Genomic DNA, 72089 nt, shown 5'->3' with positions numbered 1-72089 from the left:
ATATTTGGAGGGATTTTGCTGATGATTAACAATTCCATGGAGGACAATGGATGGGTACAGCTCTATGGTAATGAAAGTCAGGGGATAGGAAGTTCTGGGAGTCAGGGTTCTTGCGCTAGAGGCAGGGTTAAATAGCAGTCAGGATTAGATCCGGTGACCCCCGGGCAGGTGTGGTGCTGAGGCTTTCAGTGTGCTGGAAGGAAAATGCAGGGTTGAGGTCTTTCCAAGCCATGCAGCTATCTGGAAGCCCTCTTCTCTCCTGCCAGGGGTGCTGTGGAGTTTGAAGGGAGGAAGGCTCATTCAGAACATGAGGTGTTCCAGGCTTTCTCCTCAGTTCTGTTATATACAGTCCAGGGTGGGAGTGGTCTCACCCATGCATCCCATCTTCCTCCTCTCATTGAAGGATACCTAAAAGAAAATAACCTCACCAAGTTTCTAAGCTGACTGGTTTGAATCAATGTGCAGCCCTATCTAATCTTTCTTAGTATTAACAGGCAAAATATTTGCTTTTAGAAGAGGAAAATGGTAAGCATGAGCAAGGTTCCTATCACAACTCTATTTATATTATGTATTTGAATATTCATGACACTCCTATCCATTTTACAGGGACCGTAAACAATGAGTTGCCCTTAATCACATACTTTACATGTGGAAGAGTCAGAGTTGAAATCTATAACAGTGTTTTTGCCTGTCTACATTTCTGAGATTGGTTAACCTACCATTAGTCAATTATTTTGCTGTAGTTCTGTATACTGACTTAGTCTCTAAATAGACAAAAAGCTGGTTTCATGAGCTCCATTGTCAAAAAAAGGCATGAAAATATTCTGGAGATCCTTCAGCTACGTTAGCTACTTGATGGACAGCGGGCTGCTGTATATGAAAACTATTACTGACTCTCTTCCTTCACAAACATGGCAGTGATAAATGACTTGATGTTTTTTAAACCAGAAAATATTTTAAAGAGAACGATCAAAAGGAGAAAATGATTGGAGGTCATAATGAGGTTTCCTGAAACACTTTAATATGTTACCAACTTTTACAGAATGACCAAAAATGATACCTAGGAAATATTTGTTGCAGGAAGCATTGATTTGTCAACTACTACTCGGTGCCCTGAGGACAGAAAGGTCCTTTGGTAAGTTATCTTGCATAGTTGTCTTTGAAGATTTACATTTTACAGTATCATGGGAAAGTTAAAGTTTTAACTTTAAAACTGAACTTAAGTGTTTCAGCTGAAATAACCTTTGTTGCACTTCACATTTTCCTTTAGAACCTAAACCCTGATTCCACTCTCTCTCTATTTTTTTTCCTTAACATTTTTTTTGAGAAGCACTATGGAAATCTCAAATTAAGAACTACTTTAAAGCACAATCCTGCCTCAAAAACACTCTCAGCTATTTTAATGTCTGACCTTTAGCACGGACTCTTTCAGTTCTCATCACTGACTCACCGTTAACCATGGCGCTATGACTTGGTCACAGGATAGGGACCCAAGGGACAAAGGACTTCGGGAAGAGGAATAATTTGCATTAAAAATACAGTTTTAATCATTGTTTAAAATCAAAACAATATATAGGGCCACTGACATTTACAATGTTAACTCAAGGTTTGAATAATCGGTCGAATAAGGATACATTTCAGATGAATTAGGAATACATTTTTTCACAGGTTTATCTTATATGCTTTAGTAGCAGTGTAGATAATATATCTGTACATGGCACAGGTGCAGCAAATTCTGTGTATTAAACTTAATGTTTCATGTGCTCTCTTGGTAACGCAGGAGATACGGGATTCCTAGATTGTGATTGCCTTGGTTGTCTTTATTACACAATGCATTACACCAAAGATTGATGGCTTAAAATATCCCCCAACCATTATCTCACATTTCTGTGGGTTGGGAATCCAAATATGATTTAGCTGGATGCCCTACCTTAGAATCTCTCACAAGGCTGAGATTGAGGTGTTGGCGGGAGCTGTGGTCTCATCTGAAGGCTTGATTAGGGAAGAGGCCCCTTCCAAGATGACTCACGTGATGTGTTTAGGTGGCATTGCAACTAAAGGTAATGCATATCAATACAAACTACTCACAATTCTCAGAGAAAGAACAGTATTTGTTAGTAAGAAATTCTTTGATAAGTCACTAGGCATAGAAGATGTGTCCATCAAAGCCAGTGTCTAACATGGATGTTTACAACTGGTGCAAAAAGAATTTCTGATTCATATATGCATGTCTTCCCTAAAGTGGGGGAAATCCATGGCTTTAATATAAGGAAAGAAAGAAAAAAACATACGCTGCTCGTGTAAAATAGAACCTGTAATATCACTGTGTTTGGACTTGACATTGAATTACTCGTTGATAGACTGACTACTGAAATTCATTTCACTATTGGTTCCCATGACTGTATCAGCTGTGCTCTAGTTAACTGGAAATTCTATAGCATTTATAAGCAGGTCAGAATTGGTGAGAAGAGTTAGTTTGATATTCTGAGATGTCCTATAGTTAATCCTTTGAGGCTTACCTCAAAGGATTAATGGATAAAAGCTTCCATTATTATCCCAATGGGGATGCCTCTGTGGGGCTAGTCACCCTAGAAGAAAAAAATTTACCTCCACTAAGAAAACAAAGTATTGAGACGTTAATATACATATCTTTAAGAGTTTCTTTTGTGCTTTACGAGAGAATACTTTATTATTGTTTCTTTTGATATTATTATGCCAAATTGTATTATGTGTGACTAATGCAAGATCATAAAAATATAACTTGAGGTAAAGTAAACATAGAGTTCCTCCGTATGTCCTCAATCAATCATAAAAACTAATATAAGGTTGATTATATAAATTGTTAAATGAACAAGTCAGTTCAGAGGAAACAAGTTTTGGGCAGAGAAAATCATTGTAAATATTAACGTTTGTTATTGCCATATTGAAAAGTCTTATGTTAACATATGGTCTCTTCTTACATTTTAATGCAAAATATACTTACATTAGTTTTTGTTTTTGACTGTTATGACACATTTCATTTCTGTCTCAATCACTGATACCTCTCCTCCTTTGAAAGTGTCATCACAGAATGCAGATTTTTTTTAAAAAATACAGAAGCTGAAGGGCAAAATGATTTCCCTGTTTTTCCCCCCAATACAAAATTTTATGACATGTATAAATTAATGTCCCAGAAGCCTTTAATATTATTAGAATAGGTTTGGAGGAACAGCAGTGACATTTTTTTCCTAGCATCTTGCAACATTTCTAAATATAACTTGATAAAATTGCCATAATAGGCAAAATGGTAGCATTTTTAGTCTTTTTATTCTTAAATGCAAGTTGACTTACACGCAAAAGCACTTCTAGTGATAGAGGTTTATCCACGCTCCGGTAACCTCAGGCACAGCAGACTGATGTCATCAAGATGAGCGGCGTAGTGTAATGTTTTGGTCAGTGATGTTGAGACTCGTTTGCTTTCTTTTCCTTCCCTTTTTTCTTCTCCCCCTCCTTCTCTTCGTCCTCCTGCTTCTTCTCCTTCTTTCTCCATCTTCTTCCTTCCTGTTCCTTCCTCTCCTTTCCTCTTCCTTCTTCCTGATTCTGATTCTGCCTTTAACTCTGTCTTTAGAGCAGTATTAGGTTCACGGCAAAATTGGGAGGAAGGTACAGAGATTTCCGATGTCTTCCCTGCTCCTAGTCATAGATAGACTTCCTCATTATGACTGTCCCACCAGTGGTTCATTTGTTACAGTGACCTACACTGACACCTCATGATCACCCAGAGCCCACAGGTTACATCAGGGTCACTTGGTGGTGTACGTTGTATGGGTTTGGGCAAATGTCTAATTATGTGTATCTGTCATTGCAGTATTACACAGAGCGTTTTCACATCCTTGACATTTTGTTTGCTTTCTTAATGTGAATTAGAAGAAATTCTGAAAGAGAGATCTATTTCTTCCTTTTTAAGGGATTTAATTTATTTTGTATTTATGAGAATATTCAGTATAATGCTTTCAAAGTTATTAGGGAAAAAAAAGACAACGTTGCTTTGTGTTCATCCTCCACTCGGCTTTATATTTAAACTTTTAGGACATTGTCTTCTCACTTTTTTTTTAACCAATATTTGCAATTAATTACAACAGTATGTTATCCTTTGCTGTATACAAATATCCTGTCTTATTTGGAAGAACCGAGGGCACTCTTAAATCACTATAGCCTCTCCACTCTTAGTGTCCTATTTTTTGTAGTTTAGTGTAAAGATACAGATGTGCCCGAGGGTTTAATAAAAAGTGAATGAGTTTATCCATTAAAAAAAAAAAAAAAGAATTTTTTGTTCTCTTTGAAAGAAGAGAATATACAAATATCGACTGAGCTGGGTGAGGTACTTTACATTAAAACCCAAGGAAATACTCCAAAAGGAAATTAGAAAGAGGACCAATGGCACCTGCTAATTGGACAAAGCTTGGACCAGATGGTATGCTCACAATCTATGTCAGATAGATCTAAGATTTACATTGTCAGAGTTTAAAAACCAATCCAGACTTAGAGCAGAAGAGACTTTATTCAGAAGTAAGACTGTTGTTCTAAGGAGCATGCTCTGATTTTAGAAATATGCCACTGTCTCAGAATCAAACAGAAACAGGCCTTTAAAAGCAAAACAAAATGAATAAGAAGGAATAAGCTTAGATTAACACATATTTTTCAGGGGAAGCAGGCCAGCCGGGGGTGATGATCAGTGACCTCTGAAAGGAAATGCATCTTCCTGTGGAAATGCATCAGCTGCTGTTCAGGAGAAGCTGATCAGTGGGTGGGCTCCACATTTTAGGTTTAGAGATAGAGTCAGGGACCCTGAGGTAGGAGAGAAATCTTGCTAAAGTTTGCTCAAGACCAAGTGAGGGCAAGGAATACACAATTGTGAGCAAATTCTTGGTCAATACTACTTAATTGCTTTAACAGAATCATTGATTTTGAGAAGGGAAGATAAACAATAATATGAATTGAAGAGCTGTCACTGCTCTGGCACCGTCACACCGTCCCTACCCTTAGCTACCTGTCTAGGCCTTTTCATGTCTAGGCCCCAGGAAGGAGACTGTGGTTCTGAGTCTCTTTGGAAATATTTTACATACTACAATTATGGTGTGTTCATCTACTCTTTCTTTTCTGATTGTGGTTTGATACATAATCTAATCTTTAAAAATAACCACACATCATGTGTTTTTTAGAGGAAAGTATTAAAAAATAATTTGAGCCATGTTTTTATATTTATAATAAGGGCTGGCAGTGGAATTCGACAGCACAGGACTATACAGCGCCACAGAGCTACCGCGACACACAGCTCAGGGGACACATTAATATGAAAGTGCCCCAAAGTATTGGTTACACACCTTTAGCTCTAACCATAGTAACATTAGACAGAGCCTGTGTTTAAAGCAACAAAAGTAGTTTCAGATCTAGGTAAATGGAGCTTAAATGGTTTTTAGTATCATTACTGATATGCTTATATCACAATTTACATAGATTATTGATATCTGTATCCAGATTTATTTTCTATCTGATAATTTAGTAAAGAGGATCATTTGAAAGCAAACCACCTGAGTCTTTTCCGGTCACTCTTGCCTACTCATGTACATTTGCAGCTCCTTAACTGCCCTCTACATAATCTCCAAAGGTAGTAGATTAAGATTACAAGTACTGGTATCGTACTTCCTAAGCTTGAATTTGGATTCTGTCGTTCACTCTCTGTGAACTTTGAGGAGATTACTTGGCCTCTCTAACCTGCAGTCTTCTCATCCCAAACATGGGAAATATATCTACCGAATGGGGCTTTTGTGAGAATTAATTAAAATAATTACAGAGAAAGAATGTATAAGAGTAGCTGAGGTGAAATAATTATTCGTTTGTGTCTTCTCTATCCATAGGTTTATATCATTAATACAAAGATATAGGCAGGTTTCAAGCGTCAGGCTTCTAATCTAAGGTTAATTTAAATTTAATCCAAGATTAAATGGTTGGGCAAAATATTCTGCAAATAACAATTATAAATTCTAAAATTAGAATATACATAGAATATAAAACTATAATAAATGTATATGTCTAATTTGTTATTATTTATGCATTAGCTATTTAAATCATATGAGTGTGAGTGTGTATGTGTATATTGATTTAAAGCTTTAAACATTATTAAGACATTGCATACAACATATTAGAAAATATTTTGGAAGAAACTTATCCAAATGTGTGTGAAACACCTAAAGCAGAGCTTACAGAAAATTTTTATAGTTTTAAATGTTCATTCATGGTGAAAACTCTCAGCACACTAGAAACTGAAGGGAGCATTTTCAAGGTAACCATGAAAACTGAATGTTTTCCTCTTAGACAGTATCATGACAAGAATACCCAGTTTCAAAATTTGTATTACACATTGTACTGAATGTCTGACCCAGCACAATAAGGTATATAAAGGAAATAAAGTATTCAAAGATTTGAAAGGAAAAAAATCAAAATTCTCTTTACTTACAAATTAATCATTTACATAGAAAAACCTAAGAAACCTACAAAAAAAAAAACTATTATGTCTAATAAACGAACTTAAAAGCTTCCAAGATACAATGTCAGGACTATGTAACCATTATAGGTACTTTTAACATAGTGTAATCAAGACCAAATTACAAAACATTGCTGATATAAATTAGAAAGAAGTACAAATAAATGGAGACTGTATCGTGTTCCCAGATTGGAAAAATCAATGGTGTTTTATTTTCAATTACTCCCATATTGATTATAAATTCAATGACATCAATTCCTTAAAACATTATTCCCTTCCCTCCCTGTCTCTTCTATTCTGTTTTTCTTTTTTTCCTTTCTCTCCATACTCAAACCAGATTACCCCTAACTCCTCCACTTCATTCCATTTCCTTTGTCTTTTCTCACATTTGGCCAATCTAGAAACCCGTAGAAAAAACATTCTACTTCTCCCTCTCATTTACCTACAATTAGCAAGTCTTGAAGAGCCTAAATAATAATATCCTGACAATTCATTTTCTTCTCATTTTCATCACCTTTGTGTTTTATTCATTTTGTGTGAGATTTACTAAAATAGACTCATTTGGATATGTTACGTTTGCTGTTGAACCTCACTCTTTCTTACCATTGCCAAAATTACTTTCCACAAATTCAGCTCTAGTCCAATTATCCTTTCCCCAGATATTTCAATGTATTCAGAACTAGGTCAGACACCTCCATATGTATTCTTGTTCTGCTTACATTGTCGTGCTGAACTCCTAACATTTCTTTACATCCACCTAAAATCCAAGAGTGCCAATTTGGGGCATGGCATTAAGATGCCTTCTTTATTGTGGTCCTGAACATACGCTGACCTTTCTTGACGTAAGTAGATCTGCTATTCAGCAAGCACAACGTGAGAGCCATCTCTTTTGGGACTGCTTTCCGGTCTGTCTTTTACACCTTCCATGTGCAAAACATCGATAGAGGAAGCCACATCCTCCTATGTTCTTGGAGTACCCTGTGCCAAATATATCATAACACTTATCAGAGTATAAAAAGAGCAGGGCCCTTTAACTAATAGCAGGCTTCATTCTTGTGGGGAAAGGCCACAGTGGGATTGTTTGATTTGTTTGTTTTTTTATCTACTTATAGCACAGGGCACCGCACAGAGCAACACTCAATAAACTCTCTTTGAAAAAATGGATATTGTACATTCCCTTGCACTCCTAAACATAACACAGCCTGATAGAGTGGAAACTGTATCATACCTGGCATGATATTGACAGAAACTTGAAATCTGGCTGCAGAACATCCGAATTGCATGACATTCTCTGAGTTTTAGTTCCCCTGTGCCTTCTATGAGGATGAAAATAATTGCAACCAACGTATATCCTGATGCCTGACAATGTGGTATCACTTAAAAGGGTCACAGCATCCTTTATCCTACTGCTGCTGGAAGGGATGCCCTGGAGAATTACCACTTACTGCATACAGCACCCTGTACTCCGTTTGTTACGGAAAATTGGACAAGAGATGTGATTCCAAAAGCTAGTGATTATAGGATCATGGCTTATGTACATAAATGCTTTGTCCCTTTAGAAATTTTAACAGGAAAATAAGAAGAGAATAAGCATTGCTTAGTAGAAGTTGAAAATCTGTGACAAAGAATTTGTAGGTGTAACAATCAGACATAAATAAGGTAAATTATGCATAAGCAAAAACTCTGAGGGAAAGAAACGCCATACAGAGAAAGAGGAAAGAAATGACAAAATTTTGTATTAAGTGGAAAAGGAACAGAGAGAGAGAGAGAGAGAAAGGGAGAGAGAGAGAAGCCAAATCACTTCTGGAAGCCTAAAGCGAGAACTGTGAACCCCCACCACAGATATCACTATTCTAACCCCGCATGGCTCTTCCTTTATTTCCACGAAACTCTGTTTAAGCATAACTACAATGAAAGCTCTTGGATTTCCGTGTAACCCAAATTTCCTGACAGATCAATACCTGCTTCATAAATTTGCTGAAATCAAAAAGATGGATGTTGATTTTTACAGGAGCTGTTACCATGTTTTACCCCTTTTGCCATCATGGCCACTGGCATTCTAATCTTAAGACACAAGCTGGGTCGGTTGTTTATAATGTAAGTTAGATCGCATCTACCTTTCTTTAAAACTCCCCAACAGCTTTCCACCTCACTCCCTGTAAAGGCCAAATGACCTCCAGCAAGGCCTGATGAAATTTGTCCCAGTGTGCATAAGTGAGTGCACACACACAGGCATGCACACGCACACCCCTCGTCTGGCTCGCTCCACCCCGTCATAGTGGCCTCCTTGATGTTTCTTGAACGTTTTTGGCTAATGGTTTCATGTGTCCTGAGCTGTTCTTCGGCTAGAGAACTTCAGAGCACGCGCCCCCATCTCATGAATGTTTCTACTCACTATCTCCTCAGTTGAACCTTTCCATATAAAATTCCGTGCTTCCTACCCCATGACAATACTAACTATCCCTCTCTAACGTGTTATTTTTTTCTCTAATGGGTTATTTTGTTTATCAAGTATACTGTATATTTAGCTACTTTGTCTCACCCTTTCTCTGTGCCCCTTCCCTAGAACATGCACTCTGTTTAGATGGGGGCTTTCGTCGGTAGTACCCAGGAGTGTACCTCCAGCACGAAGACAGGTGCCTGGAAAATAGGAGATACTCAAGAATTTCTTGGGAAGGACAAAAAAGGAAACCAGGGAAGGAAGGAAAGGCCTTAGCGTAAGGATTTATATACTTGGTTTTATTGCTTTATGAGTGGTGATTACTGTAATGCTACTACATTAAATTGGTGATTATGTTTTTTAAAGATTGTTTCTTTAACAAATTGTAAGTTTTCTTCAGTAAAGTGGGGAGGGTGTTAGAATGAGTACAACATGGATTTTGGCATAAAAATGTCCCACTGATTATTCAAGAACTGCTGTACTATTTGTCTCTTATTTACTCAAATGTAAAGTGGGTGTCAACAGTTGTTGGAAGAAATGTTGAAGGATTAAATAAGATTATGTAGGTATAACTTATATCCTAGTCCAGTCATTCCATATGTACTATAAAAAGGAATAACTGAAGATTTCCTTTTTTTTTTTTTTTTTTTGCAAAGCAAACCACTCTTAACCTGCCACAACACTCTCTAGTTCACGACCACACATTTGCTGTAAACCATGCAAATATATGCCTCCCAAGAGCAAGCTATGCTGCAACACTATCTATGCCGGGATTCCTTATTATTGAAAATATGGATTTACACAATATAACAAATGAAATATGTCTGAAAGGATAAGCTGTTATTATTTTTTTTTAACAAAACCTAGATTAATTTTCTAGAAATGCTATTTGAAAGCAAGGAGTTTAAACGCTGTTGGATAGTACAAATGAAAACACTTTAAAAAATAGACATTTAAAAAATCCTTAAAACCAAATAGGAAAAGTTTGTGTCCACACAAAAACCTGAACCACTTTATTCGTAATTGCTAAAGCTACAGCAGTTAGAATTTAAATGATAAATCTTCCAAGACTATACAAACTGTTGGCATATTCAGTAGAATGTTTCTTTGCAGGGAACCAAGTTTGACAAAATAGGACTTGGCATTGTTTGAAGTATATGGATTAGCTAGTGTTTTGCTTATTGTTGTTTTTGTTATCAGTATTCATTTTATTTTCTCCTCTTTATCGTTGTGAAGCAGGCTCACTCTTAAAGGAATAAAAGAAAATACCACAAATTGGACTAATAGAAAAGAAAAACATCTAAAGATTATCCATTGAGAAAATCATTTCTATTTTCAGCTTTTTTAAAAGCTATTTTATACATGTTGTTAGTAAATACTGTTGGTTGACAAGTTGATCCAACTACCTCACCCTGATTTGAAGAAATTAGTCTGTTTTTTCACCAAGTAGTTCTTACTCCCAGGTGCAGGAATAGCTTAATGGTTCTTAGTTTTTCTCTTTGGTATAATTTGTTCATATGTGGGATTCTGGCTTGAAGGCTTCTGACTCTTCAAGTTCTCTTTTTTAGCCTGCTGGCAGATGACATTTGCAGAATTCCCCCAGATTGCATGTGAAAGCCAACATTTGTTTACCAGAATGTTTCTGTGTAGTTATGAAACAGCATCTGTGTCTCAGTAACTGTCCGCCCTCCCACACATTAATCTGTGGTATGGTGACTCTCGTGTAGATAGCAGTGTAGTTCATTCTGAACTCTCCATTCATGTACAGTCATGTTCCACGCACTATTCAAAATTTCTTTCTCCTCCTATACTTGGAAAAGACTTCATGGACTTTTCATCCAATAGGATGAAAATGCAATAAAAGTAATCCCTAAGCTTATTTGCTACCTAGACCCATCAGTGCCGTGAAGTCTATGTTTTTGGCTGTGACTTAGGTGGAGAGACATGCTGGCGTCCAGGCTTTCCGTGGTTAGTCACCTCTCATCCTCCAGGGAAGAGAAACATGTTTTAAGTTATGAAGTACTTTGTGCCTGTCTTAAAATCAAACCTAGTCAGTCACTTTACGTAGGTGTTTTATAACAGACCTTCCATTAAATGAAATCACAAATTGCTGTTAATGGTATTCTACATAAAGTTCCCAACTGTACCTTATTTAGAAAATATAATCCTGTCTCACTGTAGTTTTTACAATCCTGATTATCCTTTTAGTAGTATTATAACAGTCAGCATAGCAAACGCTGACCCAGGCTTGCTCCCTTAGGCCCTAACATAAAACCTCAGGACATCAGGTTAAACATACACTCTCAGGTTGGAAAAGTATGATTGCCATCCGAAGTGGGCTGCAGAGTGTGTCTAAGCAGGAAGCAATTTCCCATAAAATGTTAGATTCTTACATAAACACCAGAACATGGATGCATCTTGAGGGCATTGTGCTAAGTGAAATAAATCAGTCACAGAAGGACAAATGCTTCATGATTCGACTTATCTGAGGCATCTCAATGAGTCAGTTTCATAGAAGCAGAGAGTGGAATGGTGGGTGCAGCACTGGGGGCAGGGGACCAATGGGGAGTCACTTTTCAATGGGTACAAAGTTTCACTTACGCAAGATGAGTAAGTCCTAGATATCTGCTGTACAGCCTTGTACCTATAATTAACAATTCTGTATTATACATTTTAAAATGTGTGAAGAAGTTAGATAGCATGTTTAGTGTTCTTACCAAAATTAAAAAAATAAAAAAGCTTATAGGACAAAGCTTATTTTTGTTCGGGTTGCTGCATGTTCCAGAAACATCTAACATTTATTTAGCAAATGGGAACCAGTAAAATTTGTTTTTTATGAATTAAAAAATGAAGTAAGCATAACTCTGGCATCACATGATCTCTTTAGTTCTCACAGCATTAGTTATAATCTTTTTCCTACTCTCCTTCCCTTACTATGATAGAAAAGCAATGAACATGCATATAGTTCCGATATTGAAGGACTTAAGTATATTTCTGAAATTTGAGGGTGTCTTCTTATAATAATTACATGTGTAACCCTTAACAGATTAAATTTTATAGACATCAATTATAGTTTTAAACATTGTTCATATTTATCAACATCTCTCTGATTTGGTTCAAAATTTATTTTTAATGAAAAATAGCTTTAAAAAGCATAGAACTTAATATTGTGTATTTCACAGTAAATAACAAGTATTTATAATAAAATCTAATTATAAATTTAATAAAATAAGTATATTTAGGTAGCAAATAAACCCAGGAAAAGAGGAGGATTCCAATTTAGACCTTGCCTTTTCTTTCTGTCTTTGCCTTGACTCCTGAGCAGAAAGACTGAATTGAAGCAGCCAGAAGGCATAGACACACCACGGAAAAGCCCTTCTCTTTTTAGTAACTTTTGTGCCTACTTTAAATTGATCATTTGTTTCATCAGCTAATCCCCGAGCAGAGGGCATGTCCTTGCCACTTGTAGAATTCTCTTACATAAGTTGAATTCCCTCCTTATCACCTCAAGCCAATAAGTACTTTATTTTCTTTTTGCTTGTTGTTAGGAAAAGGGGGAAAAAAATAATCAGCCCATGCTGTTTGCTGGTGCTTGTGTGCATTTTAATCCCAGACTATGCGCGGACATCAGAGTGACCTTATGATATTTTGCACAAAAGGCTCAGTGTTCACAGCTTTAGTCAGAGAACCCAAAATAGCAGTCAGTAAGCAGTGACATACTGAGTGTCGTGGTACTGAGAGCAGAAGCGTCTGTGACTGGGACGCATGTGGCTCCTGGAGGTCTGAGGAGAAGCCGGTGAAGCAAAATAGGAACACTCTCTCCTACTATCTACTATCCCTCAGGTGTTTAGTGCAAATTTTGAATTTCAGAACTAGAACTGGAAGATACACAGGTAAGAATGTGAGAATCAAGCATATGTTAAATTAGATAAATGATCTTTTAATGAATATAGGGCCAACAAGTACTTGAGGAGCTCTTTGCTAGTTCAAAAGGACAAAAAAAATCCTAAAAGTTTTATAGCGATGACATGTATATTGAATTTTTTCTAAAACAAATATTTGTGAGAACAAATCGCCATCTGTACAATTCAGGTTGAGGAAAACAAAAGTTGCTCATAACTAGACATTTAAAATGTTAATTTTGTTGGTAGGACTGTATCACTACTGCGTCTTTTTCTGTCTCCAGAATTTTGTTTTTTTGATTTACTATACATTTACTTCGGTATTATCAGATGCTAGGAACAATGAAGTCATCAACCTTAAAGATATGAGAAAATTGTTTATTTATAGGGTAAATATTTTCATATAGCAAATAATTTATGTTTTAGAAAATGATATTCAGTGTGGAGCTTTCCGCATATCTGGATAAAACTAAATGTTTCTTTGAGGCACAATCTATTATCAAAGCTGATATATAATTACTTTATTTTCTACCTCTTTTGTCTATCAAATTTTCTATCGATATTCAAAAATTCTTCAAACAAAAAAGTTTAATTCCTTAATTAATAATTAAGTGTTAATAATTAATAATTAGTGTTATAATAATAACACTAATAAAAGTAAATTATTGAACATGTTATGAACACAAACACATTCATATTCAAACATGTACACACATGAATGTATAATATATCTATTACATGTAATAGATCAACTATGAAAGACATAAAAGTGTAGGTTAAGAAAATGCAAAATGTGAAGGACATTTAATATTGTTTCAATTTAAATTCATTACAAATAATTTAGGTTACTAATTTTAATGAAATATTTCAATGTAATTTTGCCATAGGTATTTAGTAAATCTGTAACTACCATATAAAAATGCATATACATGAAGATGTGAACAAAAATATCTAAATTGATGGCAAATGTTTTCTTTAGATTATGTAAATTTATACTTAGCTCTATTAATGCATTTTTTGAATTAATATATCTATAGAGAAGACATTATTTATATAGACATTTGCAAATTTAGTAATGTATATTTTGAATGTATTTGCAATAACAAATAATAAAATAATATACATCCGTATAATATTTTTTATTAAAATTTCTAAGTACTTTAGATGTTTAAGTGTGATAAGTATGCAAATATACATGCTGAAAAATTTTTATTTGAAAAAGCTGAAAGGGATTAAGAAGTACAAACTTTCACAAACAACATAAGTCACAAGGATGTAATGTACAGCATACAGAATACAGTCAATAATATAGTAAGTTACTAATATAATATTATGTCAACCATAATTTAAAAAATAAATTGAAAAAAGATTTAAATAAATAAAATATTAAATTTCAATGTAATGTGAATATTTCTGATTCCCAAATTTTGCAACTAATAGAAGTATTTTGAAAAATGAATAAATATCACTGAATTAAGTCTAGAATTATTCCATTTTAAAAATAACCAACCTATGAAATCTAGAAATCGTCAGATTTCTGATTCTTTAAATCTGTTTCCTACTTTACTGAGTCTTTAACAATGGTTGAAATGTATCAGTTTATTATTTAAATTATATCTGCATTTTATAGTCTCAATTTTAGTAAAGTCATTTACTTGTGTCTTAATGAAATATTGATACTTTTCACTCTGTCTCTCCATCTCTCTCTCTCTCTGTCTCTCTCTCTCAGACACACACACACACACAGACACACACACACACACACACACACAATTTGTAAGTCTTAAAACATGTATTATCTATTTATATTCTTTGTTTTGTTTTGCTTTCCCCTTTGGAATGTTTCCAAAGTACTTATCTCCAGGGTATATCTTTTTTATTAATTCAATTAAATCACTGTAATTTGAAGATGCTTTAAAATGCTGTGCACAAATGCATTCTTAAGAATTGTTAATATTATTTTAGAAATTTGTCATAATATATCTACATATAATTTGATAATGGCATACTATAATTATTTATAAATGGATATTGAATTTTTTGCCACTCATGGTCTTAACTTGTACCACTTAAATATTATGTTATATTTCAAGTATAATAGAGCAGTACTTAACATGCTATTGAGCAGTAATACAATAATAATACATGTGTTTTTATATGGTTTATAAGGACCTATTGTTTTTTCCACATATCTTTCTTTAGATTGCTGCTGACAGCTCACAGATTTGAGAAATGATTTACTTTTACCAAAGTGACCTGAAAGATGTTTGACACATTTTTAAAAAAATCAAAACTGTTAGAGTTTGTTACCAACTCACATCAAGACTCATTGAGAAAATCCAGCTGAAATCTAAAGCCTGACTTTTCACAACTCAGAACAAATCAATTTCTTTTTCAAATGATGCATGCCCTCTTGCAGATTCTGATATGATCTAGTAAGAGAATTCTTAACTCACTTTCAAAACTGCTCTAGATTTAGTAAAACAAATGTTTTGTCAGAAATTTGTTGAATTAGTTAATGACATTCAGAATCATCAAAGAATGCCTTAATATTAATTAAATCAAAGTGTATCAGTTTTTATAGACTCTGCTTTGGCATGCAAAGTCAAACAAAAACAAACCCACAAAGGCAGACAACTAGTTGGGGGTTACCGGAAAGGGAGGGGGGCGGGAGGTGGACAAAACAGGCCACGGGGCTCCACTGTATGGCGATGGATGAAAACTACACTTTTGGTTTTGAGCACAATGTAGTGTATACAGATGTTGCATTAGAATGCTGCACACCTCAAACTTACATAATGTTATAAACCAACGTTACCTCAATAAAATCAAAATTAGAAATGTCATTTAGGACAGTGCCTTATCAACGTATAGGATCAGTACATCCACACTTTTTCTATTCATTCTAAGAACTTATATGGTAAATGAACTTTGATAATTTGCAAGGTAGTATATTAAAGTGGAAATAATTTTGGCACATCAGTTATGGCTTAAAATAACCTAGGTAATTTTCTGTAAGTGCAAAATTTAGAACTGTCATTCCTACGGAAATGAGCAAATTATACATAAATCATAGGAAAGAGAAACACCACTATTTTTCTGACTTTAAGTTGGGTTATAGCTAAATTGTATCCAAGAGTTTGCCATCTATTTTATTCTTAAAAATCTCTGGTGGAGAGTCTAAGAGTCCTTTGATAAAGAGATAGTAGAACCAAATTCAGAGACAAATATGAGATGATACTAGAACATTAAAATACATAGAAAATAACATAGACGCATCTTTTTTTTTTAATTTTTAATGGTATTGTTGTTTGTCATTAAGCACATTTTTCTTGATGATGCTTGGAATTGCTCTTGAATTAGTAAAGCGAAATATAACCCATTTCCCATAGGGTTAGACAAAACATAAAGAGGCCATAACATCACTTTTCAGTTGGGCATAAATCCCCTCCTTGTAAATAAGATGATTTTTCTTAGGGGTTGTATGAGATACTGGTTTCTCTTTGCTTATCTATTTTCTCTCTTTCGTCAAATGTCTATAGAATATGCCAGTTCTATAGGCATTTCAGAATTTTATTACAAATGTATTGGTTATTAATAAATAAGCAAATGCCTTTGCATAAACACATACATGCATACACATATTTGTGTCTGTATATTTTGTCTATTGACAAATTACAAATTTATATGTATGCTCATTTGATAATTTTATGACAACACAAATTATTTGTTAAAATGCTGTGCCATTTTATCACGCGTGTATTTAATGAAGTCATTTATATGAAATTTAATGTAAACTATTTAAAAGATATGAAGTAATATTGTCATTTTTTTTGTGTGTGTTTAAACTAATGTTTAAAGCACACAGCTCTTAACTCATGAGTTTAATTTTTGTGAGATTATGTGAAATTGTATTATAAAGGTACCATTGAGACTTTGTTTTATAGGGGAAAAAAGAATAAGCAGAACATGTTTAAAGCTATACAAGTATATGTATGTATGTTAGTTAAATATTACAAATCTCAGTAAGATATTAATTAACTGATTTCTGCATATTATGGGGGAAAAATGGTGTTAGGGTTGCCAGATTTAAAAAAAACAAAATGTTATGTGAGGAATTCATATAAGGACATCATTCCTTTCTACAGAATATAGTAACTCTCCCTATCCTTCAACAAATTGAAGTCGTTCATAGTTCATATAACTAAAATTTTTAAGAAAAAAGAGACATTTATTTGCTCAATAATTTCTTCATTCATGCATCCAGATTATACTGAATACTGCTACATTTAAGTACTTTTAAAAAAGGCATATTTACCCTCTCTGGCATCAATTACAAAGGAATCAAAAACTTATAGGAGATATCCTATCTTTTAAAATCCATTTTGTATCTCAAGTTAACTATATTCATGATAGTTTTCCTTCCTTCAATTTGTATGCATTTTTAACCCACCCTGTCTCTTGGACATATGCTTTTACTGTTTTCTAGATTTAAAAACATACCTGTTTTAATTTTTTTCTATATGCATTTTATTTGGAATTTTAATGATACTCAAACTTCTTAATTTGGGAATTATACTATAGGAATTTATTTACTATATAAGCATGCCATTCATCTTAAAGGGATTTAAAGTGTTCATAGATTTGTGCACTTAATATACTTTATTCAGACTATTAGACCTGCTACTAATACGTTATGCTGTGTGAATGTAGACTCACCGTCAGTTGTAGATCTCTCTTTGTATTTACTGTTCTTAACTGCCTTTCATCTTTATAATCACATATAAAATAAAACACTTTTTATTTACTCTAAAAATTTAACATCTGCTTTTCTTATTTTTAAATATTAGCTGATATTATTGTTAATTAACGTCACAAACTACAGCTAATAAAAAAAAATTATTTGTTGCCTGTCACCTCATGGGTATGCTACTTGGACTAATGTCTGTACATCTATCCATCTGTCTATCTATCTATCTATCTATCTATCTATCTATCTATCTATGTCTCTATCAAGTACAAGTCCAAAATAATGTAATAATAATAATACCTCTACTAATTACCTAAGAAAGAAAACCAATAAGCTGTGCACCTCAAGGGAAAAATATCTAAAATTGGTTATTTTGCAAAAAATGTATTTTCCTTATATCTAACAAATCTTGATTTAAAAGTTGTACATTATAACTCTAAAGATGTGAAGATTTTTTTCAAGTTTTAGTTTTTTTTTTAATGGCATGCCCAAAATTGATTTTAATATTTCATATATTGTGGGCATGCATGTAAATTATGCTGGTAATAAATGCTTAAGGAATGCCTCTGAATCTGTATGCTCCAGACACATGGTGAAATCGCACCAAAAATACAGCTCAAGATAAAAAAAATTGTGTGCGTTTACTTTAAACATAGTGAAGAAATGGCAGAAGAATTCCTTTGCTACCTAAAATTGAGGATAAAAATATCCTTGACCAAAACAGGACTCAGTTGAAGTAGAGAAACCAAGACTTGACATGTACACAAGGACTTCGCTGAATTTTCCAGGCTGTACAGATTTGTAGCCTATTTAAGTACCCTTAATATGTTACCTTGGAAATGGCTTCACTTGGGCTGCTGTCTGATCATGTTTTTGAAATTAATATGCAAATGTACCTGTCCCTGGGCACAGCATATTTCTTCCTTACTCTGACCCTATTCACCTTCTCAAATTCTTTCAGCTTAGGCATTTTTATCTCTTCTCTTAGTTTGACAAGTCTTTATTCCAGCTATTATCTGTAGCTGGTCTCTGTCACTCCCTTTCTCTCATTAGTTTATATAAGCTCACTTTGATCTTCTTTCTTCTCTCTTTAAATGGAGGTTAATAATTAATAGCTCATTGAGTTACAAGAAAGAGTAACATGAGAATGTAGGAAGTCCATATTTTGGTGCCAGGTATATAGTTGGTGATTTTAATAGGGTGCCAAGCTGTGTAATCAAGTAGCTGCCAAATTCTCAGCAACGACATACTACAACTATTTACTCAGAGGCAGTGAGAGGGCAGCGCTCGTGTCCACACAGTCATTCAGTGACCCAAGCTTGATCGAGGCTCCACCGTCTCATAACTACAGCCTCTGGCTGCCAAAGAAGGGAGAGAGAAAACAAAATAATTACTCAACTCTAAAGTGATAGACATCACTCTTACTTCTAATACTTATAATTCATTAGCAAAACTAGTTATGCAAGTCTGCCCAAATGTAAAAGCGATGTTGATAAACAATAGTACGTCTACCACAGTTACAAAAATATGTTATTTTATTTTTTTATTATTTTTTTAATTCTCTTATTTCACATCCTAGTTTCATTCATTTATGCTTACCAATCATCCAAAGTTTAGGGTTAGCTTATGAAATCGTACAGAATTAAAGCCAAGCTTTCCTTAGAGCATTGGGGTGGAAAGGTATAATTGTGATAACAATTACAGGTCCCTCTGAGTTTGGAACGACAGAAATGCCCACTTAGAATCTTTGCCTATAATTTTTACAGGTATCTTAACTTCAGTATTTCTAAACCTACCTTTGATACTCCCTACGCAGGCAATCTCACTTGAAATCCAATTGGTCATATAGTTTTGTGAATTCTGTTTCCATGCTATTCATTGAGTTTCTTACTTGCATTACCCTTTTTGGGGGCCATGATTAGCTGAGTGTTGGGATGCATTTGCACTTTCAAGTGGATGATGAACTGTCATGGATCCAGAATCATAGATGGTAGAAATGGAATGACAATTCCAACATCCTGGAATCACAGATGTTTTTAAACACAGATTAGAAGATCCACATCATTTCATTGAAAACTAACACCATATTGCAACTAATGATTAAAATAAAAATAAATATAAATGAAATATAAAGGTAGACATTGAGATGGGAAATAAGATAATAGGTGATATGGATTCCCTAAGATATTTCAGCTGAAACAGTTCAAATACCTAACATTTTTCCATTATTAATACCCTTGTTTCTCTATTTTAGTTAAGATTTTAAATTGATTCACACAAGAAAAAGTACATTCTTTGAAATAAATATTGAGGCAGCATCTATAACATTAAAAAAAAAAAAAGGAAAGACTTCTAGGTGCAGTGTATAACTTGCCACTAAACATCCATGTTCCTGCTCTATAAGGAATTATAAAGAAGCTTATGGAATAAAGAGGGATTGTTAAAAGACATTTGCAGGCCTTCATTTTTTTTCTTTATAAATAATCCCTCAAATTAACATAGAAGAAGAATCTCTAACTACTTTCTCTGTAATAATATTACCACTTACAGTCCCAAGAGCCACATTCTACTATTTGTTTCACACTGAATTTGCTTTCTTCAGACCCTGATATAAGAAGTTAGACATGCATTTTTAAATTGATGAATGTTTTATCGTATTTTTAAGTAACATTTTAGAAACCATGAATTTAAGAGTTTTCCTTTTTCTTTTTTAAGCATTGGAACTTTCTGACCATCACAAAGTATAAATCTTTTGAAATATTAGTTTGGTCAGCCCACTCAATTGTTTTCTAAAGATAGAGACATTATATTAATTGCCATCTGCTTTTCTTTATGAGAAGCTGGCTTAGTTGAAGTTCGTTCAGCTTCCACAAGCCTTCCAGAATACATTATATTTTTATAAGTTTTCACAGATGGAATAATTATCTTTATGTAACCAAGAAGAGGTCATAGAAGACAATTTCTAATTAGATCCAGTTACAAATGGTATAAGTGCATAGATTATAATATTTTCATCCCTTAAGTCATAATTAGTCGTCTTTGAAAACATAATTGTTCTGAGTCACCCTGGGATCATTTTCATCCTATCTATGCCCATGCACTATCACATATTGTTTCAAGCATGACAAAGTTCATTTTTCATAGCCACTTAGCCATGCTTGGTGGGGAGGAAAAAAGACAGCCAAATCATTTGCAAATACATGTAGAACACAACGTATTTTACACTGTGTTTGCAAGAGTCATCTATAAAGTTTTATATATGTGTGTATTTGCAGAAATAGCAGTAGCTGACTATTTCAAAGTTTAGAAATAAAGAAATTATTAGGTCTCCACCACCCACTTATAGGTTGCTATTCTTGTGTAGCTAGTTTAAAACACGTAACAATGTGTGTCAGTCGGTATTCCGTCTGCATCAACTCATTTAATCAAGATAACAACCCTTTGGGATAGGCACTCAGAGGTTAAGCCTTGTGTCCAAAGTCATACAGCCAGTGTGGGTAGCCGGCTCTTCTAGACATTCAGCCATCTTTGCTCCCTGGGTGGCTCTTCAGTCTACCAAGCTGACTTTAGAATATTCAGCTCAACATATTTGGGAGAATAACCCCAGAATCTTCATTCACTGTGGTGCTAAATGACCTTTATTTATGTAAAATAGTTTTATAATTCACTACAAAATTATGTCTATATATGTATGAACTGAATAAATAGTAAAACATATAAATACACATGAGGGAAATTTTAAACCATTTATAATTACTCAATTCAGAGATGTTTTCTGTTTGCATATGAGGGCATGATCTTCTACAGCTTCTTCTCTGCATTCATCTACATTTTTGCCTTAAATGAATGGAATTCATTTCCGTAATTTAAAGAATTCCATTCCTTAAATGAATGGAATCATTGTATATGATTTAATTTCTGTGTTTTATTTTCACCTAACAAAGTTCTATAGCCATATTTTCATGTCATTTGGTGACTTTACAGCACCACTATTAATGGCTTAATAACATGTTATTAATAATAGCAATTTTGAAATTCTTTTTTATTCACCTGTTTCCTTGTCGACTGTGAGATCAGTTTCATGTATCTTCTCCAAATGAATAGATTGAAGGTATTCAGGGGATTTTTAGTGTTTTTAAATTGTACAATGAAAATAAAAATATAGACAAATATACATGGGTTTAACTCTTTAAATAATGTAAGTGATAATAGAATAATTTTTGGGACATTAGAAATAAAGTATTGCTTTATTCGTTCATGTTACACATTTTTAGAAGAACATTAAGAGAAAAAGGGATTTCAAAAAAGAAAATATTTTCTATTCTTGACTGCAGTCACACAGAAAATTAAATATAAGAAATAGCTTATGGACAGGTAATAGCTAAATTAAAATCAGATTACAAAACAGCAAAGAGATAATTAAGTTCTATCCAGATACTTGCATTGGCAACATATAACTAGGAATATGATCCAAAAGGAGTTTTAGACGAATCCTCAGTACAGAGCCATACAAAGATTTAACCTTGAAATAATGAGAAATCATGTTTTGGTAGCTTGTGGAAGTGGGGAAAATGTGGGATACCAGATTTTTTAAAAATGAGATTTTTGCCAGTGTGTATTTCGTCAACTGGAATCTGTGTCTTCATTCTAGAATATTCTGCATGCTCAGGTTCAATCGATCTCTAGTAATCCGAGTATGGTGCTCATTTAAGGGGCACTCCTCGCTGCTTAAACATAAGCAATCACATTCGCAGGCCTAGGAATGGGATGAACCTGTCGCTCCAAACCTTAGGTCACCACACCGATGATGAATGGAGAAGGCTGTGATGTCAGAGATAGCCCCAGAGGCTGCTATGCGGGCGCTCTCACTTTACATTGCTTTATCTGCAGCACACGCCTTTTATTTGTGACAGTAAATATGTACAATATGCTTAATGATAGTTCATAAATGGGCCAAAGAAAGATCTTTTATACTCTAGGTCTATGGAGAAAGAGTTGGCACACGTTTAATCATAATTTTTGGTCCAGAAATACTGTTCCCTTCTCACTTGCGTACGCCAGCTCTACCCACTCACATCCCTTTCCATATTTCCTATTAGTGGTTCTGAGAAAGCCATTTAAAAATCTTTATGGATAGTGTCACTCTATGAGGCTGCCAAGTTTCCTTTGATTTTTAAGAGATTACAAATAGAATTAAGTTTCTATATTTATCTCGTCTACATTTCCTCAGCTTCAATTTTTATACTCACCCTCACAACCACCAGATCCATCATTCTGACTTCCTTTTTTTTTTTTTTTTTTTTCACCTCACAAATCTTTAGAATAAGGGAGGGTTGTCCTAAAAGGAGAATAACGGAAAACGTTATATGATGTCTGGTTTCAGTTATAGGTCTTTATTCAATTTAAGTAAGGTGAATTATCAGTGCCAGACGTCATGCATGATGTTAGATATCTATGCATTTTCTTTCTTCCATTCAGTTAAGCGAGGTATATATTATACACCCTATTCTCTTAACGATATTTTTCCAATCCTAACTTTACTGATAAGTAACTATTTGGTACTGGGCAGGTCACTTAAATTTTCTTGCTATAAATTCCTTCATATGTGAATGTAATACATTAGATGAAATGTGCTTTTTAATGCTAAAATCAGATGATTCTACTTGAACATAATACATTGATGCTTATGAAAATAGTACAAATAAAATATTAATATAATTATTTTATTATGTAATATGTTAATACCAATGCCATTTTATTTTTATTCATTATGTATTTTGAAATGTACTGTACACTACATTTTATTTAATATATATTTATAACTATGCCTAGAACCGGCAGAGATTAAATCTAAATACACTAACATGAGACAGTATGAGCATGTTTTTTTTTTTCCCCATATTGAAATAATATGCAGTTTTTACCCAGGTGTTCACCTGATTGGAAAATATATCCAGGATTGCTGATGTAAGGTGAAGATATCACTGCTTGTTTCTCTGGAGAACATTTCAGAATACTAATTGATAGCATTATTCCTTATTAGCTTGGACTCAGTCCTGTGTATTTCTCAGTCTGGCACTGCTGACAGCTGCCAACACTCTTCAATCACAAATGGACCATTATTTGAAATGTTTTCTCTTCTCCTGAAACATATGACAATTATAGAAAATTCAGAATGTGGAAGAATATAAACAAAGCCACAATATCTCATCATTCAGACGTATTTACTGTGACCATTTCATTCTTGTGTTTTTATGTAAAAAGCTTCAAATGAAAGAGTACTCATATCTGTTTTATTATAATTTATGATTATAAAATATTTTAACTTTTTAAAATTTAATTGTGAAATATTTCAATCACACACTTAACCAGAAAAATACAACATATGGTCGAAAAATAACCTAGATTTAATGAGTATTATTGTTTGACATACATAGTTTAACTTGTTTTAGAGGGAGAAAAATGTAACAGGTATTTCTAAACCTCAAACTTTAAACCATGTTTTCTCCTTGATAATGGTAATTATCATAGTTATCATGATACATTTTGCATACCATTTTTCGTTTCCTAGACTTATATACAAAAATCTATTTATGACAATAGTCTCATAAGGTATCATCTTATAATTTTGAAGCACTTCTATAGTTGGTATCGTATAGTACCCTCATTTGAAATTTCTTATTTTCACATATTTCTTGCAACTAATCTGATTTATATTTGCCTGCCAGTGGACAAATTTGAAAGTTTCTTCATGTATAAAGGAGTAAAAAAATAGCTATTAGTTTATAGATTAAATATATTTATACTCCTGTGAGACCACCATCTCAATCAAGATGATGAACACAACCATCATCCTGAAAAGGTCTCTCATGACCCTGGCAGTCTTTCCTTGCTATTCCTTCCTCATCTGTATTCTCTTATAACTAATCTGTTTTCTGTCAACTGTGATGAGTTTAGATGTTTTTTGGAATTATTATATATAAGTGGAAACATACAATATGAGTTATTTTTGTCAAGCTACTTTCATTCAGCACAATTGTTTCAAGACGTTGTTCTGTGCATCAATAGTTCATTTTGATGTACATCGGTTGCTCGTCAACAGCAGTCTACTTGAATTAGTTATATCACTACCTATAGGAAGTTGACTACCAGATATTTTCATTTTCCACAGCTCACTATTTGTGTCATTATGATCATGAATTTTACTTTATGTTCAATATCTTATAACACATTGTTATTAATGCATAAATAGTAAATTATTTAAAAATATTAAAGAAACAGAAAGATAGCCTTTTATATGTATTTGTATATTTAATGTTTCCATCTCATTTCATTACTTTATGTACATTTACACACCCTTCATTGTGAGTATTTTCTCCTCAATATTTTTATAGTGCAGCTATGGTGTTAATTTCCCTACTTTGCTTTATATTACCCTTGTTTTGAAGGATATATAATTATAAGTTAAAAGTTTTTCTCCCAGAACCTAAAGTATGTTGCTGTATTGCCATCAGTCTTACATTATTTCTGATGAACATTTATTGGATATCCTTATTGTTTACTTTTTTCTGATGAGACTTTAATATTTTCTGTTTACATTTTATTTTTAGTAATTTTACAATAAATCCTTAGTTTTTTGTGTGTTCTGCTTAGTGTTTGTTGAGAGTCTTTTTGGGTGTGATTTTGTTTTGCAAATCGGAAAAACCATTGGCCATTGTTATTATTTTTTAACCCAATTTTTTTCTTCTTTCTTTTTGGGAATCCAATTGTACTTTTATTATGCCACTTGAAATGGGTCCACAGTTAATGAAATTACATTTCATTTTTAAAATTATTTTTGCTTCTGTAATTTATCTCTGTACTTTAATTTGGATAATTTCTGTAAATAATTTTCAAAACCAACATATTTTCTTCTATAGCATTCAATCTTTTGGTAAAACTATCCTGTGATTTTGTTTTTTATTTCAGATATTAAATTTTCAATTGTAGCAGTTTCATTTGATTCTTTTGAATTTCTGTTTGCTGTTTTTCACCATGTGGTCACTGAAATAATCAACTTAGGCAATGACCATCAATAACTGGTAAAACTTTAAAAAAAAAGGATGATTAGGAAATTCAAAATAAATTATCCAACTGACAATATATGAAACTATTAATAAATCTTAGAAGGAAAAAAAAAAACTTCAATACTGAAAACAAAATGTGAAAAATACTAGGTATTTTATACATTCAGAAATCATGCAATAGGAATTACAGAGGATCAGCTATGGGAATTTTTGACAAATGTTTAAAACTGCATCTAATTAAGTCTATTAATTTATAGAAAATAAAGAAACATATTAAATCACACTGTGGGATGCAGTTAGCAAAATCGATAATGTGGTAAACTGTATAGGATAAATGGCTTTGTCCAACACATAAATGAAAAGGAAAATTAGAATCATGAAACTTATGGACTAAATGAGACTTAAGGAATGTATCAACAAGCTGCGTTGTGTGGATATAGTTAAATCCTGAATCAAAGATGTTCAAAATTTTTTAATTTGAACACTATTGAATATTTGATTATATTAAAGATTTATTCCTAATTTTTTTAAATATTCAATCTTGATCTTTAGAAGGTTGCATACACTTAGATATATAGCATTTGTGCCGAAGTGTGTGTATTTGTGTAATGAATGCTTTCAATGACATGACATTTGAAATTTGTTTTAATATCTTAAAGTGGGTACGTATATAGATGAAACAAGGATGTCCAAGCTTTGATAATTTTGAAGTTGAGTAATGGTGTATACATGTTCATGATACTGTTTTCTCTATTTCTAGATATATGAAAATATCATAATATAAAGTTAACAAGAATGCTATTTGCCCAACATTGCAGTATACTTGTCACTGTTAGTGAGATTATCAAATTTATACAAAATATTTTCTCATAAAGGAAACTGTATTTGTCCCAAATGTTTTCATTATTCACTAGGTATCAATATATATATTTAACAATTTCTAAACAACAGACATTATTTTAATTTGAAGTATTCAACCTAAGGATGAAATTTCTCTTTAATTTTAATCTCAGCTGAATTTCTTCATAACCTTCATGAAGTAAACTTGCAACAAAAAATACACATGCTTGAAAAAACTACAGAGGGATGACACCCATTTACAATAATGTGTTCTTTTTTAATTAGATGTCTTTAACACACTTCCTAATGAGAGCCAAAGACTTAAAAAAGCAATCAGGGGGCATTCAAAAATATGTGAAGATTAAAAACAAGATCATATAGAAAACTCATCATAGGAACAGGGACTCTGTGCTTTTCTGTTGATTATGTTGTTCAACTTCATTGTGGATCTCACAAAATTGTTTTTCTTCATGAGTCCCAAACAAAATGCAAAGCTATTCAATTATATTCTAAGGGTGAGATTAACCAGTCATTTCAGAGAAAGTGGGTATGATCAGTCTCAGTTAAATGGAAAGCTTTAACTAGAAAACTCAGTCGTTTGAGTTGTTGGTTTTAATATTTAAATAATAGAAGATATCTTTCATCTGTCTTACATATTTTGACCCAGGCACTATAATTTTGTATTTATTTTCTAAAAATGGCATTTCTTTGTTAAGGTGGAAAAACATTTCATTTCATATCTTTCATAGTATAAAATGGTAAATATCTTGCACAGACTTTCTATTCACAGAGTGTTTTATGACATCAGTATAATTGATTAGTAAATCCCCCAGGTTTTAAGCTTAATTGCCATTTTGTTTATTTAATACTACATAAAATGATACTTTGGAAAATTGTATGAGAAAACATATTTCTATTGAAAAAGAGGAGAAATTGCACATTTGCCTCTCTGGCCTGACTGTTGTTTTAATGGGATAGTAGTTTTTTTTTACTGAGATAAAATGGAAGAAGTAAGCAGTTTAAAAAAAAAAAAAAAAGTTTGTGTCAATGTCAGCTATCAATCAAGGAGATTGCCAGAGCAACTTTCCAACCTTCAGGCAGATTTGACTACCGCTTAAAATGGACAGTGTGTCTCAGCAGAAATGTATAATTATTCCATTCAAATATTGCTGAGCTACCAAATATAATTAACTAGCGTAATTGAAAGGTAAGTTAAATATATATTTTTGTTTCATGTTTTATGGATGCAAACGTCATATTATTTCTTTAGCAATTAAGTGAGAAAATGTTGTTTTTAAAATGTCAAATTGTGTTGTATTTCTTGTCCTTTAGGCATATGAAAGATACTTAAGAGTCAAAAGGATTATAGAGAAACGTAAGATTTATTTTGCAACATACCGTTTCCTCTGAAGAGTATCAGCTGAAATCAAAAGAGCGGAATGAATTGTTGTTTATTGCTACCTTTTATGCTGGGAATCCTTCCCCTATGGCCTTGTCTTAGCACGACAGCAAACTCTAAAACGGAGGAAGTTAAGCACCCAATGGGGTCTCATTGGAGAGTGAAGCGTGGCTGGATGTGGAACCACTTTTTTGTACCTGAGGAAATGAATAACATTCCTTATCACATTGGCCAGGTACTGATTTTCTGAAAGTGTTACCGGAAATAACGTTGACAAATCTAAATGAGGAAGTTTTGGTCTTTGATGAGTTCGACATTTTCTCAGTAGAATCATCAGAAAGCTTCAAATACCAGAGCAATTAATTGTATCAGATTTGCAAGCACCTAAAATATCCCCAAAAACTTAAGGAAGAGGGAAAGCTCTGATATTCAAATTTCACTTGAGCCTTCCCTATAAAAATGCAGCCCTCATGATGGACGTCTGGATATTTGATGGCGTCATTTCTGGTGATGGATCAAACCAACCACACCTAGCACAACCATGTTGCCAACAGTATTTAGCCTGATTTTATATTGTGCTAAGTAGGTGTTGATTTACCCCTCATTACTTATTGATGAGGCAGACTAATACCAAATCCTTTTACAGTTAAGTAGCTTCAAGAGCCTCCATACTTCAGTTGATTAGTGAAGCGGAAGCAGAAAGAATATTTTCACTGTCTTATAATTATTATATATTAATTATATAATAATTACTTTCAGTTTCATTAGTGAGAGAGACAATTTCCTATTTATGTTTTTGGTCCTTATTATTATTATTATTATTTGATTTTCTTTAAACAGAGGTAATTACGATGGCACGTCCTTTTCTGTAAAGCTTTTTCTCTAGATGAATGAAGTGAAGTAAGTTTAACCGCTCATTAACTGACACTAAAATTTAATTGGGCCCAAAGGGTGAAGCACTCAAAATTCATTAACCCTGTTTTTCTAGCCCTTTCAGGAAAGCTGCAGTGTTAGCTTGATGTCCGGAGTCCATATGAGTTCATCTATCTTATCATCCAAATGTATATGAGAACAGTGAACCAAAGACTTAGATTAGGATCTCAGGCAAACAGATTTCCAAAGAGTGTGTGTGTGTGTGTGTGTGTGTGTGTGTGTTCACACACCCACATGCCTGCTACAAATAATATTTCTCATCCCTTTTTGTTTTCTAAGATGACCTGCAGGGAAGTCATAGGCAGAATGCCATGAGGTCCATAGCTCAGTGCTGCTACTTGAGTATTTCTTCCACATGCACAGTGGACTTTACAGAGCACCGTGTGCTCCCCCATCATTGAATGGGGTGACTTGCTAACATGGGCTGGCAAGATGTCCTGAATAAGGCTCTGCAGGGAAGTGCATCAGTACAGTCAGCACAGGGACTCGCTCCCGGGCTGTCACATTTCCTAGTTTTTGTTTTCCTGCTTCCTACACAAATCTGCTGTTTCTTCCCTTCACAAAGCAATTAATTGGTTTGCCTATTTTCTTCATTATGTAAAAACACTTATGAAAATATTTGACTAGCTATTTTCACTCTAAACAATCTCATTAGGCTTAAATAACACAGGTAGCTGGTTTAAAAGAGACTAATAATGAATATGAATGAATGAGCTGTTACAAATGAATATTTAGGTGCTTATAATTAAATCTCAGGTAAAATTAAAGGTAGCTGATGTGTCCAAGATAACTTTGTTTTTGATCTATTGGTTAAAAGAGGTTGAGTTTAGAGAGCACAGTTAAGTAAAAATTTAATGTCATATTGATTTGCCGAATTCATAACTGTCTGAAAAAATATTTTTGAATAAAAATATAGAAATTTTTAGAATACTAGAATTCATGAAATTGAAATGTGTTTAACTTAATTAAGCATCCTGTGTTATTAAGAAGCAGATGTTCAAAAAATATTCCTTTTTTTATTGAAATCTGGATACTTAAAAAGATCCAGCTCACTGATCGATGAAGATTACACCGTGAACATTTTTGAAATACATGTATTCATTAGTAAATTTGACTTATCTTCATTCTAATATTGAATCCAATTTTCAACCTACATTGAAATGATACTTGGAAAAATCTTGGGCCATACTTTGCTTCGTTTGATATATTTATTTGAGAGGATATGTGTTTTCCTTAACTTCTTATCTTTGGACATGGAGACTTCCTTTTTTGTTTTATGAGTAATGCAGGATTATCAAATTAAAAGAGCTAAAACTCACCATCATTTTTATTACTAGTCCCAATTTTATTGCATAGCAGTGATATTCACCACATTATTAGAATTTGTTGTTTTAGATATCTTCAGATATTCTCCCCAATCACATAGAAAAAATGTATTAATCAGTCCAGAATAACACAATGTACCTTGAGCTATTACAAAAGTCATGAATTTAAGATTGTAGTTCTTTGTTAAGTTTGTAAAATTTCAGAGAAGCTCTTACTTTGAAGAAGGGCATAATCATAAGTGATGAATAAAGAAAGCCATGCATTCACAATAATTAGGAGCTGATGGCATGCTTCTTTTCTTTATGTAAAAACAATTTAGATATGAAAAAAACACAACCAACGTTACCTATGTCATAATAACCCTTGTTTTTCTATGCAAAATTCAAAATTATGTTAATACTATGAATGATGAGCTGATTTACTTCGCTTTTAAAAAATAAAAATAATGAGAGCATGGGAAAATTTGTATTTGACAACTGAGTAGGATATGCCTACTGTTGGATTTTCATCTTAAAATTAATAGTATACCTTGTTTAATATAATATGGGAATTATATGGAATTAGTACCTTGGGAAATCATGAACAGATATGAAAATAAAATCATTAAAATTGACGTGCCTATTTGGACATGTCTGCAAACTAAATTATTTCTCTTTGCACTTGCAGTTGAAATCTGATCTAGACAATGGAAACAACTCTTTCCAGTACAAGCTTTTGGGAGCTGGGGCTGGAAGCATTTTTGTCATTGATGAAAGGACAGGTGACATATATGCCATCCAGAAGCTTGATAGAGAAGAACGGTCCCTCTACACTCTTAGAGCCCAGGTAATAGACACCACTACTGGAAGGGCTGTGGAACCTGAGTCTGAGTTTGTCATCAGAGTTTCGGATGTCAATGACAATGAACCACAATTCCTAGATGAACCTTATGAGGCCATTGTACCAGAGATGTCTCCAGAAGGTATTGCTATTGCATATTAATTTACATTAAACAGATATTAACAATGAAAACAGATTTAAGGTTTCTAGCATATGTTTTGGAAGTGAATTATTTCAAGTTCTACATTTGTATTTCCTCCTACAAATGTGTTAAGTAAAATATTTGAAAAATTAAACTCTTCCTTAAACTTTTGTAAGCAATGGTACTATGTATCAATAAATTAGTTGTCTTGTTAAAATATAATTTCAGCCTTGAAAGCAATAGAAAAAAAGGTTAAACATGTTTATTTGCGTGATCTATAAAATTCTTTAGTTTGTGCACTGACTGGTTTCTTCACTATAATAATTTATTTTCTAAGAAAATATATTTTCTATCCTAAAAAAGCATATATGGTCATCCTAAACGATATGCATATAAAAGTAGGAAAAGCCAATTTATAAGACAAAAATATACTATGCATCAAAATGATGGAACACAAAGAATGAAAACAGAATAAGTTGGTTGAGTACCTCTATGTAGCTGTATGCATTTTCAAGTTGCTTTTCAAGCTCAATATTATTTTTATAAATATTTTAAATATAGCAGATGTAGAAGAGAGTGCTTTCCATATGATATAAGAATTGACTACCTTGGGAATCAGAATTGTCTTTCTAGTAGGGGGGAAATTATAGTATGGTATGCAAAATTTGTTCACTCACTCATTGAGTCAGAAAATTTTGATACCACATATATAGCAAAATTTAATTTATAAAATTTACTTATGTGTGATAAACTTAAATGTGATTCATTACGGTAACTTTCAATTTTGCTTACATGCTTAAAAACTGTTTTACTTAAATGTGTGATTCATTAGCCTTTGAGTCTAAAAATGTATATTCCATTGTGTATTTTACTGATTCTTTGTTATTTAATATTCCAGGTAGCAATTTAAACCCCTCTTTCTACATGTGTTCAGAACATAGGTCTTCAACTAGAGCATGAACAAATGTAGCTGTGTGATACGTATCAAGACCAATTATCATTCGATTTAAATGACACATTAATATTTTTCTATTTGGTAGCTAGGCAATGAGACATTTCTTCTTCCCCCTCAATCCTCCTCCATTTCTTTATTTTCCTTATCCTCCTTCTTCAACAAGCATATATTATGGCTCTAACGAGCATGTGTTAGTAACTTTTCTTTGAAACTGTGTATTTTGTTATAAAGGAGATATATGAGGTGACGGATAGTATGGAACTTATATTTTATTTTTAACACAATAAATAACTTTCATTAACAAGGTGATACTTGATACTATATGTTATGAAAATGTTAAGTATGATGATGGTTAATTGACTGGAGGAAGAGGGGACATTTTAGGAAGTGATATTTGAAGGGAATGGTACAAAGAGGCCAGTCATGGCACGTTCTAGGAAAGGATTCCTATAGGAGTACGAAGGTTCCATTATCAATAATGGGAGTTATTTGCCTGCAGTGAGCAGGGAGTGGGGGGGTAGGGGATGGGCGTGGTAATGGGTGAGATGCCCTTGGAAGAGAATGTGGGTAAAGAATAGAAAAGCATATGGGGTGACTTGACTATTAAGCAAATGGGGGTTGCCTGGTACATTGGTATGAATGGGAATGGCCAGTGACGCAGGAAGAAGAGAAAGACATAAGAATAGAGGTTGCAAAAGATCCTCCCACGGTGTGGAATGCTGCTGTGAGGTTGAATAACATCGAGACCCAGCAGTGACTTTTGATTTAGAAGGTTGACGGCTCCTCGTGATTTTGGTAAGAGCAATTTGGTTGCAGTATGCTGGAGATTATTCTATTGCATGCATGGTAGGAGAAGAGGAGGTAACAATTAATTTAGCCAACTTTAAAAGATGTTATGCAACAGAGGGAAAATAGAGATAAGAGGCACTAGGCAGAGGGCAATGAAGGTAAAGGGGATTTTTTCTTAAATCATCATTTAATCGTTGATTATGATGGGAAATTTAATAGCACAGTTATATACTGTAGGAAATGATGCAATAGAAGTGTGTTTTCGAAGCAAAATAAGAGGGATATAAGTACTGGAAAACAGTTCTTGAAAAGAGAAAGAGCCATGAAATCTAAGGCAATAGTAAAGGTGGTCAGATTCAGGTAGGTTGATTGATAATAAACCAATTAATAAGTGATTGTTTCCATTTTATCAGTGAAGTATGAGACAAAGTCAGTAACTGAGAGCAAAGGGGTAGAACTTTAGCTAGAGAAGATCAGGTACAAAACCACCATTCTGCAAAGTTGGAGGGTGAGCCCACTGGGGGATTACAGTGTGTACAACACAGCATTTGTATCATGGCACCAAGGGTAGCCACACTGTGGTCAATTTGATAGAGGTCACAAAACACTGGTTTGGTCTATAGAATATCTGGCTACCACAGATGTCTTGGTGCTTTGAAGTTGGAGGTTTCTGTACATATTCACCTAGTCAATCTGTGTGATTTAATATTTAATACATCCTGTGGAAGTGCCATTCAAGGTTCAGGCTTTGTATGGAAACATACTAAAACAAATGAGCACTTTTTATACCTGTCCATGGGAGGAAGGGGTCAACAGAATGATGGTCAGCTGCTGTCACAAATGTTATCTAATAGGGAAATACTGGGATATCCCTATTATTCTGTCAACCATTTTATAGACAGCTCCCCTCTGAAAAGTTCTTACGAGTATTAGCTTTGCTTCGAAGAAACCAATTAAAAATATTATATGTGATTTCTCTGTTTCCCTCAATATTTAATTAACAAATAATGTGGATGCTTTTGCCTGAATCTATCTTTCATTCTTCATCTTCTTTCTATTAAATTGCCATTTAATAGGTTCTTGAGTGTTATTCTCACTTCTAAATTCCCTACCCATCTATTTTATCTTTTACAAAGCAGTCAGTGTAAACATTTTATTCTCTGTTGTGTTTCTTAAATATATTTGTGTTGCATTGGAGTCTGCTACCAATGACTGTGTTTGAACCTGTATTTGAACTTAGACTTTGTTGGGCTACTGAAAGGAATCTACATTTGAGGATAATCAGAAGAGAAACACCAAGAAAACTACAAACTACATGTTGCTTATTTAACAGATAATATTTATTTACAAATAATGATGGACTTTTACTAATTATATTTATTTTAGAAATGCAGTTACTTTCAAATTAGAACTGTCAAGTCAAATTGAGATAAAACATCATGTTTTCCCACTTGTCAGTCTGGATTTGCAAAGTTATTATTTTTCTTCCATACAAGATACAAGATCTGATAGGCCAGGAGTCACACAGTTATAAGGTGATTAAGTTCTAGGGATACAACATATAGTACTCTTACAGTACTGTATCATTTACTTGACAGTTGCTAAGGGAGTAGATATTAACTGTTCTTACCACAAAATATAAAATTGTGATTCTGTTAGGTGTTGGATGTGTTAACTCACCTTATTGTGATTATCATTTCCCAATATACGTGTGTATCAATTATCACGTTGTATACCTTAAACTTATGTTATATGTCAATTATCTCAATAAAGCTGGAATTATAAAGAAAATCCACTTTAAAAATATTTATCAATATGGCACAAATATGTCATAGTGTAAAGCCATTATAAATTTACATAAATTTACATGAACTCAATTTATGTAAAATACATACAGATTTAGACGATTTCAATATTTTATTTCATAAATTGTAATAAGCATTAACATATAGCCGAGATTTCTCAGAAAAATAAAAATCTTTCTTCAGATACATCAAATATGAAAATTGGAATCTATGAAGCATTCTTTTGCACACATGAATTTAACATGATGGAGATTGTGATGGATTACTCTTTGTACTCTCTTTGAATATATTATTGTTTACTTTCTTAATCGCAGCCCAATTTATTTCATTTAAATTTTCTCATATTATTAAAAGTAGAGGTGTCAAAGCTACAACCTAAGAATAATAAAGATGACCGGATTTTCGGGTGATTGTGGGCGATAAAACAAAAATATTTGAAGAATACTTTGCACATTTCAGGTGACAAGTGGGGCAATATCTGTTTTTTGAGTTTTATGTGGAGGTTCTAGGTTGTAAAGTAATTGCATTTCAAATATAAACACAGTAAGGATAGGCCAATCAATACTTGTAAATAATAATCCTTGTACGAATAAAATAAGTTTCAGTGTGAAGGAGTGAGCAGATGCACTGGTTATAAACCATTATTTCCATCATGAATTTGATTTCTGAAAATTACACTTTTACTAGATCATTGAATATCTTATATCTGTTTTTGTTGTTACCAAACTCATAGATTCAGACTGTAGGTCCAAGTATTATTTTTAAATTTGTGCTGCTTTGAATCTGACCATTATACAAGTTATCATCCTCTCAATAAATTCGTTTCAGATTAATCAAGGTATACTTGTACTAAAATGGCACGTAAAAATAGCTTTGTTATTAGACAGTTTATATCTTAATCCTAAGAAAAGCCTGTTAATATTTTTACCACTGAGTTTAAAACAAAATTTTACGTAGTAAAATAAATGAGTTATTTTGAAATCTACAGTTCAAATTGTGGCATTCAAATAGTGTATTAAACTATAGCTAGCACACTGTTTACTTAGTATTCTATAATACATGTAAACTTTACATAAAAAAATATTATTGCCACAGGTTGCTGACTTCTGAATTTCTTATATGATATTTAAATTAGTCTCCTTATCAAGATTTATCACTCTTTTACATTTTTATGTAAAAATGTAATCACTGGAAGATAAAGTATTCTGTGTGAAACATGAGACATCATCTAATACAATTTTGTTACTAATATTAAACAACATTTGGATGAGAATCATCAGTCCTCTGTGATACTCTGGTTAACACTAAAATCCATATAAATCAACATCGACAGAGTGATATTATTTTTACATTATGTTTTACTCTTAATGGGCAAACAGGTCTAATGTGTTGCAAAATTATGTTGATGCTGTCGACAATGCTTTCAGTCTTCAAAAATTTTGTGCATTTGTACAAGTTTTAGTGGTCATTAACGTCACAGATAGCATAATTTATATGTAATTTCTCATATGCAATGAATACTTTATATTAATATACCATTATTTTATTATAATATTCTATCTGTGTCATAACAAATGAAAAAGTATATCAGCAAATACAGATTATGATACAATAAACTATGATTTTTCTCTAAAGCACCTGCTTCAAGTTTACATCTTGCATCACCTGAATAACAATACGTTTTTGCAATGCAATGTCTCTCATAAAATATGCAGTCAAATATCTTAAATTTAATTGCATAAAGGCCTTTTGAAAAAGAACGCTTTAAAGTTTCAGAAGCTGGCTAAACAGACAAAACTGATTTTAAATATGCATTTATGTAAAAGTCTCTCATGGATAATATAGGCAAAAGATATTAACTATCAATGTGCTAATAGAACCCAGAATTATTAGATTGGGTATTATATCTGTTTATTATTGGAACAAGTAAGCTGAGAAATTATCTTATAAAAATATGATTCTAAGAGAATATTTTTGTTCACTTAACAGAATAGATTCAAATAGGTTTAAGAGGCTCTTTAAACAGCAAGTGCAGTTATTTGCACTTACAAACAATATGGCCATCTCCGATCAAGCTAGAGTGACTCAACTCAGAGATGTACACCGATGTTTGGACCCTTCAGTTCTCAAGTGAAGGTTTTTCCCACTTTCTGGTTTGCCTTGCTTGCTAACTAAATTTCAAGGATCTAGCCAATTTAAAATTTTAAAAGTATCCATCAATTACCCAATTCTGATTACAGGATGGTATTTTAATGGTGGAATCATAGGGATTAAGAGTGAGGCAATTCAACATACACTTAATTGAGGTATTGCTGCTTTTTTTCCACACATAACCCTAGGTGTCATTTTGCATTGTCACAGTTGTTCTAACGTAGGGTGATCCGATCTCTAGTTCACCCACAGCAGCCCTGCTTAACCCTGTTTTATTTCTGGCATCTTGTCCTGGGAGCATTTGTACCTGACTTTTTATTATTTTTAAATATCATTAGTATGTATATTACAATAAGCCAGAGTGAATTTGGAGGATACCTCCTTTTTATTTGTACCTTCTTCCAAGGGGTGTATGTGTATTAGAAAGTCTGAAGTTTTAATACTAAGAATTCCTTTTGATCCAACAACTAACCACACAACGATTTTGACTAAAATTTCTGAAGCTAAATACAGAGTCTAGTTTTGGAAACTACTGATGGGAAACCTTTATGGAAAAAAATGAAATGGAGACATAAGGAGGAATTGCAGGGGAAGTAAATGGATGTGTACTCAGAAAAGCAGTTAAAAGAATGTCTTGCCTACTACAAACTGATTGAACAGAGGTCCTTAAGAAGGCTTTTTTTGGAATAACTCTTCACAATGACTACAGGGCTATATTAATTAATTAACTAATTAATTAATTAAGATAATTTGCATATCACATGTGTAAGTTTAAGGCATAGCATGTAATTAGATAAATTTACATAGTACCATATGATTACCGCCTAGCATTAGCTAAGCATCTCCATAATGTCACATAATTATCATTTCTTTTCTGTGCTAAGACCTTTAAGATCTAGTCTCTTAAAAACTTTGAAGTTCATAATACAATGTATTTGACTATAATCACTGTGTTGTGCATTAGCTCTCCAGAACTTACTCATCTTCTTACTGAAAGTTTATATCCTTTGATCAATATCTCCCCAAATCAAAATTTTTATTACAGAAGAATCAAAGAGCTCCCTATTAGAGTATCTCGGTTTATAACATTAGATTGTAATGGAATAATTCACAATGCTAGTGGTAAAGAAAATCACAATGGCTATTCGATTTTGTGCCATTTATGTTGCTATTCTTAATTGAACTAGAACATCCTGTTTTAATAAGTGCAGATTTTCAACAAGACCCATAATGCTAGATTCCATAAAGATAATTTAAAAGCTTAATACTTTTAAAGAAATATTTTAAATTTGAGCATTAACTTTAATTGTCAAGTGCTTCTTTTTCATATATTTATTGATTGTTACTGAATTCTAATGAGAATGGTTACCTTATCAGTATCTGGTAGATTTTGTTTTGCACTTAAAAAAGAAAAAAATCTTTAAACAGTAGGTATTTTTAGAAGGGAATTAAACAGGACAAAATAGTTATGCCCTTCCTCAACTTGATACTATTTCAAGCTCATTTAAATAATCTTTATTAATATTTTATCAACATTCTGCAATTTGAGGGGGTACTCACAATATGGTTTTTGAAGAAAAGTGTTTCCAATTAATTTTTGATTTCTCAGCTAATAACACACCTTTGAAAAATCCTGAATTACACGTAGTAATGGATGGTTTAATAGTTTCATTTCATTATGTCATAGAGCTACATGTTTAAAAGTCTAAATTGCAAATGGGAATTAGACCTATTTTGTATGAGGTTATATTCTCTTGTCTATACAGAAAGATATTACATAGTTGTATAATTTAGAATGAGGTAGGCTAGTCTTCCATTGTATATCATCATTCTACTTGCTGAAGAAAGAATGCTTTACAGAACTGAATTCATTGTTCAATCAGTCCACACTCTTAATTTCTCTTAACTATTTCTTCTTTATTCAGGAACATTTGTCATCCAGGTGACAGCAAGAGATGCTGATGACCCTTCAAGTGGCAATAATGCTCGTCTCCTGTACAGCTTACTGCAAGGCCAACCATATTTTTCCATTGAACCAACAACAGGTATTTAAGAATGAAACCAAGTGCAATTCAACGTGATTGTAAGTAGGCGAATGTGAGAGCAAAAATTCTCAGCTTACAAACATGTTGTACAGCAGACCTGGTGTTATATAAATAAATAAATGGGATTCAATGTTAAATACTTAATTATTTTTAGTCTTTTAGCTGAGTTTTCTAAGATTGAAAGATGGAATTTTACACACTGCAAATAGTTTGTGGATGGGGTATAAAACATAGGTAAAGATTCTTACAAATCAATTAGAAAAAGAGAAACAACCCAATTAAAAAATATGGGGAAAATACATTTCAAAGCAATTGAGTGAAAGTTCACATACGAAAGTCCTACTAGCATATTAAAAATGTTCTCCTCATTAATCATCACAGAAATACTAACTAAATACAAGGAGATACACCTGCGCACCCAAACAGAATGACTGAGATTAAGCAAGAATTGATGGCTCAGTATAGGCACTTGTATGAGGTATCCACTTTCAAAAAAATGTAGTTGTGTATTTTATGTATTTTTTAGACAAAAAAAATTGAATTTTCTAAACTTGCTTCTGCAATTTTCATTAATCAATACTTTATAAAATAAGTAGGACACACATTTTTCTCTTATTTTAAATATGTCAATTGAATACATAAGAATTATATGACACTAATTGTACAAATATTGATTGCCATGTTCAAAACAAAGATTAAGCCCATATAAATCCCAACTTTAAGAGCTCATAGACTCTATAAATGGAAAAAGAAAACCCACCTAAGTACTTACCTAACCATCAAGAATGTGGCAAGTGTCCAAAGAAGGGAAATTCTATGCTTGCTAATGAAGCAAATTATTATTTTCATCTTGATGACATGAAAGCTTAAAAGAATAGAGCATTTTGTTGGGCTTTTAAACATTTCTTATTGATTCATTCATTTTGCAAATATTAAATGTCTCAGCCTTCTCAATCATGGCTTCCTGAGAGAATCAGATTCTGAAAAATATGACTTGAATGACTATAATTCTTAATTCTCCCAAGGATGGTACCTAGCTTTTATTATTCTGGATGCACAGGACAAAAGCTATTTTAATGCATGCAATGGATTCCTTTAAACAGTAGGTTTTAATTCCTTCATGCAATCTTGGTTAAGAATAGTTGAATATGTAACAGATTTTGTACAACATACTAAGTTTGCAGTGTTATCACATTGCAAGTTTAAAAAAAAATAATAATAACAAAATCAACAACAAAAACATGAACTCTTTTCTCTTGGAACTTATAAATATATATTCAACATTGAATATTAATGAATACATACTCATATACTCATTTTGTGAATATTATTGAGTGAAACAGACAAGGTTCCCTGAGAGAAAGAAAGGACTACTTCAGAGTGCATGGTCAAGGTAGAATACACAGACACCAGAATGAAGAACTGAGCTTGTAGCCAATGTGAAGAGAGAAGGGAAGAGCATTCCAGGTTATGGGAAGGGTGTATGAGAAATTCCTGCATGGGAGAGCATTGAAGCTCTTTAACTAGAGGTCAGTGTGGAAAAGCACAAAAAAGGATGGTAGAAAAATGGGATATCTAAGGAACAGACACATAGTGGGCCATATTGGACCTCCCTGACAATTTTAAGCAGTGTCTTTCCCCGCCAACTCTCACTGCTTTTTAAAATAAATATATTGAGCAAGTTAGCTAAAGCTGTTAATTGCATTAATGGAGGACAGGTGGAATGGGTAGCAAAAAAAAAAAGAGAGCCAGAACACTGAAGTGGTGAGTTTTGGAGTGTATAAGAGGATCTAGGAATATACAGAGGGTGCCAACACAATGTATACACATGACTTGTATTCAGTTTTGGTTATCGGTATGTATTATTATGATTTTAATGCAGATTTTTCCTTTCTTAAAATGTTTATACATTTTTTTTGGCACCCTCTAATATCTCCTTTGCTCAGTCGGAATGTGAGAGGAAAAGTTGTAAATAATGTAAGTAGATTTTATGGAAGCCCGTATACATGGGGAACTAAGGCCTATATGTTTCTCCCACTCCCTGTTGACTGATCCCTATACCTTTGGGTGTATCATTCTGAAAGCTCCAATACTGTTATCCTTTGCTAATATAAAACACATTTCCCTCTTGAGTCACACATAGGGAGATACTACCAGCATCTGTTTAATATATTCAATAGTTTCCATACTGATTCATGCAATAAATTATAATTGTGAAACACGTTAGTCCTCAGTTAAAATCTTTTCACAATGTGGTCCAATTTATCCATTTTGTTTTACTGATATCACAATTTTTTACATAAACTCTTTTTCCCGGACACATTTGAGAATTGGACATTCTCTTTCTTATGTTTTTTTAATGTATTCCCCAGATCTTTAGGACTGCATCCCCCTGTCCTATGAACCATCTGAAAATTTTCCTAGGTTTTTTTTGTTGTTTGGTTTTCTTTGTTTGTTTTTTAGTGATGAATAATTTTTTAACTAAATGCTTTTACAGAAAGTGAACATGTATTACCATATTTATCGTCATTCATCTTAAGTTTAAATATCTATGTATATGTGTATTTAATTGTTACATTATGAATAACTGTGGGTAAAAAACTAACCCTTGTTTGTATATCATGACTCAAAATACGTGAAATAGACATCTCAGGTGGACAATATATTTTGCATCAAGTTGGTAGTGTAATTTACACATTTACCCATTATGAAGTATCTTCTTCCAAGTTAAGGGGAAAGTTAATTGTAGCACACTAATAATATGTTAGAGAAGATAGCAGAAAATACATTGAGGCATAAATGAGGCATTTCTATTCTCTACCTGTGGGTTATCTTAACACGGTATTTTATTAAGGGTCTAGTAGTGTCCTTAATTTTGTGATGACACACTGAATTCTAGGCAGAGTTGTTGTTTAATTCATTATTATTATACTTTTTTTTTCTCTAGAGCAGTGTCTGGAATCTTCTAGTGGTTCAAAATGTGTCAAAAGAATGATTATAGGGTTGAATTTTTAAGAAATTAACTGAGAACATGCCATGGTTAATAATGAAATAATAATTGGAGTTACCACATTTTTAAAGGTGTCATAAGAATATCTTCTCAGATGGATAGAGAACTCGAAGACGAATATTGGGTAATTATTCAAGCCAAAGATATGATCGGTCTGCCTGGAGCACTGTCTGGAACAACGAGTGTATTAATTAAACTTTCTGATGTTAATGACAATAAACCTGTATTTAAAGAAAGTAAGTAGAAAGCATCTAGAATGTTTATTATAATGTTATTCCAAGTATGTCGAATATGTGCATAATGTTAGTTTGCATTCTTAAAGCACTACAGCAAAATTATATAAAATAAATCTGTCAGTTTTTCTAAGGTGTGATTATTTTCACTAGGGTGAAAAGTCAAATACCAATGAAAAAGTAAAGTGTTAGTTTTTAATTGCTTCTGTAACAAATCACCACAATCTTCATGCCTTAACACAAATTTAGTCCTCTGAAAGAACTCTGTGCGGGTGTCAGCAGGCCAAGCAAGGTCATGCTAGTGTGTCTGTAGGACTGCAGTCCTTTCTGTGGGCGCTAGGGGAGAATCCATTTCCTTAGATCTGGGTGTTGGTAGAATTTACTTGATTATGTTTGTAGGTTGAAGGTCTCTGTTTCCTTGATGGCTGTGAACTGGGGGACATGGTTAGACCCTAGAGGCCTCTCCTGGCCCTCGTACTCGTACATAACCCACACATCTCCAAAGCAGTAAAGGACGTCATACCCTTTTCTCACTGCCATCTCTCTGACCCGTATTTTTGCCTCTTCTTCCACTTTTGAGGACCCATGTGATTAGATGGGACCACTTGGATAAACAAAGACAATCTCCACACTTCAAGGTCAGCTGAGTAGCAATCTTAATTCCACCTGCAACCTTATTTCCCTTTTGCCATTTTAGTAACATATACATGTGTTCTGGGGTACTAGGATACAGATATCTTTTGAGGTCATTATTCTGCCTACTACAAGTAATGATTTAAAATGAATATAGTTTATTTTATTTTTTGTAGCAAGGATAGGTCACACCTGCTCTGAAAATTTAAGTAGTAAGTACAAGTTAAAGCACGTGGTATACTTCCGAAGGAATTTCTTATTAAATTCCTAGGAGGAGTTTCTTTTCTAAGGAGTTTCTTTTTCAGGGGCTTCTGTCTTAGCTACAGAAACACATCTGCAAGCATTTCCAGAAATCATGGGCAATTATCCTGAGAGAAGGAAAATTTGATACACATGGATTAAAGAAAGAAGTAGATCTCACACACACACACACACACACACACACACACACACACACACTCCTAAATGATGCAGACACTATTTAGTTCAGTCAGTTTGTGCCAGCTGCAGAGTCATTAAATCTCTGACTTTTCTAGCAATATTAGAAATCTGAATTTTTATTTCTGTGCTTTCATCCAGTGTGCCTTTCTCATCTGCTGTTTCTGCTATTTCACTGGTCACTTTATTTCAGTCTTCTTTCCTTCTCGTTGGCATATTTCTGGTATCAAGCCTTTTTTTCTTCTACCTGGACTCTTTGGTGTTCTTATCTAGCCATATGACTTTAAATACCTCCTTGGTGGCTGACAGTTTACAAATATATACCTCCAGTCTGAACCTCTCCGAAGAACTCCACACATGTATATACAACTCTCTACCCAATATATTAATTTATATATATATCACATACACTTAAAACTTAACATACAATTAATTGTGTTCCTGATCCTGCCTCCGCCTTCTTCTAAACCTCCTCTTCCTACAGATTTTCGCTTCTCACAAACAAATCCAGGTTTTATACTGCTCAGGTCAATAATCTCAGTTTAATTCAATTCAATTCAATTCAATTCAAGCAATCTATTCAGATTGCACTAGGCCAAATCAAAGTCACTTACAATTTCTAATTCTAATCCAGACTGGATTACTAATTAGTTATGCACAATTCCTGCTAGTTCCTGATTTTCTATATTCTATGAGCAAACACACACACACACACACACACACACACACACACACACACACGTGCGCGCACACCGTTCCTGATAATAGAAAATCATTTTATTTAAAGGTTTCAGGTCACCTTTCCCTCTGTTCTTTCTCTCATATCCAAAATTCAATCCTCTGCAGATTCCGTTGGTTGGGCCTTTTAAAAATATCCATAATCTGAACATTTCTCACCAACTCCATTCTACAACCTTGGATCATGCTCCCCTCTTAATTTGCCTCTATTATTGCAGTAGGCTCTCCTCTAGTCTGCTTCCATCAGTGTTCTTTCTCCCTTGATCTATTTCCAACATAGCTTTAGTGATCTTGTTAATATTACAGTCAGATCATATCACTTAAATCTCTTACCATATCACTGAGAGAAAAAGTCAAAGGCCTAAGCACAACATACATGGTCCTAAATGATTTGCCATCATCCAGCCCTGTCCCATTAACTCCCAGCCCTCATGTACTAGCATCCTACCCTTTGACATCTCTTTCTCTGTCTCTCTGTCTCTCTGTCTCTCTGTCTTTCTCTCTCTCTCTCTCTCTCTCTCTCTCTCTCTATATATATATATATATATATATATATACATACATATATATATATGTATATATATATGTGTGTATATATATATATAACTATATAACATAGATAATATAGATATATAGATTGATAATATAGATATATATGTAATATATACAAAGATAGATTTAGAACAAGTACCTGGTGGAAAGGGTGTGTATGGATTTTCCCACAACTCATAAAGTGTGCTCTAATAGGGGACTCTTAATTATTTATGCAACATATCTTGAATTTTGTTTTTAAAGGTTTATACCGCATGACTGTCTCTGAATCTGCACCCACTGGCACTTTTATAGGAAGAATCAAGGCATATGATAATGACATTGGAGAGAATGCAGAAATGGATTACAGCATTGAAGAAGATGATTCACAAACATTTGACATTATTACTAATAATGACAACCAAGAAGGAATAGTTATATTAAAAAAGGTAAATATATTAAAATTATTTGCTTTGCAAAATAATGCAAAATCAAATCAGAAATACATACAGTTATTTTGTGTAGCCAGTTAGTTTTTGCTTCATTAAGCAATTGACATGAGAACTTGTCATTTATGGTTTAGGGAAACAAAGAATTTAGAGATGAGAGATAGTTATTACAGAGCTTCTTGAATTACATGTTTGAACAGTTTTTTAAAAAAGATTTCAAATAGAGGACTGGTTTTTGAAAAGATCTTAAATGACAAGAAATTAATTCTCAATTCCATAAGATACTTTTGCCCAGAAAAGTATCATTTTAAACTGAAATTAAAAAATATAGTTATTATCTCCAAACCTTTTATAATTCACGTAAATAGCAAAATACACGTAGGGATTTTCTATGCTGCTTAATGCCAGTATCAAAGGAATCCAAGTACATAAAAGTAAAACCTAACTGAAACAGATAATTTGACAACTAAAACTTCCTCTTTCTAAGGAGTGCCTTGGGTTACTGAAGCCACGTTTTCTGTGCACACTGTATTTCTTTGTAGAGAGTGGATTTTGAGCACCAGAAGCAGTATCGTATTCGAGCAAGAGTTCAAAACCGCCATGTTGATGAGCAACTCATGAAATACCATGCTGAACCTTCCACAACCTTGATTAAGGTCCAGGTGGAAGACGATGACGAACCTCCTGTCTTCCTCCTCCCATATTACGTATTTGAAATCTTCGAAGGACGGCCCCATGGGTCTTTGGTGGGCATGGTTTCTGCCACAGATCCAGATCAGAGGAAATCTCCTATCTGGTATGTCTGGGAAGCCAGCTTTGCAGGAATGAATGGATGGACACCAATTAATTTTCATATAAAATTTCAAGCAAGTGTAACTACAACATATCTATATTTCTTTATATGGCATGCATGAAATTTGCAACAATATAGACAAGTTAAAATAGGGAGCCTCACCATTGGTTAAAAAGCAGTGAAATAAGCAGTTGCAAACATCCAAGAACTAGGTAATCACCAACTAAAATTCAATGCAACTGACTGTTAATTGGGGTAAGGAGGTGAAGGAAAAGAAACGCTTTATTATGCCAAGTCAGAGAAGTAACAAAGCTGATCAAAATGTGGTTCATTGAAATATTCTTTAATTAAAATGGTATTCAAAAATGGAGAAAGCTTTTTATAGGATACCACTTAAAGGAGTAAAAATAAGTCTAATTAGTTAGAAATAAATTTCTCTGATAAAATGAAGCAGTAATTGCCACTATTAAACCAGTCTATTAGACTCATGTACTATATTTTCTTCTGTCTTTAAATATTCAAATTATAGGTCTGGTTAGATATGAAAACAAAATCTGTTATTTTTTTTCCCCCAATTACCTTCCCTTACTCATCCATTTTCTACACTTCAGAGTCCAGGGAATTACACAAACCTCCACGTGTTTATTAAAATGCTGGCTCTTCTGTACTCTTTGGAGGAGCTACGGATACAAAAATGGAGCTTCTTTAAATTTTTGACACAGAAGGATACTCGCACTTTTCCACTGTAATTCTTAACCATAAAATATTGCTTCCTAATATATACATATAATACATATTATATGTATAATATATATATTTCTTATTTAGTTATAGTGATTTTAATAATAAATATAAGTTTATATGTGATGTATGTATATAATTATAACCCAGTAAATCAATTGTTTAGATTTTTAAAGTATTATGTCTATTAACCTACTTGTTGTTGTTTTTAGAATATAAAGAATACAGAATTTTTAAAGATACTTTGATAAGTAAGCAGCTCATTATATTATCATTTATAATAGTAAAGTATTAGAAACAGTTTAAGTATTAAATCTTAGTGGTGTAAAGGCAATGAACGTTGAATGATTTACAGCGATGCCTATGAACATAGATTAAAACATGGCATGATTTTAAAAGATAATACAAAATTATTACAGTTTTATGTTTACTAAAGGTAAGACTATTACGTATGTGAGAGACAAATAAGTGAACCACGCCCTAATATTAACAGAGGTTGTGTTTTATAGCATCACTTCTGGCGGTTACTTAATATTCTACCAAAAATATTTGTACTAGCAATTTACATCTTTATACTAAAATTAATTACTTTTAAAAATAGTTTGTGAGCCCCTGTCAAAAGAATATATTTTAATGCTTTTTCTGGATATTCTTTCATTTAGAAGTGTTTTTTAAATAAAATTCCTTTTATATATTAGGATCACAAAATTTTTTCCACGTGGTAAAGTTTGAGTTAGCAGATGTTCAAAATATATAATGAAAACAGAATTATATGTATATAGGCTTGATTTTCCATGTCTCAGTTTCTTCTTCTTTAAAGTGGGAAATACTTTTGTAGTCATACAAGAATTAAGAACAAGATATAAAGTCATCTGGAGATGCATACCTGGAAGAATCACTTGTTTATTTCATTCTGGCAAGAGCTGTTAGCAATGAGAAACATTGCATAGTCACATTTCATTCATTCAGCATTTTAGAGGAATGAAGAGCCCATAAAAGGAAATTTGAAGTGAACCAAAGATTAATCTTCTAAGCATCAAAACTTCACATTCTAAGCTTTTTAGCTCAAGCTCCTTCTAAAATGTTTGCAAACGTATTTCCTTTCTTAAATGGTGTATATTAACTATTATTTAAAATGTCTCTGGTGACTCAAGATCATAATTATTTAAAAAATTTATTTGGAAATAATCTCTTTTGATTGGTTTTAATTGGAATAGTGTATTATTAAAACTGGATATTCTAGATGTTTAATACAAAATATTAACTGTTAAACTATTGTTTCATTTTGTCAAGAAATCTCTTAAGTAGGAAATATGACCACTTTTAGATTTGTAAGTAAATTGCTTATAAAAGTCTAAAAATGAGTACAGTTAAAACTGAATTCCTCTATAGTTTAATTCTTTGTAATTTCTATTTTAATTGTCCCCAGAGCACCAAGCTACAAATTAGTGATATTTTTTAGAGGCCTGTCAATTCAAGTTTAAAATAGTCTCATCTTTTGTCACATAATTATGGAAAACCTCACAGATGTCTCACCAAAGCCTTCCAGAACATCCCTGCAATGAGAAGCCATCACTGAACCCTAGTTATTACTCTTCTTTATTTTTTATTATTAATCATTTGCAAGAAGATAAGACATACTGACTACTTCAAAGACTTCTTTCATTGTGGAGTGGGAGATCATTTTCCAGGCTTTTGCATGAGACAATTTTATTATCTGACTTCTTTCCATGAATGATCTAACAGCACATTTGATCTATTTTCCTTACTTTTGGGATAGATAGACAGCCAGATAGACAGATAGATAGCAGAGGGATAGATAGATATAAATATAAATATAGATATAAAGTATATATAATAAGTATATAATTTATTAAATATTATCAAATTGTTTCCTTTACACAAACAAAAACAAGCATATTTCAATCATTAGCAATCAATAAATTATAATATGATGCACAAATTTAGCAAACGTCTATGTGGTGCAGGAGACTCAGAGCATCTAGGCCAATAATGTTTTACGTCTCTTCAAATGAAAAAAAAAAAAAAAAATCCCCAGGTTCTCAGGTATTAGTTTTTATCTCCATTTATTTGCACTTATACTCATTTTACAAATGACACTTTGCCATTTCTTTTTAATCAAGTTATTCAGTTATTAAAATTCTTTCTTGGGAATGAGAATGAGTGACATGTGTTTAGATTTCGCATGCATCAATTTAAATCTGAGGCCGTTTTAGTTTTAGTTTTTTTTTTTTTTCTTTTCTAGCTCCACTGAGTTGAATCTTCAATATAGGAATGTGCTTTTTTGAAAATTATTCAGCATTAAATTAGCTATATGGATCATGCATTTAATCATCTGTCATTGTTTTCAAAGGCTGTGATGTATCAATATTATATATAGAAAAATAAAATTAAGAATTTTTTTTTTGGGGGGGTGCAGGTATTCTATTACCAGAAGCAAAGTGTTCCATATTGATGAGAATGGCACAATCATCACAACTAACCCCCTTGACAGAGAGATTAGTGCTTGGCACAACCTAAGTATTACAGCCACAGAAGAATGTAAGTACTCATTCGGGAACTTCACATTGGTTCACCAAATTTTTAAAACCATTCAGTAATTTCTGAATATAGGGACAAATACTAGCTTAAAATATTATTGGGATTAGAGTTAAATGATATTGTATGTAAATTCATGCATGTGTATTTTATTATTTTAAAATAACAATATCTGCTCATTTCTGTTACAGCTTATTAATATACTACTACTAAATACCTTTAACTTTTTAAAGACAATATGTATTATTTAATGCAAGAAATAAATCATGGAAAAACATAAGTAATAAAACAAAAAAATCCCCTGCATTTCTAAAACATTATAATATTTTTCATGGATACATTTTTATATCAATTTATAAAAATCAAATATAAATTTTGCAAGTTATGTTTTCCAAACTCGGCAATATTCTATATGGGTTCCTTTTGAAGTTGAGTTTAATAAAAAAAAGAAATTCTTGTGCACATTTCAGAAACATATGATAATTATTTCATAGGACTCTCTCGCTTAGAGCAATTTTTTTTAAATTTAGAGAACTGTTTAGTTAATGTTACATATTGTTTTACTACTATACAAGTAGTAATGAAACTATTGATTTGTAATTAAATATTTTAATTTAAAATAATTTAAAGTTGACTACTAATATTGTACCATTTAACCATAATCAGGTTAGATTGACTCAATACATGAGGAGACTGTTCTGGCATCAAACACAGAATTCCTATGTCTTGTTCTATTTCTAGGATAAAATATTAGCAATATTCTTGGACATTAGGTATGAGATGACATTTCAGGGCCGTTTTTTAAAACTTAGGAATTTAAAAATAATCATATTTCAGTGGAATTATGGGAAATGATATGAAGGATTCAAACAAGAAACATTTATTGAGAGTCTGTGCATCACAAAAGCTAGTGCATTTTCGAATTAAAATGTTGTCTGTTGTGCTGATAGTTGCATTTTCAATGATCAGTAGTGACCAGACCAGTGTTGTTTTTTTGTTTGTTTGTTTGTATTTTTCAGAAATAGGCAGATGATTCCATTTTTAGGTTGTAAACAGTAGATAAAATTATCCAGATTTATCACTTGGATAGTGCCATCAAAATTATAAATTAATCAGGTATTAAATCAATCATTTTAATTCAAGTTCAAAGGAATAGATATAACCATTTATAAGATTTTCAAATTGTTCTCTCATTTAGCCAATGGATTTAATATACTACAGTAAAGGATTAAAATTTTAAATACAAAATATCCTAGAATGCATCCTTTCATACCTGATTTTGTATAAAGTTTTAATAATTTGTGTCCTTTCTTGGCTTGATTTTTGAAAGCCTTTGCACATATATATTATTCCTCACTTTATTGAGCAGTTCGCCATTGAAATGGTGGAGTGGAAAGCATGTCTTTAATATATACTAGAATATATATATATATATATATATATATATACACACACACACACACACACACACACACACATATACATATATGTGTATATATGCACATATATACACATATATATGTATATGTCTTTAATATATACTAGATATCTTAGATATATATACACATATATGTATATATATATATTCTAGTATATATTAAAGATATGCTTTCTAATATCTATATCTAGATAGATAGATAGATATAGCTACATTCATATCTATCTCTCTATCTCTATCTATCTATCTAGATAGATAGAGATAGAGAGATAGCTATAGAGATAGATATATACCAAATAGCTCTATGGAAACACTGCAGGAGGACTGAGTCTGGGCATTGAATTTTCCCATTAACTAAACAATGAAGAATGGGGAGCAAATGTTACAAGGAAATAAATGTCTGCTGCCACGGAAGAAATGTCAAGGATTTTGGTGTTGGAAAACACAAAGATGTTTATTCTAAAAGCAAGGAGCTTGTCTATATTGGGCATTTCTGAGAACAGATTATTTGTAATGTCACTATTTACAAAAATATTGAGAGAAGGAATTCAAATAAGTTTAAGAAGACTGGACATCTTTAAAAAGAGTCTTTCAGCTAAGAGTCTAATAGCTTTCAGCTATTAAAAGAGCATACTTTATTGAGTTTATGTAATTATCCACTGTAAGCTTATTTACTATTCAAGGAGGGGGTGTTTCATAAGAATATATCATTTAGTTTTGTTAAATTTCAAGTACTAAAACTTGAGTTATTAGAAATAAGAATCTTTAAAATTTATTATGTGTATTCTGAGATGTCCAACGTTGATCTTTTATGAATGAATAGGAAAAAAATGATGAATAAATGGTAAGAAAACTTTGCAAGGTAATTTAATTATATCTGACCCCATTAGCTACTTGATGGCTTTTTATTAGAGGGATGTCAGGAAGATCTCTGGAGAAAGCTTGAAGTATTTATTCCGTTGCCTTCTTTTAATATGGTAGGAATACATTATAGCATTACAAAATGAAACAAAAACAGCCCAAATATTTTTGTTGCAAGATAGCTGTTCTCCATAAAAATTACTAATCAATGTATGTACGTATATTTACATATATAGCATAAACAGTATATGGTGTAATAAATATTATAATTATGTCATTGTATATTATGTGCAAAAGTGATATCCAAATACAGAAGGTATCAAAAAAATGTATACACATTTTAAGAAAGGAAAACTGTATTAAAATTGTAATACTCAATGTATACCAATAACAAAAGATGAACATGTCACGTTTGACTTCTGCAATTACAAGAGGTGCTCAAAGTGGTTACCATTAGTGTCCAGACACTTCTGATTATGGCAAACTACTGCTTGAGCATCACTGACCAAAGTGTTGTGCACATTTCAGAAACACTTGTATATATGTTTTGTATATATGTTTTGTATATATGTTTCCACTTGTATATATGTTTCTGGCACTCCCCGTATTTAGTGACCAGCACAACATGAGTAATGAGAGGAGACGTTAGCTCTTTAGATGTACTGCAGCTTATCAGCTGATCAACAGACCTCACAGTACTCACAACATTAAAGTCTGTGTGTGTGTCTGTGTGTAGACAGATACTATTCAGGAAATGGAACTGTTTCCGTTCATAGCTTACAAGATTACTTATTACATAGATAGGTTTATCCGAAAGATCATGGATATTATAATGGTGTATATGTTGGAGAAAATAACAAACAATAACAGCAATAACAATAAAAACTAAGTATCATTTGTGATTCACCAGAAGAAGAAAAAAGTCCTTGCTTTGTCACTTAATTGTTTTTTCATATGTTTATTTGTAAAATGTCTATTTTGCAAGGTGGTATGAGTGTTGGTGAGTTTTGAGGATTTATATTTTGTTAAATATTTTACTTTTATTGAATATAAAAGATCATATGTACATATATGTGAATATAAAAGTATATATCTGTGAAAAACTGATGCATATAATGGCATCAGTGAAAAACTGTGCATATAATGGCATTTTAAAGTATTAATGACAATTTGAAGGAAAATGTTATTCCTATTTCACAGAAGATAAGTCTAAAATTTCTGAAATTTATTTGCCCAACTCATAGGTGCTGATGCCTGGGATCAATTACAATCAATGCTATCTGATTGTAAAGTGTATGTCTTAACCCTGTGCCACACTGTGTCTTACTGAGACTCTGAAAAATTGTCGTGCTGTCACTTAGTGTCTTCTGGCTTATATATGCTTAATAATCTTAACAGGTTTCATTTTTCCCCCCATTTTGCTCCTACATGACAATAGACTTTAGCTACAAAGTTATTTCAATTAATGACTCAAATGTAAACTTTCAGTCAGTTCAGGTGACTTCCTCACAGCCAGTCGGTAATCTCTGTCATTATGTTAGGTAAATTCCTCTTTGATGCTTATTATGTATCACTCTGCTCTGAGGTGTGTCCAACTCATTCTGAAGCTATTGCTTCATCCACATGCATATGTCCGTGACAGCATGTGTGGCTAGTAATGCCATAGTTGTTTAAGGGGAGTTCAAGAGATGATTAAATTTTCAAATAGATTTTAGACTGTGGTCCTATTGTGCTGAAGTATATTAAAAACATATAGGTTTTCTTTTTTAAAATGAATTTGATCTTGAAACAGTAAGCCATGATGTATTTATATTGCACTTATAATTTTATATTTGAAGAGAGCAAAAGAAGATTCATGTGACATTTAAAAAAATAAATTAATGGACTTAAAAATATTTTAATTCTCTTGAGGAAAAGCATGTAAATAAGCCTTCAAAGTGCATTCAGAGGAAAAAAATAGAATAAAACATGAGATTTAATAAAAGTAGATATGTAAATGTAGATACAAAATTTCATTAAATGTGATTAGATCAATGCTGAAATTAATAAATTGAAACAAAAGTAACTAATACAATTTCAAACTTAACATTTTGTTAACTATAAAATATTGTACTATAATAAATAATTTATAAGTAAAAGATGCTTTCAATTGCAGTTGAGGGAAAAATTTCAAATGCCTGTCAAAGGCAGACTGAATATAAGCTGAATATATTTGTGTTACATAGAATTTAATCCTTAAAAGTTAATCACTGTTTCAGAAATACATGCTTAGGAATGTTATTAAGTACAGGAATTATACAATTCATGCTGATCCACTCCTGAAGCTATAAAATAGTTTTCTTAGAATTAAAAAGAAAACAAAAAACAAACAAACAAACAAACAAAACAAAAAACTTTTAGACCAAGTATTTTTCTGTGAACCTAAAAATCCAGGTGACAATAATTGAACTAAAAGTGTTTATTTGGGATCAAAGGAATTGCAATTCTTGAAGTACAGATTCTAGCATAAGCCAACAGCATATCCCCCCTGCTGCTGCCCTGCAGGAGAGGGGCTCAGGGCTTTGTGGGGAAAATGCACGAAGATGAAGTAAATGCATGAAAGAGGTCATTGGGACTAGGTGAGGTATGGTTAGATTTGTAGTTTATACACTGGTTTGAGATTCAGTCATTAGGCAAAAGGCTAGATTTGTACTTTATTGTTTGGTTATCATTTGGAGAATTGGCAAAGTCCAATTTCATCAGCCCCTATAAACAGGATATTCTCATCCTTGCTGTTTTCATGGAAGATCGGTGGCTCGGTCCAGTTTAGAAGATCCAGAAAACAAGCTGTACAGGGCAGTTTCTGGGAAATGACTACTCAGCTCTATTTTAATATGGTTCCACGCGTGTCATCTTCCACCTCCCCATTATTATCATCATATATCTGAAATGTTACAGGATGCAAAATGCAATTCTAAAATGAAATAATTAGATATATATTCTCAGAAATTCACATAGTTAATGTTCATTTGATTCACCTTTGAAGACATATTTTCGAAAAAATATGTTTCATTTTAAGGGAAACTGGTTAGAAAGAACTTCTGTAACACTGAATAACCAATTTTCATGTATTTTTCCTCTCTCGATTTTTTAAAATGCATATAATTAAACTTATTTTAGAACAATTTTGGAAAAAATCTTTATAAGTGCCTATTTTTTATTACTGTAAGCAATAGCAAAAAATAATTTTTGACCATGTAAGTCTCAGCAGTAATATAAACAAACCACCTAAATAGTGGAAAATGGCGTGATGGAAAATTCTTTAAAAAACACTTGCTGCATGCGTTAGTTACCTAGAAACTTTCAACATAACAGTTATGCTGATTATAGAAAAGAGACGTTCCATGGTAACATTTGTTTTTCCAGCAAACGCAGTGACTGGCTTAGTCTCTTTCCTGGAAAACTTGCCAAATTAAGCAACAAGCTATTTATTTGCATGCCAGCTAAGTGAATGAAACTACTAACTGCTCTAAAACAAAGCTGTGAAGATATATGTATGTTTTATATAGTCATGCCAATGGTTTAGTTTGAACATAAATGTAAAGAGATTTTTCAGAACAAAAGACAAAAAACTTTAAATGAATTTCTTACCATTTCCTCTTACATTTATTTGTACCTCAAATACTCCTCCACTTTACTTAGTTAGCTAAGAAAAATGTTGTTCTATGGTGATATATATTTAAGCCATTAAAAAATGAGCCTTAAATTTTGAATCATCCCATCTTGAGATCTCTAACAATATCTTTTCATATTTTTGATGTTTTATTTATCAATTTTATCCTGAATATAACATAATAGAAAAGAGTCTCAAAACAGCTCTTAATGGCTTATGTATTTCCTATAGGCCATGGGATTTTTTCTCTTTTGGTACGTATGAAACCTTGAAATTTTAAATTTTTAATTAAATGAATATTGCAATTTCTATCATAATTGTAATTGTTATTTTTTGGCAACAGTAGTTAGAAACAAAATCTTATCCCAGCCCAGAAAACCTCTCCACAACAGTGAAATAGAGAGAAAACAGTTTTATAATTGAGAAGCATTAAACCAGTTAGATGTGCACTGCAAATCCACTAAAGGATTGCCGAGACAAAGAAATCTCACCCTTTTTCAGAGCTGGGCAGACACAACCCATTGCGTGTAGGTCCTCAAGCTAAATAATTCCTAAGCATCAGGTTGAGGACTTACCACCATGTGTCACACACAGTTCATCTTAAATTCACTAAGTAGTTGGAATGACCATTTGTGTTTGCTAATTGGCGTCATCCAAATGAAACCAGGCTTTTCATACCTTTATGACCACAGATAGTTTTGTACTTTGGGTCAAGGCGTTTGCTCAAGTTTAGCTCCTACCCTCCAATAGAAACGGGAAGAAAGGAGCACTATTCTCCTTGATCATTCATTACGTTTCAGGGTTGGCTCCCACTACCTGAGAAAGACAAACCTGGGTTGTAAAGTTGTCATACATTTCAAAGAAAGGAAAAAACTTACAATCACAAGTTTTCTAAGGTAAATGTTCCTAGAAGAGGAAGGAGAGGAAGTCTTTTCCCTTATTTTCAACAGAGAGAATTAAACCCCTTTTTAAAAGTATTGTCTTTGTCCTTAAAAACTACAATTGCAAATATAATTATTTCCCAAGAGCAAAAGAGCACTTAGATTATAAATAAAAACGTTAAGAGAAATAAAGGAACTTCCTCTTACTCTTTAATTGTATGTATCTTTTGCACAGTATTTTTAAATAAAAAGAAAATGATTGAAAAGAATGTCATACGAGTATAGAATATATTATGCTGCAACTTACTTCTTTTTAATCACTTAACAAAAATATGTATACCACTCTGGTTAGCAGATAAATAATGATATTTCATATTTATTGTTTATTTATATGCTAGGTAATCTTCTTAATGTTTTATATATGTATTGTTTCATTTAAATTCTATAATAGTTCTATAAGGTAGTTACTAGTATAATTTCCATTTTTACAGAGAACCAACTGAGACAAACAGTGGTTAAACATTTTTCTCAAACAGAACCAAGATTAAAATCCATTTTTAAAGATCACAATATTAATACATTTGTTATGTCGACTCATTCATTTTTAATAAGTACACAGAATTTCCTAGTATGATTGTAATTTATTTCCCCAATTCCTTTTTGATGAACATTTGGGTTATTTCCAGTTATTTGAGTGTAATGCAAACATTTCAGGAATAAATAAATGGAATCACGCATTCTTATATCCTGATGCCTTGAACTGTAGCCTAAGTTTCCCAAACTAATTACTGAGTCAAAGATGTGTGTAATTTAACTTTTGTTATCTGTTGCTGGATTAGGTTCTAGAAAAGTTTTACATCCCCAGTATTTTTCAGCACTCCACCATCACTGGCTCTGTTTTGCATATTTAACACAAATCACATGTGTTTTACTCCCTTCTGGGGAATATTCTGTGAATATGCTGGTACAGCATACATGTGAATATATATGTGAATATTATGATACAGAAGCAGTCTCCACTGTGGACTATTTTGCCTCCTGGAACACTCGACAATGTCTGAGGACAATCTTGATTATCACAACTAGTGTGGGGATTGCTACTGGCATTTAGTTAGTAGAGACTGATGATGCCGCTGAGCTTTCTACAGTGTAGAGAAAATCCCCCAAAATAAAGTATTATCCAGTCAAAAGTATCAATAGTGACAAGGTTAAGAAACCCCGGTATGAATCATTTGAATTTTCTCATCTGTGAATTTCTAGTTTGTGACTAGTTCCATTGAATTATCCTTTTCATATCAATTCTCGGGATTTGAAATTAACGCTGTTACTATTACATCTTGCGATGCAAACATTTTTTCAGATTACTGTTGTTTTGGCTTTTTTGTTGTTGTTGTTGTTTTTACATTTTTGTCATTTAAAAAATGTATTTGAGCATTTCTTCCCATTCCTTTCTGGTTTCTGTATTTTTTTGCCCACTTAAGAAAATCCTCCCAACTCACTATATATACAGAACTTTACTTAGGTTTCAGTATGATTATTTTATTTAAAAATGTATTTAGATCATTATTTTTGTTTATAAAAGCTACAGTGAATAGTGTTGTCATTAAGAGCACTGACTACTGGCTTCTTATCTGCCTTTTCCACTTCCGCTATGCCCTGAGGCGAGTCATTGCACTGTAATTTATGAAACAAAATGGTTTCTCAATGTTTTTATCAGTAAAGTTGGGGTGGCTAATAATACGTATATTCCTCAGAATGAAATGAATTCATACAAATATATCCAACAGTTCCTGGAGTTTCAGAAGATGTTTGTATACCTGACGACCTTCTTCACTCTCTTCCTCATGAGGTCCTACAGTCTATGGCAGGTGCAGGGCATCAGAGAAATATCGGTTGAGTTGAATGTGTTCAGCACATGTTTTTTCTAGCACGTATTGTTGATAAATATATGAATCATATAGTGATCCTGTCCTCAGATAGCTTCTGTTCAGATAAAATAAAAATACACCTCATAGCCTTTAATACAGTTTTTGTGGCGTTTCCCCCCTACAGACAGCATTACCATTCTTTTAATTCTGTTTATTCAATTTGCAGACAATACACAACAGAGCTCTGCAGTTCCTGTGTATGTGCAAGTTCTTAATGTCAATGACCATGCTCCTGAGTTCTCTGAATATTATGAGACTTATGTTTGTGAAAATGCAGGCTCTGGTCAGGTAAGAACTCGTAATAAACTGCTGATATCTAAACAATGTTATATTATTTATAGTCATTTTGGCTGTATATTTCTCCCATGTTGAAATGATGAAAATAAGTTTTATTACCTATATTAATTCCATGCTTTTATGTTGTGAGGACTGTATAACTTAAATTTCTTTTTAAAAAATAACCAGTCAGTACATATTGACAGTGTTGTTTCTAGGCAATTGTCAAGTGTACACAGATCCAGTATGGCTCATTCAGAATCTCTTAAGACAGGAATGGACCCCAAGTTAAGAATTTGTAATGGACGAGGTCTGACAATTAGGTTCGTGAACTCATCCTAGAAAATGTGCTGCTTACCTCATCTCTGAATATCACTATGGTCACCTTCAAAATACTCCCCTTGGGAAGCTATGCACTGATGCCAGTGCCTAATCCACCCTTCAAAGAAATTTTGGAACTCTTTTTCTGGAATGGCCATCAGAGCTGTCGTATTATTACTCTTGATATCCTGAATGTCATCAAAATGTCTTCCTTTCAATATTTCCTTTATCCAGAGGTAAAGAAGTCACTGGGGGCCAGATCAGGTGAGTAGGGAGGGTGTTCCAATACAGTTATTTGTTTAGTGACTATCCTCACAGACAGTGCTGTGTGAGGTGGTACATTGTCCTGATGCAAGAGCCATGAATTATTGGCAAAAAAGTTCAGGTCGTCTGTTTCACGCAGCCTTTTCAGCACTTCCAAATAGTGAACTTGGTTAACTATCTGTCTAGCTGGTACAAATTCATAATGAATAATTCCTCTGATATCAAAAAAGGTTAGCAACATCAGTGCAACAATTTCACAAACTTAATTGTCAGACCTTTGTATGACATTACTTTCAACTGTTACTGTTACTAACAAAATTACCTTAAACAAAGGCCAATTCTACCTATTTACTCATTTAATTGTTTGTTATCTCTAATAAATCTTTAGATAGAAATTATAGAATGAAAATTAAATCACTCTTTTTCAAGTGACTCATAGCAAAAAATGACAAAATTAAATACATATACACTAAAAAACAAAAAAGTTATTAAGCATATGGCTGTAAACATTTTATGTAAATTAAAATTAAAACAAATTTGAGAGTGTGAAAAGGTGATAATCCCAAAATAGTGTGCCTGGCAGTATAACAAAACAGCATTTTAAGAGCTACTAATATATTTTGACAAATTGATACAATATACATATAATTTAAAGATAGGCATGAACTTTTCATTTCATACTAAGAGGCCATTTGACAAAATTAAATTTAAATTCTGGGTTACAAATAAAACAAGTTAAAAGGCGCACAATAAATAAAGAATAAATCGTATAAGTCATATATGAATCAATAGTCAAAATCTCACTTAATACTGAAACACATGTAGTATCATCCTTTAAAACAGTATTGAGAAAGAAATTCTCTTGCACACTATCATTTCATAGTGTTTTGAAGCTTAGGTTCATACAATAATGTATAAAATACATATGAAATAAAGTTACTGAAAAGAAGGAAATTTACTTAAGATTATCTAGTGCATTGCTGCCAAATTAATATGATCAAATTTTAAATTTTTTGAAGCCGTGTTTAAACAGATAATAAAATGGGGATTGCTAATTCAACCGATATACCATTTCAGTTCAGCAAGATGAGTAAGTTTTATAGATCTGCTGTACAATATTGAATTTATAGTTAACAATGCTGAATTGTATACTTAAAATTTTGTTAAGAGGCTAGATCTAATGTTAAGTGCTTTTACTACAATTAAAGTTTTTAAAAGATGAGATCCATGTTAATGTTTATTTGAAACAATATATATGAATATTATGATTTTTCACATGTAATAAATTAAAAACCATCAAGGAAATATTTTATGTATTTTCTCATACTATGAAGATTTTTCTTGTCTCATTTGCCGGAAGCTCAAACAGCTGGACTAAATGATAAGTTACAATGTGTCCTATATCTATTTGCTTCGGACAGGTAATACCTTCATTATAGAAAATCAAAATACCAGAATAGTTGCACTCTATTCTGAAGGAAACCAGAGATTTCCTTAATGATCTATGTGGGTAAACAGAAGTTTTAGGTTTTTTTTTTATTTTTCTTAATGTGTAAATGATAGGGTGAGAAGAGAAGAGGAAAAGAGGTTTTCATTCGTTTGCAAAATATGAATATAATAAATAAGCTGACATTAGAGCAATTTGCCTCTCCTGTTTGGTGGAAATAGATATCATTTTTCAAGTTAATGATTTCTATTATCTTGAGTGAGACCAAATATCTTTTCCAGAATGAAGGTATAATATTGGTGATTTTTAGAATCTTTTATACCGTTATTTGGTTTAATGTAAAGACATTCACATTGTCTCCAGGTAAAAATATTATCTGTAAAATGCCCTCCTAGAACAGTCATGACGCCACTGCTCACCCATGCGATATCAGCTTCCAATGTCCGTTTAGATGACTAATTCTCTGATCCCCAAAAGTTTATTTTAGTTGTTATATATTTTATGTATTTTATTATGTGTTTTTGTTCTGGACTGTAGGTATTATATACCTTCTCAACACTCTTTAAGTTTGCAATTCTGCTTGTCTCTCTACCCCGCTAGAATATAAACAAGTGACAGAGACACTGCTGAACCCAAGCGCCACTGGCCACCCAGGGCCTGAGATAACTTGGCATGTTCTAAATGCTAATGGGATGTTTGTTAGATGGATACATTTGGGATATTAATCAGATATTTTATATTTTAATCTTTTTGTATGATTTTTATAAAATGTATTTTTAAGATTAATTTAACAAATGAAAATAAAGTATATATTGGGATAAAAATCTGAGAAGGTGTGATTTTTAGCAAAAATAAGTAGATTTGTACAAGTTAGTGGCAAAACAGTACAATGTGTATGACATATAAATACATCTTATGTAATTTTACGAAAAAGATTTTTAATGAAATTTAGAATACATCTGCCTCTGTTCCAGGATCAAAATATCAGGCTGTCATGAGTTTTCTTTTAATAACTTGCTAAACAAAGAAAAGAACAAGAGATTATGGATTAGATTTTCTTGTTGGTTCTAATTGTATTATTTTATTAATTAGTACTTTGATCTATTGAACAGATATTGAACAACCTTTTTGAATCCTGTAATTTCATTTTGTCAAAACTGGCCTTATATGGAATTATTTTCTCTGTGGAGTGGCATAAAAAGCAATAGTTTTGTTCAGATGTGTTAACAATAATTTCTTGACAATGAGAGAGAGAAGTTGCATGTACATCTTGCTACAAGGTTCAAATACTTAGAATAACTAGATTAGCAAGCAATTTAGGTGAGATTGTCAAAAATTCCTTCCATATATTTGTTTATTGCAACTCCCACTTTTTGTTTATCATTTTTGTATTGAGGGAAATTGTTTATTAAGCACGTTTCAAGGAATTGATAATTTCTGTCAATTAATACTCAGTACCTATGTATTAATTTCTAGTTTATTTTTCAATTTATAGTTTATAATCTTATTAAAATGTATTCCTCCACAAACCTGGAAGTAGTTTTATTGATATCTGCTTTCAGGTAAAGAAACAGATTCAAATGTGTTGTTTGCTCCAAATTGGTATATAACAGTTGCCCCTTTGACTAGCTATCCAAAAATGCCATGTTTAACAGAGTTTATAACTCTAGTTGGTGGAGAAATGAATATGAGCTGATTTTTTAAATCAGGATAATTAATCTGGGGAGGATATTTCAGTAAGCTGGCTCATGTGCGCCTCTTTTTTTTAGGAAAAAAAAATCAGTGCAAAGTTATCGATAGAGAGAGATGATTGTATTTCTTCCCTTGATCATCTTAAAAGTTAAATACTATTTTTCCTTTAATAAATTAGTCTACTATGTACATCAGTGGCTTCCTAGTTTTGTAAAGCGGTGGAACCCAATAAAATAGACGGAAGCCCAATTCACAAACAAATGTAAGTGGTGGTATGTTCATTGAAAAGGGGACAGAGTGTTGAAACCTATGCATATTCCGTTTACCTATACATACGTCTAGGGTAGTTTGATTAATTAAAAGTATTTAAATATATATATATATATATATATATATATATATATATATATATATATATATATATATAATAAAATCTCTCCAATGTTCTTAAGCCTTCATATATGAAAGGGAGACATTTTCAATATTTAGTCAAATGTATGTGTCTAAAATAGAAAGTCTGATAGCAAGATAAAACTATTCCTTGTCTAAAAATCAAGACTGCGCATACCAACAAGATAAATTTGATTTTTTTTTTTACAATTTGCTATCAATCTTAATTGAACAAATGTGCCTTTATTGTGATTATTCATAATATTCAAGGAACCACCAGCCTATGGAAATTCAACATGACAATATTTTCATGAAGAAAATACATAGTAGATATGTACTATCAATGAGCACTTTGGCAAGCTAAGACATATAATCCTAAAAATGAATCCTTAAAGTTAAGTATTAGTATCTCCATTTTTTAAGCTTAGAAAACTTGTAAGAGGTACCTGCCTTTCATCCCAGCTACACAAAGTCTTCTGGTAAGGAGACTAAAAGCATTACCTTGAAGTGATACACATTTATTGTTGTTGGCATGGATTGAATGAAAATATGTTTTCTCTTATTCGATTATTTAATGAACACTATATGATTATGATTTAATTAGAAATGTTATGAAAAGAAAGAATCGATACAGAGAAATAATGTGTAAATTGCATGAGTTTCATGGGCTCTTTATGCATGTGGCGAGATAGCTATTCTTTGAAGTATAACATTACAAATTTTAGGTCTTTCATCTTGCAACAAAGGATATTTTTGTTTGACACACTGTTAAAAGCTCTTTAATTCTAGAAAATTCGAAACGATAACTTGTATGATCAATTTACTTTGATTTCCAGAATTAATCACCATCTCACTATGTAATCTTGACAACATATCTCCTTTCTGACAATAATGAACTAGTCGACTGACAGATACATTCATGTCTTGAAAGAAAATAATTAATTGAGAACTAATTCATTTATAACTGCATTGCTTCACTTTTTTTATGATTGAAGATAGAGAAAGGAACTTATTTGATGTGGGACACTTTTCCTATAGTCTTTGTGTCAAAGGAAATCAACTACATTGCCCCTAAATTTTAAATGTGTTATTTCCTTAAATCAACTTAAAAACTCATTACTTTAGCAAATATTTTAGTAACATAATAACTTTACTACAGTTATGCTCTCAATATAAGCAATAAATATGCAATGTCAGCAAATCATAATGGCTGACACTCAGATAAGGAAGGGAGAAGAAAGAAGGAAGGAAGAAATCTAGGCGGGAAGGATGGGGGTGAGTGTTAATATAGCAGCAGTACTTTGAGAAGTCTAACAAACTCAGCTTATGGAAACCATCTGGTCCATCAACAAAAATCTATTTATTCTGTAATACAAAACACTCTTTTGAAAGGGGTAAGTAAAGGTATTTTTAACCTGAAAAATATGTTAATATTTTGATAGTTAACCTCTGAAGTGTCTATAAAGATTTTGGTAAAGCTAATAGTAATAATAATAACAACAGTGATCTTATTCTTGAATCAAAGAAAAAAATCACTTTTTCTACTTTTCTTCTAGATAATTCAGATCATCAGTGCAGTGGATAGAGATGAATCTATAGAAGATCACCATTTTTACTTTAATTTATCTGTGGAAGACTCAAAGAACGCTAGTTTTGCAATCATTGATAATCAAGGTAATTCCATTGACTCATGATGGCTTTTGATCCATTCTTTTAGAATCGTGCTTGATTTGAAGGGAACTTATAGCTTTGCTATTTATACTGTTATTACAACGTGATAATGTTGAGATACAGCGCAAGAAATGGAAATGTAAAACAAAATCCAAAGTCAAGCTCTGAAAACACTAGCCCCATTTTCCACTGGATTGCTTTAAATTAGAAACATTTTTTCAAGTAATCAGTGGCTGTAAGTTTTTGTAAAATCTGAATGACCCTACAAATATAATTGGAGTTCTGGCACAATGTTTCCATCATGTTATGGAACTCAAACTCCAATCTATGTCTGGGGAAGAAAATGATACATACTTAACTTGTAGTCATGTTAGCTCAATTGATTCAAATATATTTGGAGTCATTAATTATGGCTATAAATATATAAAATTGATTTTATATTCTTCTTTTTTCCTTCAAAATGAAATGATTATGTCAATCTAAGGATAGAGTGTTCTAAAGGATTTCGTATGGAGAGAGAATTGCTTTTCTTTCCGTACAGAAGTGGACTGACTTTATAGAAAGCCACTCTTTTTTCTCTTTCACCCCAGTAAAATATTTTTATCATCATATGGATTTCTATTTTAATTTTCTTTCTATCCCAAAGATATGAATCACCATTGGACTTATTACTCAAGCATCTGTAACCAAAAGCTGCAGCTGTCCTTCATGACAGCCGAGTTAAATTTTGTTCTGGGGTAGATCATCTGCTGGGAGAATAAATGCAGACATGTTATGTCCTTTTTGTCCTCATCAAATTCCCCAATGAAGGAAACTCAGACTCAGGATAAGCACTCAACTATCAATATAAGACATAAGATGTAGCTTAGATTTAGTTATGTTAATATGAAAATAAGGCACTGATGCAAAATAAATATGTACTGAAACAGAAAAATAAAATAATTGACCAGGTTTAATATTTGTGGTTATAAATACGCTATCTTATTAAAAAAAATGTAAACTCCCCAATCTGTCTAGTAACTAAAATCAAAAGAGTTTTATAGACTTCAAGAGCAAGATGGAGAGTTGGTTTAAAAAGACAATTTGGGGAAATTCATAACTGACATACATTTTGGAGGTCTTCCATTTTGTTTGCATTTTCTAGTTTGTGTCTTCTAAAGTTTGTCGTATTTCTACAGGAAATATTTTGGGGGAGAGAAATACCAAAAAGAAAGAAAAAGGAAAACACAGTACTGAGGCGGAAGAAATTGCACTGAAAAAAGTTATTTAGATATCTATGCTATTACTGCTAGTACCTATGCCTGGTACGAATCTATTTTATATTGTTGAAAAAATGATGCACGTGGATTTTTGTTTTAGATAACACAGCTGTAATTTTGACTAATAGAACCGGTTTTAGCCTTCAAGAAGAGCCTGTCTTCTACATATCCATCTTAATTGCTGACAATGGAATCCCATCACTGACGAGTACAAACACCCTCAGCATTCACGTCTGTGACTGTGATGACGATGGCAGTACACACAGCTGCAGTAATAAGGATTTTATGCTTTCCATAGCATTCAGGACAAAGATCATAATCGCTGTTCTGATATGCGTCGTGGTAATATTTGGTAAGCAGTACCGAACTGTGTATATCTTCATTTATTGAAAATGACATGAAAAACATAGAGAAGAATTAATTCCGTTATAGCAGCATGCATAACATTTAGAGGGAGGACATGACGTCAACCAATAGTAGTTTTTCAGAAAGTTTTATGAGCGCCCTCTCCAATTCATAGATTTAGAAATTATTTATTAGACCCCTTTCTATTTCAACCATATATCTCAGATGAGTTTTAGAATAAGTACTTGAATTTAAACGTGATGTCTTTCTTTAATTCAAGAGCACTGTTTCAGTGTTTTAAATGTAAGTTTTATATAAATTATTACCTAATATATTTATCTTTGTGATAAATTGCTTCAAATTTGGCTTAAGTCCTGTATATGAAATTCTGAACAGCCACATGACAGCCAAGATTGAGTAAGAATTAACTATCCTTGATACACACACACACACACATACACACACACACACACACACACGAGTGCGCGCACACACACACTTTTTTTTTTAAATAATAAAGTGTTCTGAAATTGTTCTGTTTCTACTTGATGTTAAAATTACCTTATTAGTAAATATTTATTGTGGACATACCAATCTTATGATTAGAAACTTGATAGTTTGGAATTTCTGAAAATAATGTGTTATCACAGAGCACAGATTCTGAATCAATTATCTGATTTTGAATGCCAGTTTTCAGTTTCCTTGCTGTGTGACTCTGGGCATACGATTTAACATCTGTGCTTCAGTTTGTCCATCTTCAATAGGGAAGGATACTCATATATGGATAATACAATGAAACCTATGAATACATGCAAAGCTTTTAGAAAAATGCCTGATACACACTATGTAGTCAGTAATTATTAACTTAGAAAATAATTATGCCACAAAATTTCCCTCAATGGGGACCATCGAACTCGTCCATTATGCTTAACTTCTATTAAACAGTATCATTGATTGCTAAATTGACATATACATGTAGATTGGAACTTTTTCCCTTGTTTTGCTTTGTTCTATTTCCAATGGAGAAGAAAAAATAAAATTTAAAGTTTTAAATGGATCATCATCAAAAGCATTGCACTGTATTTTCATGATATTTTACTACTCTCAATAATCAACCGGAATGATTGTTATGCTTCCCTATGTTATTTTGCAAGCCCCTTTTGCAAATTTTCCATAGCAAACCTATCTTTTTGTCTTGGCATTGTAACATCTAAGCTTATGTCTTGAGCATGTAACAAAAGCAAGGATTGTAAAGTTTATTATAAATAATGCAATACTTAATATATATCATATCATATCATATCATATATCATATCATATCATATCATATCATATGTGTTAATCTTCTGGTGTGCTTCCTTTGTCAGGGTTTATTTTTCTGATCCTAGGTCTGAAACATCGAAGAAAGCAGTCTCTGTTTCCGGAGAAAGGTGAAGACTTCAGAGAGAATATATTCAGATATGATGATGAAGGGGGCGGAGAAGAAGACACAGAGGCCTTTGACATTGCAGAGCTGAGGAACAGCGCCACCATGCGGGAGCGGAAGGCTCGGAAAACCACCCCTGCGGACATCCGGAGCCTGTACAGGCAGTCGTTGCAGGTTGGCCCAGACAGCGCCATATTCAGGAAATTCATCCGAGAAAAGCTCGAAGAAGCTGACACCGACCCTTGTGCCCCTCCTTTTGATTCCCTCCAGACCTATGCTTTTGAGGGAACAGGGTCATTGGCTGGCTCCCTGAGCTCCCTAGGATCAGCAGTCTCCGATCAGGATGAAAATTATGATTACCTTAATGAGCTGGGACCTCGCTTTAAAAGATTAGCATGCATGTTTGGTTCTGCTATGCCGCCAAATAATTAGGGCTTTTAAATTAAAAATAAATAAATAAATAAATGCTAATGTGTCCTGGGGCAAGCTGGTAGTCTCTTGGTAAAGAGTTGCATGCCCTAGTTCTCTGGGGAGAAGAAGAAACAAAAAAAGAAAATGACCTGATTTATAGTGTTTTCTATATATGAAAACACTATTTACTCTTGGAGTAGATGCTCTGTGGTTATTTCAATCCACCCATAATGTTGTCACGGAATGCAGATGTGGGAAGAGATGCCAGCAATCAGCTCTTGGATGCCAGTGCAAGCCAACTCTAGCATACCACTGACATAGTCTTCTAGCATTTTCTTCAGCACCATCCAATACAGATTCTCAAAGTTTGTGAATGTTTAATGTGAGAAAGGCACTGAACCTAGACTATCTCAATATAATCTCACTTAAATGTTTATTAAATCTTACCAAGTAAGAGAACAGTGTTTATGTGTGTTAAGTTCCTGATATTATACAGAGATAAACACCTAGGAAAATATGGATAATTATATAAAACTTGAAAAAGCTATTCAGTTTACATGAATAAGCAAGTTTCTTACTAGGATTCTGTAATTCATTCGACTTTGATGTTTTAAAATCTTTGTCAAGACCACACTTTAAAACTGATTCCATATTTAGACAGATAATTTGTATATTTTAATTAATCTAATATATAACGTGTTGTATTATTTTTTTATATTACAGCTGTGTATGAAAAGAGGCATAAAATATATTTAGGAGTATTTCATAAATTGTTTTCTTGTGTAACCAAAACATATCTTTATCATGTCACAATACAATGACAAAATACATGTCAACATTTATTCAGCATTAAATTTAAACTTTATGAAAATGGTGGAAAGTGTGAAAAAAATGAATTTTATTGCTACTAAAAATGATAGAGGTAAATGAAAGGAGTGTTAGATTGAAACTTGAATTAATATCCATTCTAATATTATGACCAATTGCACTGACTCTTACCATGCATAGGATAAAAAATGACAAAATTCTCAGCATTTCTTTTTTATTAAGAGCTTAGAATATGACTTATTCCTCAGTGTCATTTTTATTATGGAATATGAAATTAGGCACAGTAGTTACTTTTATTGTAACATTATGAAGGAAGAATGATAAGCTGCTGGACATAAACTTTATAGTAATATTAGATAATAAGATAAAACACTTTAATTTGAGCCAACTTTTTAAGAATGATCCTTATTATTCTATTCTAAATCCAGATGGGATTCAAAATTCATAGTTTGAAGAGAAAGATAGTAGGGAATACAATGTCCCAATAATCGGTTTATATGTTCATTTTTTATTAATAGCATGTGAAGCTAAGCTGAACCAAATTGGCCATATGTTTAAATCAAATGTTTTGAATAATTGTGAGCTAAAGTTAGAGTAGTTGAATGGTTACAATATTTTTGTTCTGTACTTTCACATGTAAATATCCATACCATGTAATAGAAGTTTTTCACCAATATCAATTAGGTACCATTAAGTTGGTGACACAGATATCATAAGTTAAGAAAAGCCTAAGAATATCAGAGTTGAAATGCAGCAATTTAGAAAGATATTAAAAGTAGATGAGAGGACCTAAACTGTAGTAAATCCTTATGTATTCATATTCATATCTATATCATATTTACTTAAGGAAGAGTAAGAAAACAAAAGAAGATTTAGAAAGAGTGAAAACTTGCAAGCAAAATAGAAATGTATGAGTTGAGAGAACATTTATATTTCTATCATATTAATGTAAAAATTGTAGAGTATAGTTAAGTTTTTATTAATTATTCCATGAAGAAATTTTCCCTGAATTTAAAAAAATAATGCGAGACAATCTTAGCTGAAGAACCGGAAAGTATGATAAACAACAGATGAAGCAATCCATGGAAAATAGATTAAAAAAGTAAATAAATAGGGTGTTCTGGGGATGCAGAAAGTTCTGTCATGGATGAAAACCTTATAAACAACTTTTCAGTTTGGATGAACACCTTATAAAAATGCACATTGATGCAGTATATGCATGAACAGGGCTTAATGTTTGTGTCCAGTGTCATTAAGCAGATGTGTTAAAATACTGGTTTAGTCAATGATAACATTGTCAATCCTAGGATACACAGCAGAATTGCATGCCTGGTTGCATATCAGCTAGTCTGAATAGTGTCCTTTTAAACTATATCATAAAGTGCTATGTAATTCTACTACAGAAGTTACAATATCCTAGATATTATACTTAGTGATTTTTCAATAACCATTTTAATCTTTTTCCAGTCACATGGGTGTTGCAAGAACACAGCTGTATCCTACGTTAAAGACCTGGCATTACAATCTCATTTTTGTAAAACTAATAAAGGCTCAGTCAATGCAGATGTTCATGAAAATAGCACAGCTTCACATTGATACCTGAAGTACTTAACTCACAGGGTTTTGCGTAAGTCTTAAATAACGAATGGTTGGAACAGGAAAACATTTAGTCCTTTAAAGAATCAGACAAACTTAGCAATAATAGTTGTGCACTCAGGGCACGTGCTTGAGCCTCACAGATCTGAGTTTGAAGTAGTTCATTTTTATCTAAAGAACATTGTGGATTTCGTCAAACTGCCTAATCTTTCTGGGTCTGACTCTGTATGTAATCTGTGAAACGAGGCCCGATCCCCCTATGTCACATGACAGCTGTGAAGAGGATGTAAAACACGCAACACAAACGTTTGTACATGACAAGCGATAAGGGCTCGGTTTAACAGTGTCATTCTGATGGCTGGTGCTATTCTGCAGGAAAACACAGATTCCTTTTTTTTCCTTGCACTGATTGATCCCAACAGCACATTTGAGATATAAATCAGTATCCTGACCTGACCCATGAAGGCATATATTATCCTGTCCCTGTTTATGTCTGCAGCTTCTTAACTCTTCCAATAACATCTTCTAGGGCTGAAATAATCTTCCTCCAAAACTTTCTATTGTTCAATCCCTCATTTCATTCATGTCTGTGATCATCTGTGGTTTTCTCAGAAAAGCCTAGCTGATCACTGTCCCCAATGTGACTCTTGCTCTGCCTTGCTCTTTATCAAATCGCTTAGCCACCTGGAATTATTACATGTTGTATATTTTACTTTTTATTGTCTTTATCCTTATTAGAATGCAAACTATAAGTGGGCAAGGAATTGTCTGTTCTTCTTGTCTAAAATTGTTTCTAGCACATAGTAAGTGACCAATAAATATGTCTTAAATGAATGTAATAATGAATCCCAATCAATACTTGGTCACGACTAGAAGCCATATTGACTTTTGTTGAATATTAATATAGAATTAATTTATTTTCAAAATATAATAGGTTAGCAATGGGTAGTAATTGGGTAAAGAACTAAGAAATTATAAGAATTTGGCATATAGTTTCTAGAAATTATTTGAGTTTGGCATTTTAGCTTTTTTGGATTTATTGATATTGTACCTGGAATAAAAAAAAAAAAAAAGAAATGAGTTAGAATGTTCAGTCAGAACAGGTCCTTTGATGATTGTGGTAGAAAATCTCAAAGGAGTAAGTTCCCATGAAGTGTGACGAACATGAAAACATGTGCAATGCCTGAGATTTTTCAGAGTACAACTTAGTAACCAACACATGGTTAAGTTACAGGGCCACTGAGACCCTACAAGGTAAGCTTCATGTTCTAGGTGATGAGAAGGGACATTGACTATCGCACACCTTAAAGACTGGGAGACTAAGCTGGGAGTTAAATGGACGAAAGGTATATGTGGCTTTTTCATACGTCTGTCTAGTTATGTCTGTCTGTTCTATCTATCTTCTATCTATATCTGTCTTTCATCTATTGAGAGAAACTGTGATTTCTTGGAGGAGGAGAGACGAGCATCTCAATCACAGAGTAGATTGAGACCTATTAGAATGTGTTGCCACCTTTTGTACCTAGAGCTCTGAGGACGGGAGGCTGACTGACTGGTCCAAAATGTCAGGGAAAGCAAGGGCCACAGCTGGGCACAATGCAGTTCCTAGCCTGTGACAGGCAAAGCTGCATGAGTCCCCCATAGGTTAAATGACTGCAGCTGTAGAAACTTTTGCACAGAAGGTAGGAGCTGAGAGGGAGTTTAAATCAGTCATCTAAATAATATGTCACACAGGCTAAGGAGCAATGGGAACCTCAAGTGCTTAAAATGTCTGCGGATGCCCCAAGCAGGGGCCCCAGGATAGAGTGGCAGCGGTTGAATAGTCAGATGCTTGTCATCACACACTCTGGCTGTGAAAATCTGATAGCAACAGCCATGCTCACCATCGCCCACGTCCTCTCTCCAGGCCTACCTAGTCAGCTAAGGCCCCAAAGCAGCAGAGAAAATGGGAGATGGTGAGAGAGGGAACCTTCCATTGGATGTGAATTTAAAGTCTTCTGGTACCTGAAAGGGGGAGTTAAAACAAAAAACAAACAAAACTGTTTGGCAATGACCAGAAACTGTGCAAACTGAGATTTGGCTAAGGCGCACATTAGAAAGGTCAATGCAAATGTGTCTAAAAACTGAATAAAATAAAACATTTTCATGATGTCCTCTTCAAGTTATAAACTAATCAATAAACTGGATACATTAGCATATCAAATTAATTTGGCATTCCATATAGTTCAAATAATTTAAATTTGATTTTCTAATATACACCATAAGCAAAATATGAAAAATTATATATAATTTATCGTGTTCTTAAAACATTTGAGAGCATATTAAAATAGTTTACACAACTTTATTTCATGCCATTCCTTTGTGCTTACTCATTTTAATATTTAAATTGTGAT

At 32.7% G+C, this 72089-nt stretch overlaps 1 protein-coding gene across 2 annotated transcripts; it reads left to right on the top strand.

The window, feature by feature from the left end:
• Positions 1 to 12685: 12685 nt before the first annotated feature.
• CDH19 (cadherin 19) lies at positions 12686 to 68106 on the top strand. Of its 2 annotated transcripts, none has more exons than XM_033135609.1 (12): positions 12686 to 12856; positions 27854 to 28155; positions 30846 to 31140; positions 38766 to 38885; positions 41967 to 42131; positions 44733 to 44917; positions 45460 to 45713; positions 48892 to 49013; positions 57937 to 58058; positions 63717 to 63834; positions 65191 to 65442; positions 66824 to 68106. In XM_033135609.1, the coding sequence occupies exons 2-12, from the start codon at positions 27961 to 27963 to the stop codon at positions 67291 to 67293; spliced, it is 2298 nt and encodes a 765-aa protein (XP_032991500.1). In that variant the 5' UTR covers positions 12686 to 12856; positions 27854 to 27960; the 3' UTR covers positions 67294 to 68106. The 2 variants fall into 2 exon arrangements, with proteins under 2 accessions (XP_032991500.1, XP_032991499.1); XM_033135608.1 differs by having other exon boundaries at positions 66803 to 68103.
• The last annotated feature ends 3983 nt before the right edge of the window (positions 68107 to 72089 follow it).

This window comes from Rhinolophus ferrumequinum, chromosome 19 (assembly GCF_004115265.2).
Source record: "Rhinolophus ferrumequinum isolate MPI-CBG mRhiFer1 chromosome 19, mRhiFer1_v1.p, whole genome shotgun sequence".
Classification (NCBI taxonomy): domain Eukaryota; kingdom Metazoa; phylum Chordata; class Mammalia; order Chiroptera; family Rhinolophidae; genus Rhinolophus; species Rhinolophus ferrumequinum.
Note: the sequence above shows the minus strand (reverse complement) of the source record. Positions and strands in the feature narration are given on the sequence as shown.

Coding starts and splice junctions, on each gene's coding strand:
- CDH19 (XM_033135608.1), top strand. CDS start 27,961: ATGAATTGTTGTTTATTGCTACCTTTTATGCTGGGAATCCTTCCCCTA. Junction 45,714..48,891: donor CAGAGGAAATCTCCTATCTG/GTATGTCTGGGA, acceptor GGGGGGGTGCAG/GTATTCTATTACCAGAAGCA. Junction 58,059..63,716: donor AAAATGCAGGCTCTGGTCAG/GTAAGAACTCGT, acceptor CTTTTCTTCTAG/ATAATTCAGATCATCAGTGC.